This window comes from Oxyura jamaicensis, chromosome 10 (assembly GCF_011077185.1).
Source record: "Oxyura jamaicensis isolate SHBP4307 breed ruddy duck chromosome 10, BPBGC_Ojam_1.0, whole genome shotgun sequence".
In the NCBI taxonomy this organism is placed as follows: Eukaryota; Metazoa; Chordata; class Aves; order Anseriformes; family Anatidae; genus Oxyura; species Oxyura jamaicensis.
Genome location: NC_048902.1, coordinates 4,496,014 through 4,568,102, shown reverse-complemented (window position 1 = coordinate 4,568,102; position 72,089 = coordinate 4,496,014). Strand labels below are relative to the sequence as shown.

Here is a 72,089-nt window from a genome sequence, read left to right as displayed (position 1 = left end):
ATGTCTGTTCTCACACCATAGAGTTACACTTACTCAGTGGAATTTTCCACATATCCACAGTACTGATGAACAATTATAAACCACGGCCATAATATTTATTATTAGAAAAGAAGTGTTTTTTTTTTTTTAAAAAATACCAGCTTTCTCTTTTGAATTGGCTATTCACTGGGGATTGCAGTTGGGGACTAAGCAGTCTTGATAGTAAACCCTCCTCCTGAGATGGGAAAGGATCCACAGTGTCTGGGAGTCTGTCCTACAAGTGACACTGAGTCCTAAGGAATATGGCTGATTTGATTGTGGGTTGCTGGAAGCAGGTTTTCTGTAGGGCACATCACCAATGTTGATCTGCCAGCTATTCTTTTCTGTGCAGGAGACTGTGCAGCTGGAGATCCTTTATGTTCCTGTTCTTCCTGCTGCTGGTTGGGAACAAAGAAAGCTTTGGACAGTCCTGTGCTAAATCTGCTTGTCCAGACTTTGTATCAGATAAATGACCATGAGCCAGCAGTGTGCTCTGGTGGCCAAGAGGACCAATGGGATCCTGGCGTGCATTAAAAGGAGCGTGGCCAGCAGGTCAAGGGAGGTGATTCTCCCCCTCTACTCTGCCCTGGTCAGGCCTCACCTGGAGTACTGTGTTCAGTTCTGGGCTCCCCGGTACAAAAAAGACAGGGACCTCCTGGAAAGAGTCCAGCGGAGGGCCACCAAGATGATACGGAGCCTGGAGCATCTTCCCTATGAAGAAAGGCTGAGAGACCTGGGTCTGTTCAGCCTGGAGAAGACTAAAAAGGGATCTTATCAATGTTTATAAATACCTGAGGTGTGGGAGACAGAGGGATTTGGCCAACCTCTTTTCAGTGGTTTGTGGGGACAGGACAAGGGGCAATGGCCACAAGATAGAGCACAAGAAGTTCTGTACCAACACGCGAAAGATCTTCATGGTGAGGGTGACGGAACACTGGGACAGGCTGCCCAGGGAGGTTGTGGAGTCTCCTTCTCTGGAGATATTCAAGGCCCATCTGGACGCCTACCTGGGCAGTCTGCTCTAAGGAACCTGCTTTGGCAGGGGGGTTGGACCCAATGATCTCTTGAGGTCCCTTCCAACCCCTTCAGTTCTGTGATTCTGTGAAAATATTTTTGTATTTTAAAATAGTGTACCCATCAAACAAAAAAACTTAGTGTTTAGTTTTCCCAGTGCAAAAGAACCCTATTTATAGCAACAGTTCAAAACATTTAATATACTTTTCAATTACTTAGTCATCTCTCAGTTATCTGAGGTAATAGAGATTGAGAATGGGAGAGAAATTCAGTGTAGTACAAATTATATATAAATTAAGGTTATAGGAATATATTCAGTAAGGTCATTTCTGAAACGCTTGTAAGGAGTTTTCTGTGGAGAGTATGTGTGGGCAGCTCTAACAGGAGAAAGCAGAACAGAGCCTGATGCAAATGGCTTCCCTAGTGTGCTGAGGAGCAGAGAGAGGCAGTGCAAGGGAAAGGCCAGCTTCAGCCACTGTGCTAATAATCATGTGTACACATAAGAATGGGCTGTAGTTCCAACTATAGCATCAGGCGGGCAGAGGTAGTCACAAATTGTAAGTACTGCTGAAACACTAAACCTAGCATAGAAGAGGATTAATGCAAACTGAAAAGTGAATAGAGCTTCCTAATCATAAAGCTATTGCTGAGACTGCCACAGAAGTAAAATCTTTATTTCAGTTGTGTGTCATTATGTCCGCTCCACTGCAGTTCTGACTATAACGTGTGCCAAAGGCATGCTTCTGTCTTTTAAGTGGATTATAGGAAAGGTTAGAGAGCTCAGAACTGCACACAGTTGGTTTTTCTCTGTCGCTTAGGAACAAGCACTACATATTCCCCATGTCAGTCTCTTACATGTAGTTTCTTCTTCAAGTACTCAAAAAAGTACATTTAAAGCTCACTTAAATATATTGAAGAAGTCCAGAGATGCAAGAAAGAGCCATCTATTTTCATCATCAGGGGATTTTGTTGCTATCGGAAAGGCTAAATGTGCTAAAGGCCACATATTGTCTTTGTACACAATGTCTCCACACTGGAATCCAGGGATAATGTAAATGAGATGAGACAGTGGTTTCACTTAGGAACGAAAAAAAAATAAAAAAAGTCCAGTACTGAATGTGCAATTAAAAAAAAAAAAAAAGTTTAAATAAACAAGTAACTTAACTATGCTGGGAATCACTGACATATATTTATGATTATCCCCTTCAGGTATATACCCTTTGTAATAACTAGTCTTATGTGTTTGATGACAGATTTCATTGTCTCTTCCTATTTGGTTTAATGCACTACATCATCTTGAAAACACTCAGATGTAAACATCTGTGCTTTCTCACTTGGAAAGGTATCTGGTCTAATTACAGACTATATGCTTCATCCTTGCACTGCATTTTTCTGAAGAGTCATTTTCTGAAGATATGTATATGCACGGGTATATACTATTTTCTGAATAATAAATAAGAAAGGGAAATAACTGTTCCTAGTAAGACAAAGTGTATTTTTAATGTGCTTATTTGCTCTAAGGATAATACTCCTCACAGCTAGGTCTTACCAACGGTGCATTTTGTATGACTGTGTTGGTGATTTACAGAGCATGGCAGAGATCTCTCAGTATGTATCAAATCATTACCACTTACTGACGAACCTGTGTTAGGTATCTGTGCATCATGTCTACCTACCACAAATGTTACTTGTGATTAAGGTCTGGTATTAAAATTTGTATGATGCTTATCTGTCTGTGACTGGGAGAGCAATGTGTATGACCCCAGGCAACAAGCAGGTTTTGGCATGCTCATCTGTAAGTAATTGGTAGCCTGGCTGCCCTGCGTATCCAAGCAGAGAGTACAACTCTGCTCTTACTGAGATCAAGGAGCAAGAAATAATAAGCTGAATGGCTTGCATTTTAAGTCTCTGCAGTAAAAACAAATGGCAGCCATTCTGAGCAGGGGTAACTAAGTATTAAAAAGGAATTAAAATCATTCTTGTGTGATTGTGTCTGTCTCTCTCTTCAAACCAATTTGTGGATGTATTGCTTCAGAGGATAGAACTGTATACCTACCCAGCCTTTTTCTTCTTCTTTTTATTTTGAAAATTCTTTTATGTTAAATGGTAAGCTAAATGCTGACTTCATTGCCACTGGTGCAGGTCTAGGTTAATTCAGTCTAGGTGCCTTTAGGTTTTCTTTGGTTTTACTAACGTGAATCTGGCTGAAAGGAAGAGTTAGTTAGAAATGCAATTGTGATACTTCTACCCTGCAAGGCTGCATAGCTATCCATTTTTAATACTTCTCAGATAACAAGTGAATTAGAATAGTGAATGTTCCTGATGAATAGTAATTATTCCTTAATTATTCATTTAATTTATAATTTACATTTGTATATTGTTAATTAAAATGCAGTATGCTACAATTAGGTTATATTCAGCTGGTAATGGCAGCTAATGCACACAAGGAAATGCAAATCTAAGGCTTAGTCTGTGTCTAAATGTTATCAGGAATCCTTGAGGGTATCCTTTCCATCCAGCTACCCTGGATGTACGTTGCACCCTGTATGCACTCAGTAACTTGTTAGGAGTTGACTTTTTCTTCTATATATTAAAATAAGCATATTATTTCTTTACATGTCAAGGGATTTATAGTTTTGATACATGGAGGAGATTGATATCAGGCCCTTCATTTGCAGTCAGCAGCGTTTTGCTTTTTAACAATGCCTGAGAGCCTGAAGAAAGGGTATTCTTGTTTATTTATTCAGTTTTTTGAAGCAATCTATTTTTGTACAGTTCAAGCATTTCTATTAAATTTTGTGTGTGTTAGTCTGCAAGCCTGGAGAAAAAGCCAGGTGGGTAGGCAAATAGTTTGGAAGCTTTCCTGGTCAGGAACTCAAATACATCCAGACTGTGTGTCAGCTTTATTAGAAAGCAAGAAAACTGTTTTGTGACGTGGGTTTATGGAAGGCAGGTCCTGCTTGACGAACCTGATCTCCTTCTATGACAAAGTGTCGCACTGGGTGGACGAGGGAAAGGCTGTGGATGTGGTCTACCTTGACTTCAGCAAGGCTTTTGACACCGTCTCCCACAGCATTCTCCTCAAGAAACTGGCTGCTCTTGGCTTGGACTGGCGCACGCTTCGTTGGGTTAGAAACTGGCTGGGTAGCCGGGCCCAGAGATTTGTGGTAAATGGAGTCAAGTCCAGTTGGAGGCCAGTCACTAGTGGCGTCCCCCAGGGCTCGGTGCTGGGGCCGGTCCTCTTTAACATCTTCATCAATGATCTGGACGAGGGCATTGAGTGCACCCTCAGTAAGTTTGCAGATGGCACCAAGTTAGGTGCGTGTGTCGATCTGCTCGAGGGTAGGAAGGCTCTGCAGGAGGATCTGGATAGGCTGGACCGATGGGCTGAGGTCAACTGCATGAAGTTTAACAAGGCCAAGTGCCGGGTCCTGCACCTGGGGCGTAATAACCCCAAGCAGAGCTACAGGCTGGGAGATGAGTGGTTGGAGAGCTGCCAGGCGGAGAAGGACCTGGGAGTGATAGTGGACAGTCGGCTGAATATGAGCCAGCAGTGTGCTCAGGTGGCCAAGAAGGCCAACGGCATCCTGGCTTGTATCAGAAATAGTGTGACCAGCAGGGCTAGGGAGGTGATCGTCCCCCTGTACTCGGCTCTGGTGAGGCCGTACCTCGAGTACTGTGTTCAGTTTTGGGCCCCTCGCTACAAGAAGGACATCGAGGTGCTTGAGCGGGTCCAAAGAAGGGCGACGAAGCTGGTGAGGGGCCTGGAGAACAAGTCCTACGAGGAGCGGCTGAAGGAGCTGGGCTTATTCAGCCTGGAGAAGAGGAGGCTCAGGGGCGACCTTATCGCTCTCTACAGATACCTTAAAGGAGGCTGTAGAGAGGTGGGGGTTGGCCTGTTCTCCCACGTGCCTGGTGACAGGACGAGGGGGAATGGGCTAAAGTTGCGCCAGGGGAGTTTTAGGTTAGATGTTAGGAAGAGCTTCTTTACTGAAAGGGTTGTGAGGCATTGGAACAGGCTGCCCAGGGAGGTGGTGGAGTCACCATCCCTGGAAGTCTTCAAAAGACGTTTAGATGTAGAGCTTAGGGATATGGTTTAGTGGGGACTGTTAGTGTTAGGTTAGTGGTTGGACTCGATGATCTTGAGGTCTCTTCCAACCTAGAAATTCTGTGATTCTGTGATTCTGTGATTATTGTCATTCATCCAATGAATTTGAGTGTCTTTCTGAAGAGCATAACTATGTCATTAAACTCAAAGAAGCAGCCAGCCATTTATTTTATTTCTCAGAGGTGAAAGAAAGGAAAAGAGAAAGAAACTGGTGGAAAGAACAAGATTGTGTGTTCTGTATATGACGTGTGGATTGTTGGAAAGATAACCCTCATTCAATGCCACTGAGGTCTATCTCTCTCTGATAAGCATTCGGATTAATATGAAGACTTAATCTGAGCACAAGCAAAAGAATCTCCTTGCATTACAGTTACTTGCATTTATTCTGTGGTTGATGGAACACTGATTATTTCTATAAAAGGGTGTATTTCAGTATCTAGCAGAAAATCAGGGTCATTTGCAATACAGCAAGCCTTAGAGTTAGAAAGTGTATTTTATCAAGTTATCAAGTATCTTAAAAGGTTATTTACTTCTCACAGTAGGTTGACTTTAGAATGAGTGTGCTGAATCACCTCTCCATGGGGCTTTCAGACAATTAGAGATCGGCTCAGCCCTGACTGAAATCGATAGGAACTGCAGATTGTAGGCATGGGGAGAGCTGGGGGATTTGTGTTGTAAATATGAAAATTGTTTGTTCTATAGTTATAATAGTGGTGTAACTGGATATCAGGACTGTGCTTGTATGCATACTCAGTGCATGTAAGTCATTAATTCATTATCTAGGGGATGCAGGATCTCCTTGGCTCAGCTTCTGCATAGAGGAGATAATGGAGTAGTTTGCATCTGGGTGATTGACTGAACTTCCAGGGTGAAGTATTTGGTAGCTTCAGGACCTTTCCAGGAGGAAACTTTGGACACTTCTTAAGATTTTCCCAGGCAGCTCCTGCTGCATCTAATCCAATTTGTATGCTTAAACCATTGCCCTCAGTGGCGTGTCCCAGAGATTCCCAGCAAGTACCTGCTGCAGGAGCGGCCAAACCAAATATAAGCAAGACATTTGTAAGTGAGCTGTAGAAACTGTTTCTGCAGATGCAGAAGTTGTCATGTAGGACAGGCTTTCTACATAGTGAACATATTTAAGAATAAGGTATAGCAATGTTAATGTTTTGTATATAGTTAGGATAATAGCAATGCATTGTGTGTGTGAGCTGGAGCGATCATGCAAGATGCTGGGCAAGCTAGATTGTAAGATTTGAACAGAAGAGTGGTTTGGGTAGTCTCTTACTATCCGGGGGAAGGTGCCACTGCAAGGACCCTGACAACAAAGACTCCCATTGCCTTCCAGACAGAAGTTGGTCCATCCTGACGCAGAGGTTTGATATCCCATATGAGCGTTAACCCGTACCTAGATCCTAATGAATTAAGTTTTTGTTCATAATGACCGCTGTTCATGGGTGTCTGTGCAGCAATAAGCACCACTGAAAATCAGTGTCTATGGTTAAAATGGTAGGACTGTTCTTTTTTCTTTCCTTCACTTTATTCACAACTTGTTCCTAAAGCCTCTTCTGCAGTGCTTGTCACCACTTCCATCTCTCCCAGAGACTTGCCACCCATCAGATCTGTCAACTCAGCTGCTTAAATGTCTGACCTGCTTCAGTTAAAGCAAGAGGCTGAAAAAGACCAGAGGGAGCTTTAGCAATGCATCAGCTTTTCATGGTAGTGATAAAATACTGTTTTCTGGATTAATAATTATTGTGAGCATACTCTTGCTCATATGCATTTTTATTGCCTATCCCTTTTTGGTAGTAATTGAAGGAAATTTGTATTTTGTCTCAGAAAACAAGCAAGACTCTTCATTTGCCAGTCTGACTTTGCTAGTCAGTTTCCTTTGTGACTGATCATTCTAAAAAAGATTTAGTTTGAAGTAGTTACCAAAATAGCTTGAAAAAAATAAACTAAAGCTTGCTTTCATGTATAGCTTCTGTCATTTTTATGATGCAATCTTAATAAATATCTCATTGCTCATTGCTTTCTTGGACAATAAATAAGGCTGTGAGAGATGATGATGGTAATGGTGATGGAATCGTAGCCGTTTCTGCAGTGAAAGACTTCTGCTTCTAGCTTTTTTTCATCAGCTTGGGCATGGCAGCACTTAATGTATCATAATGTGGCAGTTTCTTTTAAAATGTTATCACCAGTGTAGTATTTTCTTAAAGTGTATTTTTTTGCACTACAAGATCTTATACAGGACACAGTGACCATCATTTTTTTCCTTCTTTTTACTAAACTGATTTTTCCCACTGAGCTGTAAAACCTGCTTCCAGCTTTCACTTCAGAACTTTTGCTTATGTTATTCATGGCTTAAATAGTAGTAATTATTCAAGGCTAAAACAAGTATGCATCCTCTGTGATAGTTTAATGTGTTTTTCTGCTGTGCAGCACTGCCTATTGATTTATAATGGATAATTATAACTTATTTATATAATCACATTTAACTACATATATCCATGTTTATATATCCCTTACAACCCTGTTCTGTGATGGAAATGGAACATATGTTGCAGGTATGTACGTTATGATTATGCGTTGAGATTAATAACGGAGAGTACAAATACATTTTGGTGGCCAGGAGCCTTTTACAGCGAATACCTATAGAGTGTTTGGAAGCTTATTTCACTCAGTGAAACTCCCTAGAAAGAGTAAATATAAGTGAATATACTCCTGCAACCTCTGACCAGGAGATGGGAAAGCTTCACCTTTATTTTCCAAAATTTCTTTTCAGCTAGGGCTAAAAAAGTTAGTTTTGACAATCTGTAGTAGTGGTGAGTGAGGACAGTCTTCAGTCTCTGTGCATAACTTCTGCCAAGTAAACTGGTGCTTTGCCACCCACTTCAGTGTGGGGGAGAGCACCGGGGTGAGATACAGAAGGACAACTTCCAGCTGATTCAAGTCGGTGGCTGTAGCTAGTGTGGGGAGCTCCAGTTTGTTGGATCTCTGTCTCGTTATCCTCTATCTAAAATAGCGTGCTATTTATTGGATGCCAGGATTGTTTGTATGCTAATTTGTGTTCTGTAAGTTCTGAATATTTATTATTTTCTGCATATAAAAGGTCATTGCTATTTTCAGGGGAAGTACAGGAGCTGTGTATCTCTATACATATGTGAGTTGGCATATACACTGTAGCTCACTTAGGTGTGGTCAATATATTCAGTTGCTTGCGGAAGTATTTATATGTATTTTCAAGGAGTATCTCATCACCAAAATTGCGAGCATAACATGGCTATGGAAAGGAGAAATTCAAAGTCCTTATTAGGGACTTTTCAATAAGGAAAATCTTTTCCTGCTTGAGAACAATCAAGGGGGGAACAATCATGGGAGTGGGTTGCCTGGAGAGGTTGTGCAGTCTGCATCCTTAGAAGTTTCCAACACCAGGCTGGGCAGGGCCCTGGGCAACCTGGTCTGCTTTTATATTTGACCCCGCTTTAAGCAGGAGATGGAGTGACACTCCCCCAGAAATCCCTTCCCACCTGAATTACCCTATGATCCTGAAAGTAAACCTAGCTGGCTCCAGTCATACCAATAGAAGCTTACTTTTTTATTTACTTTTTTTCCCATCAAAGAGAGGAGTCTGAAAGTTCCTTACAATAACCACTTTGGAAGTTTTATGTCACTTTTACAAATGTAACAACTCCGTCGCATCCCAGATTGTGCTTTGTGCTGGTTATGAGAGGTCATTTCATTCAAGTGGAGGCACTTCTGTGATGGAACTGTAATGTAAGATAGGAAATGAAGAAAAACGTCATTTCTGATTAAGGCTACAGAGAGAATTTAGGTAGACAGAATGTAATTACACAGATTGGAATTTGTCCAGTGCTCCGGGTGTAACAGCTTTATAATGAAATAAAAATCTTTTGTTTACAAATATTTTATTCTTGTGAGAGCATCCTGCACTCAGCTCCAATCAATTTCAGTATTACACAAAAGAAACAAATGGCAGCTTGGCGCTGTGTGTAGGAATTATATTGTAGGGGACATTCTTATATTGATTTGTTCTGTAATCTTTAACTTCTGAACCATGAGATCTAATTTGTCAAGTTTCATTTTATTTATTTATTTATTTATTTTGGGGTGTTGTTGTTTTTCTATATTCATCCCTATGGTAGGTGAAGTCTTACTCCTGATTGAAAACAGTTGGTTCATTGCAAGGCAGACAGGTCTGATTTACTGTTAGTTTTTTTTATAAGGTTTTATGTTGTTTGGGTGCTGTTTGTTGTCTGGCTTCATCTACAGTCTGTCTACGTGAGCAGGGTAAGAGGGCTGCAAAGAGAGACTATCTGTAAAAGAATTACCCTCAGTGACTACACTATTAAATACAGCATTCTGTTCTTATTTACACTGCACTGACATAAAGCAAAATAATGTGGTTGAAATGGGAAGCTAAGCAGACACTATGCTTTGAAGCAATGCTGAAGTTGGCAGCCTGTGTACGATGGCAGCGGTGGGCAGCACGTGTTTGGTTCCGGCCACTGGTACTTAAATACCTTGCAGGTACTGCTTCCTTAGATTTCTTTTTCTTACCGCATGAAGATTTTAATTTAAATACACATTACATTTGGTAGTCTGTCCAGTGATTTTCTACAACTGCAAGGCTTGTCTGGCAGAAGAACTGTATTTGGAGCTATCCAATTTGTTAAAGCACCTCACTTTCAAATGCTTGTGTTTTAATATTATCTGGTCTGCTTTCTACAACACCTGTTGCTTATATAATGTGCATTCCATAGAAAATATGTGGTGAGTTTACAGACAGAGCATAATTTATTTCAACTTACAAGCGCAATTTTAACTAGTTACAAAGAGTTCCTCTTTGAGCTGGTCATCGTGAATAAGGCTTGAATGTAGCTGCAGAGCCATTCAAATATTCCTTTTAAATAGTTTGTCTTTTTCAAAGCCTGCACTGGTGTCTGAATTGTTGTCTGCTCCCGTATTGAATAAAAAACAATAAAAGAAGCATAGAGAAAATGTGATTTATTCAGTAATATGTTTTGTAATTATAAAATACTCCCTTCTAGAGTGACACCTAGCAACTGTACGGGAGCATGGTCTGGGAGTCCCCAGGTGCTCTCTGCCTGCTGAGAATCTCCTTGAACTTTTCAGGCCATCAAATCTTCTCTGCACACGAGCTAGCTCTGCTGAGTGGAGGGTTGAATCAGGTCTCTTCAGATGTCTCTTCCAAGCTGTTTTTTTCCTAGCTTACATGAAAACAACCATGACAAAGAGCAGCTGTGTGAATTTAAAGATCTCTGGCAACACTTGCTTTTGACGTAATTTTACATGCTTAAGCAGACCTGGGGGTGTATCTTCAGCAAGTAACATGGGAGATATAGACAGGGGTGGTCTCCATAATCCCATGGAACTTTCTTTGTAATTCTCTGCAGGGTTGACAAGAGTATTAGAAATCTTTAAGCTAGTCCAAAAAGTTTGTTAAAGTTTGATTATTTCTATTTTATTTTATTTTTTTACAGTTGAAGACCATTTTCATGAAAATGTTGTTGACACTAAGTTAGCAACAGTGTGTCTGCTTCACAGCTCTTGTTTGTAATGGGTGTCATCAGGGTATAAATATTCTACTGTGAAATATTTCTTAACAGGCTAGTTTTGTGTTCTGCTTTAAAGCTGAGCCAACCTCTCCACATGGCAGCACTGTAGTGGTGCTCTCTAGAAATAAATCTGTAATGAAATCTGTTCTGTGATAAGCAGAAAAACGAAGTTTGAGGAGTGAAACCCAATGGTAAAATTTTCACTTTCATTTGTTAACAATTCCCAGGCAAAGAGAGAATGCATAGCTTTCTTTTTATTCATATAGCTTGTCAGTATATTATGTTAACAGACTCCGAAGTAGTTCTCTCCCACCCATTTCTTGGTATCCTTTTCAGAGTATTTTAATGTTACCAGAGAGGCTGGTAGTTAGCTAACTAGTATTTCCCTCTGTTTCTTAGAGGGAAATATTTGTGCAAACTTTGTGGGCTGAAATGCTGCATTTCCCTAGTTAGGATATATTTCACTACGCGAGAGTTTGGTAAGCAAGCTTCATGCAGCCATTGTGTGAGCAAGAATTAACGTCATGTTGGTCGTCATTTCTTGTCTCAAGCAGGAATCATGTACTGTGTGTCATAGTCTTGAAAGTGTTCTCAAAAACTTCTGTCTTGATAGAAAACTTGAAACTCCTCAGCTTGAGGTTAATAATACTAGTGAATATTTTATTATGTCTTTTAATAGTACCAAGAACAGTTTTAATGCACAGCAACAAGGAAGCTTTGTCAGTAAAACATGTAAGGGATCTAGTTAATGCGTGAGTATTTTCCACTGAAGTTTGTAAGTTTACTACACGAACAATGGCCCCCCTTCCTTCTTAGTGTGATGGCTTTTTTATTATCTCTGCTTTTGCTTGTTTCAGACAAAAAGATTTTGTAATTTAAAACATACCATTATTTTTAGTATTTTTCTCAGTCTTTTGACTGTATTTAGTAAATGTACTTAATCATGATTCGCCATATAATATTCTTTCATGTGTACTGTCCAAAAAGGTGAGTTCATCTGAGTGCAGCTAGGGTCTTCATAAACTGCTATAGGCAGGAGAAAACAGAGGTGACCCGGTAGCGCACACAGCGATGCCAGCTCTCCAGTGGCAGCTGCTGACTTGTTTCCCGTGCTCCATTTCTGTGTTTTGATTAGAGAACCAGTGAATACAGCAACAGGAAAGCAGTAGGCAAAAAGACGGGCTTCTTATCCATTTCTGCCTGAGGACCTATCTTCACGTGATGCCATCTGGCAATAAAAGAAAAAGCCCCATAGATGGGTATAAACCTTCTTGTGGTTCTTCTGTAAATAATTAATCTCCACGAGCTTCCAACAGTCATGGGATAACTTTCAAGTGAAGGCAGCGTTACATTATAGTTAATTAATATCCCTCATGAAAATCTCTATCTGCAGATGGTGATTTAGTTGATTATATCTGCTTATTATTGTATGATTTTTATATTAGTCAAGAAAAGTGTGTAACCACATTATTTAGGACTATACATTAATGTGTGTGGAGAGAGGTAGAGCTAGCTAATAAGGACAGACCTGTCTTAAAAGAAAATGTAAATTTGTGGGCACACAACTGTAATTCCCCTTCAGTGTCTGTTCATGGGACCTCTTAGTGTTGTATTTATTACAGTAATTCTGTCAAACACATTGCTGTTTTCATACTTCCTATTTTTTCAAACATCTAAAGTCTTTCTATCCAAGCAAACTTGAATTTCTTTTTTGTGGGAGACATGTTGCCACCATTGTAATGTTAGGCATGTTTCATTCTTGAGATCTAACGTAGGAGGGAATCAATTGCTTATGTAGCTGCTACCAAATTGTCACAAAATTATATCTGGGAATATTAACCAGAATGAAAGGTGGCACTATTTAGGCTGTAGCATGGTTGCAAACCCTGCAGATGAGTTGAGGGAAAACTTATTAAACAAATCACTTCTGGATGCCTCAAGTCAGAGAAGCTGAATACTATTATACAGGAGAAAGCAACATATTTTATCACGTAGCCAGACTTAAAATGAGATATAAGAGAGCAAACTTTGTAGACAGCTTAAACGTAAATTTGATTTCACATTTTAAATAGAAAAATAAGGTAACATAGCTGCATGTTGTCTTGCTTTTTTTTCCCCTCATTTTCCTTGTCAAGGATGCTTTTGTGCTAACATCCTGTTTTCTCTTAGTCTAGAGAATACAGAGATTCTCTTCAGCCCAGAGAAAAGCCTATTGCAAATTACCAATTACTTGCGAAGGGTGAAAATAAGTATTCAGCATTTGCAAAGCTTGACGCTGAACAAGAATGTAGTTTTATGTAGTTTTAGTTTTATAGGGAAAGCACTCATTTCATCCAGTAGTATATATGAAGCCCAATCTAGATTTCTGTAGATCCACAGAATTCAGACCCTGGCATTACAATAGGGTGCTCCTCCCTTGCATGTTTTTTCCTATTCTATCTTTTGCTCATGTTTCCTTCTCCCAGCCCCTTAATGTAGAAATCACGTCTCAATGCAGTACCCCTTCATAAGACTTCTAAGGAGGGTTACCAGGATCAGCAGCCCTGCTTGGAAGACTGACAAAAAGAGAGGTAACAATGAAAGGGAAGACACCACCAAAGCCCTGACACGTGTATAATAGGAAGATGGAAATGAAAGCATACAGCCAGTAAGACTATGCTTAGTCATCTGTAGGATCTTGACAGTACATGTGGAATTGAGTTACTTTTTTTTCTGCCTACCAAACAAAAATCTGGTCAAACTGTATGCTCTCTTGTTTAAGTTCACCACTGCAACAGCTGCATGAGCAGACGTGTTAAGAGCCAACTACTGCCTTCTTGCAAATGGCTCCCAATGGTTTGAACCTCTACACACGGTAAATTGCACGTCCTCAGAATGAAATTGTTGAGTAAGGAGTTGCCCTTTCTTATACAAAGAAGGATCCAAACTCCATTACACTCAGTGGGAGTCTTCACCATTAACGGTTTTAAGCAAATTTAATCTTAACCCCATAGTGAATTTTATAAGCCTACTGAAGTTTAAGTTCTGCCTCATGGCTTCTAATCCTTTTACCAGTCTTATTTCCAATCTTTGAAAAATCTTGCATCTTCAAAGTGAGTCTGTCAGTTGAGAGTCACTATAAATTTTGTTTAAACTGCTTGAAAAAAATTAATTAGAATAATATAAGAACTGAATCCCTGCAAAGATTTTTACATGGCTTGCTTTTTTTTTGTCTGTTGTTAAAGATCATACAATTTTCTGTGGAAATACCCTTTTGGAAGACAGAATGAGGTTAGCAGTAAAAGCTTCAGAAGTACAGTGATTCTTAACACTTGCTAAAAAATAAATTTCCAAGAAGGTGTGTGGGGAGGGAGATCTCAAGATAATACTATTTGTTATAATCCTTGCAGTATCCATCATGGGTTTGAAAGAAGGCAATTATTTTGTCTAGAAAGTTGCTGTGACACTGAGAATTTGATAAAATGTTGCCTTTTATGTAAAAATGCACATGCCTATAGCTATAGGCAATATATAAGCTATCAAGTGAATTAAATGCATTCTCAGAACTTGTATTTACAGGGCTCTGTGTAGTATTGAGTCTTCAGAGAAGTGATCTTTTTACTGCATAGCCTTTTTCTGATTTACTTCCTAGGAATAGGGAGAATTTTTAACAGAGTAGTAAAATAGCAATGCCCAAATAGAATTCACATGTGCATACCAAAAGTTTTTCTAAACTATAGGTAATGCTGTATGTTTAAAATATCTTTGTGATAATAATATTTCACATGTATTCACAGACATTTTTGGGTTAATAACACTGTACTTGCTTGTGCCACAGTGTTCCACCCTTGTGATTTTTCCTTTGTATGCAGTATGTGGTATTCCACACAGAAGTGGCATGATTGCATCAGGATTTAGTGCCCAGCCTGTATTTTTACCTTAAGGTGTTTCACAGCACCCCCAACCTCATAGCCTTTCCTGCTGAAATCAGCTGGTTTCTCCAACTTTAACTGAGTAAATTTCTGTTTAGGCATATTTCACTTTAGCTTACAATAGTAAATTATAGTTTTTGTCATAAATTATTATCATAAAGATATAGCCATTTATGATGCAGTAGCATTTGGAAGCCAGGCATGAATCCGTCTCTGCCAAGTACATTGTACTGTGTATCTTCTGTGGAAGCAGGATTCCTCCTGTAAACAGTGTGCCAGGGGTCACAAGAGCATTACGTGAAGTCAGACTCAATTCCTTTCTTTTGTGTAATGGTAGGCACACTTTCTTTTGTGTAATGGTAAGTACACATAGTATATTTCAGTAGGATATTCTCATCGGTGATTCAGAGTGTTTTCGCAGATAGAAAGTGGGAGGTTTGATAGCCCAGCAGCTGCCCTTTTAAATATAGATGCCAGTAACTGGCACAGGAAGTATGAGGAGCTAATAAATACTGCCAGGAACAATTTGTGGGTTTCTTACCAGTCTGTGTTTAACTGCCAGTCATGTTAGGCCATATAATCCTGTCAATCACTGTGAAGCTGCAGGAGGAGGAGGAAGAGATACTCCAGGTCAGAGGATGAATCACTCATTTATGAAGAGTTCGTTTGTGCTCGCTGCAGGAGGACAGTAAGGCAGACAGAACAGATTCCTTATCCCAAACCCACTAACGCATATATAACAACAATTCTTTACAAGCTGATTAGCATGAGTTCCTTGTGCTCCACAGGTGTATCCTCAAGGGGGAACATCTCTTGATACTGACTTGTTGCCTCTGTACAGTCAGAGGTGTGTCTACATTAGGCAAGCATTTTGGTAAAACACAAAAATGAATGAGTTCTAGGTACAGTCATACAAGCAATAATTGAAACAAGTGTTGCCAAAAAAAAAAAAAAAAAGTTTTCTAATAGTTTCAGAGTTTTTTTTCCCAACAATGTTGTGCTTTTTGTCATGGGGCAATGCTGTCATCCTTATCAGCCCAATTCTAACTCTTCAACAGCTTGTGCTCATTTGGGTGGTTTGCTGAACTTTTGTACAGATACTATTTTTCAGGAGGTTGTATATCTGTTTCCAAGAACCCTTCCTAGTTTCCAGATACCTACTGTACTCCTTCATTACCTTTGTCTCCCTCTCCCTCCTACTAACACGAACTCTTGGAAACCTATTGAGATCTAGAAGTTCCATTGTGTGTTTGACCCACAGTTGGACATCAGTTTCGTAAGGCTTGTGGTCTTCACAATATTCTGAACTTGTAACAGAAACCATGCATAACTCACATGGATATAGTACTTAAAAGATTCCAGACATCATATAGGGCATATCTCTGCTGTCTCTCTAACATCAGGCGATCCTCACCATAGTCAGTTCTTCTCATGCTTTTCATTTCTGAAGATTTCTAAGTTGCTTTTCATGTCCCCTGAGAAGTCATTTGTCTTTTCCAAAGAGCACCCCTTCATTTACTTCTTACCCATTGTTCAGAGCAAAATACATCCATTCTCATCTGACCATTGTTTGAAAATCTTAAAACTTTTACACTTTAAAAAATAACAAAATGAACAACAAAAATGAGAACGAAGTGATTCAGTATATACTAACATATGTTAAATGACTAAATTTGCCTCAGCTCTGGCTCTTGCCTTAATCTCTGCAGCCAGTGGGCTGGTGAATTACAGGTAAACAAAATCTGCTCACAGCTTATCTAGAAAAAAAAAAAAAAAAAAAAAAACATTTTTTTCTGGCATGGTTGTATGTGCATATTTCTATTTATTTGAAAAGGGAGTAAAAAGAAAGATTCTGTCTGTACACAAAACTTTCCAATACACTTTATAATAGTAGAGTGTTCTTCATTTGTGTTTCCATTCTTGATAGCTAGACAGGCAAAGAGGATCAAGTCTTGGAGGAAAGGTTGAACTTCTTTCCTGTAGAGGTTTGCCCTCACTAAAGTTCTGCCTGCAAAGAGTTGTACTCCCTCTTGCAGATACTTGCCTGGTATCAAATGGCGATATGACTCAGGGTGCCTGCCTGCAAGCGAGCATTTCCATGCTCACACATCTTCAGCAGCTTTCTGACTCAGCAAGAGTTCATGCTCTGCTCTGTCACAAAATAGCAGACTGAGTTTTCTGCAGTGCAGGAACTGAAAATTGGCTGCCTTACACTTTCCTTTGAACTACTTGTGATGAAAGCAACATCTTCCATCACAAGCTTCTTTAAGTATGTCTGCCTTTCCAGCGGTGGTCTGCTACCATGTATACTGGGTTCTATGGAATGCCAAATGCCTATTTTATCGACCTAATGGGAAAATCAGTGCTGCTACTGTCTAAAGAAAGGTATTATGGACTACCTGTAACCTCATGATGCTCCCTAATGCAGATAATTTTTCCAAAACAATTATGCAGTTTTTGGCTTTATAGAAAGACTACTGTGGTTTAACACTCTGACTCTTCAAGAGAAGACGTTCTCCACCCTCACTGGATGTGAGAACCCTTTGTGAAAATTGTCAGTAATGGAAACTCTTTGACCGAACACTTTGCATACAAATGAGAAAACAGACATTAAAAATGTCATCTCTGATATCTCAAAGAACTGGATAATAAGTTCATATTGAGCCCCAGTGGTCTAAACTAGGTTTCTGTATCAAAGGCAACAAATAGTGCAATTCGTAAAGTCTCTGTTATGCAAAAAGTTCTGGCATGGTTTAGCTCTGATAAAACATCTTTCTGTTGTTGTTATTACTCTGTCTTCTCTGCAAAGACATGATACCACTATTCTTGGGGTCTTTGTAGGATGGAGCAGAAGAGCTTGAACGAGCCCTGTGGAGCAGGGACGTTTTGTATATAATACTGCTCTCTGTGTCTTCTGTCAATTACACAAATGTAGGGTTACTGTTAAAATATGGTAAAGTCGACGCCTGGAGATGTTAGTCTCAGAATTTGTGCTGTGCAGGTTTTATATTGCTGCAAGTAGATAGAACATTTTCCAGTGCATTAGGGAAAGTGCATGAGAAAATGAATGGGCTTTTATTACTGTATTTAGTGGGCATGAATCCCGTCTTTCAGAACCGAGGTTGGATGCTTTAGATCTCTGCAGTGCAATTCATTATGGGCTGACTTCCACTGGGTGCACGGAACAATCCATTAAATGATTGAAAACGAACAGTAAGCTTTTTTAAAAGACAGGCTATAGTGCACTAGGGTAAAAGCTGTGCTGGCCTTTGGAGTTTTCACTTATACACCATTCAGTCCACACAGATTGCTACAAAATTTCAGCAAGAAGGTCATTTCCCTGTTCCATTTATCAGCTGGCATACACAAAGCCCTGGCATATTACTGCAACTGAAAAACTACTGGAAAGCTATGAATTCTAGTATATTTTAAGCAATATCAGCTGTACTGGTTTTGAGCTAATATACAGCACATTTTAGACACAGATTCTCTGTATACAGTTTTCAGAACATTATATAAACATTTATTTATATCTTTCAGTATCTTTTGTTTAACTTGGTCTTCCTCAGGAGGCATATTTTCTATGAACACACAGAAATGGGGAGAGCAGTGAACATGTTCTCAGAGTTAGATAAAAGGGACAGCGTTTGAAGCTATAACAAGATCGATGCCTACGTACGTCATTAGATGAAGTGCAGTGCAGATGAGTTGTCACAAAGGAGGCTCTACACATAAATGTTAAGGACCCAAATTGAACTGTGCCTGCTCTATTCCCTAGTCCGTGTGGACCTGCCCTCTCTCAGCTCCATCAGGCCCAAACAGCAAGTGCTGTTCAAAGAAGCTGCCTGTGGGCTGTGTGGCCTCTGTTGGTCTAGTACTGGTGCTGTATGCTGCACCTCGCTGTTGGTATGTAATGTGCCTCCCCCCATTCTCTGTCAGTCCTTCATATCCCCCTTTTACCTTTCATATAGCTTCTTTTAAAAGGTGACATTTTGGCAGCTTGTCCTATAGGAGTTTCTAGCCTCTTCACTGGAAGTTACTTTCAATTATAGACAACAAGGACAGTGTGTAAAGTGTCCATTAATCAACGTTACAGCAGGTCTTTGCTAATTCCAGGTAGGTTAATGAGTATTAACTTTGACTGCGAAAAAAAGATGCAGCAGTTCACCTTCAATAGATTTTAAAATTGATTTAACGAAGAAAGAACTACAAACACTGTGCATATTGTTAGCCTGGTTTCAGTTTAGTACAGTTTAAGCCCATTTCTGATAGTCAAGAAAAAAAGAAGTCAAGGATGTTCATACTGTCCTCTGCAGTAGCCGATTAAACCCTAATCCAAACTACAACTTTCCTGCAGCCAGTGCAACTTCTTCATGCTGCCGTATCTGACTGACTGAGAGCTGGCAGCATTATTTTTAAAAGTTGTTATGAAGGATTCCTGGATCTATGTCAAAGGCTTGCTTAAGGGAAGAAAAATAAAAAGACAAAAAAGAAAATTTGGTTTTAAAAGTCAAACTGTAAGTAACAGCTAGATGGGTAAAAAAAAAAAAAAAAACTCATTCGGTGATTGGGCTCAGGTGGTCCTGGTTAATGGATCATACTTATGGTTTGGAAACAAGTGGATTACTGCAGGGGGTCTATCCTGAACCTGTTTAGTGTCTTTATCAGTGGTCTAGAGGAAGTGATAGAGGGCTCTTCCATCGAGTTTTCAGTGATACCAAAGTGAGGGCATCACCAACGGCAGGGCTGCCACAGCAAGAGACCTACACAGCCTGGATGAAGGGGCCGACAAGGCCTTGCTGCAATTCAGTAAGGAAAAATTGGAAGTCCTACAGCTGGGAAGAAAGAACTCCCCTGTGATGATACAGGCCTGGGGCTGGGAGGCGGCTCTGTGAAAAAGGCCACAGGGCTCTCAGTAGCTGCAGGCTGCACATGAGCAAGCCCAGTGCAGCAGAGGAGTTCGGTGGTATGCTCAGTGGTATCAAAGGGAGCATAGCCTCGAGCTGGAGGGATGTGCTCTCAACCTAGCTCTCATCAGACAGCATCTGGAATGTTGTGTCTAGTTTGAGGCCCCTCCAGCACAAGAGAGACGTCGATAAACTGGAGCAAGTTCAGCAGAGGTCACAGAGGTGGTCTAGGGCTGGAGGCCAGGGCATGTGAAGACAGGCTGGGGGAGCAGGGGCATCCTGTTAGGTCCCTCCAATGCCTCCTCATCCCCAGGTTGAACAAACACTGCTCCCCCAGCCTCTTATCGCAGAGCCTGGCCTCCAGCCCCGGGCCATCTGTGAGGAAGTCAGCAGAAGACAGAGCCAGGCTCTTCACAGTGGTGTGTGACAGGAGAATGAGAGAGAATGGCTGTTTGTTGAGATGAAAGGTACAGGCTAGACAGGAGAAACTGTTTCTCCATAAGGGCAAGCAAATGTGGGAGCAGATTGCCAGAGGCTGTGCAGTCTCCATCCATGGAAGTTTTCAAGACAAACATACGATGTCATTTGAGCTCAGCACTGCTTGGCTGGGTCACATTGGAGCTCTCCAGGTTTCACATGGAGTTTACTAGCGGCAGTGCAGTGAGGGAGCATGGTCCCTACAGCAAATGTGCTGATGTGCATCTCTCAGCAGCAAAGCCTTCCTCATCCTTTCAGAAAACATTTGGTGTGGACAACATGTGGTACCTGTGGGAGTAGTAGGACGGTCCACAACAGCACTTCCCAGAGAAGCAGGCAGAGGAAGTGCAGAAAAACACAGGAACTCCTAAAGTCTCCTGCCCTGTAGTCTCCCTTATCTTTTTAATTGCTGAGAGAATGTACTCTCTCCCAGAATAGAAGGCAGCGAGATGGAAAAACAAATCCTGAGTGGTCTTAGCCAAATTATGATTGTGTTGGGCTACATAGTGCAGCCCATCACTTCTAAGTCTGTCATTACTTAGCCACAAGCAAGAAATAACTTGCAAGCTGAGCTAAGTGCTAGCCAGTGAAGACAGTATATTCTCATTATACCCACGCATGGAGCATAGCTGGGAGAACCAGGAAAACGCTTATTCACCTCACATGCCCCACAGAGGGCCTGGCTCGCCTGCTCCATGCTGCAGCTGTGCCACTGCCATCTATAAAGGCTTCCTCCGCTGCGACAGGGATATGCGCACTGCAGTGCTGGCATGGATACTCGATTGCAGCGTATTCCTTCTAGTGCACAGGTTGGCATGATAATGTCAAATTTTGTAACTAGTCTCTCTGGAGTCAAGGGTTAAACTTGCATACTCTCTCTGAATGTTGGTCCTGTAACATATTTTTTTCTGATCAAAGTAGCCTGCTAATGAGATTTCTTTTGGCCAGAAATTGGAGATAAGAAAGACAGGGAGCATCACACGTGTTGTGTCAGCAAAAGCAACCTCAAACGGGAATGCCTGTATGGTAACAAAGCTATTATGGAAGTGATTCGCAGCACATGTAATCCATGTATGCAGTGAAATTAAGATAATATTGTTTGAAGGATGTTGTGGTTATAACTTGCTCTGGGAGCAGATCCCAGGTTTCTGGTTTCTAAGCCTAAAGCCCATTTAATATAAATATTTAGTAGTTAGCTCATTCTTAAGACATTTGCATGCCTACCATGAACCAGAGTAATACATAAATGATAACTGTGAGATTTGTTGGACTGAATGTAGTCCCAATCCAAGATTTGTGGACTTGGTAGAAAGACTTTTCAGTCTTTTACTGGCACTGGGTTATATCCTGAATTGGGTAGGTGAGATGAAAATCTCTGTGGATGTTATTCTGATATATGCATATCCCAAAGTAGTATATCATGTTGTGACTGTTAATTATTATTTTAAGGTAAAAATATGCAGATCAAATTACTTTGGATTTTAAACTGCTGTTGCAGTATGGCTCGCTTACAGGGACAAGTCACTGCAGCTCTGAATACTCAGTGATTTTTTAGTGATATCTTCATAGCAAGGATACAGCTAAGACACTGATATTAAATTTTGGCCTTGAACACTCTTGCTTGTACTCTGTTAATAAATTGCAATTCTGAATGTTGTCATGGGAGTGAACGGGGAGGAAGAAGAATGGAAGGGCTTTTCTGAGTCAGGAGGAGAGAGCTTATGTGAGAGATTGTTGCATATTCTCTCTCCGTGTCATTATCTGCAAATTGCTTTATAGCAGAAATACATGTTACACGAGCACTAAGCTTTCCCCCTAAGCAGCAGCAGAAGCCTTTTTAAAAAAGGTGGCAGCAAAAGGCTTTCATTTGTGCTTGTAGTCCTGGTAAGATCACGTTTGATTCCCAGGTTAGATTTGCTGTAATTGCATGCAGGTTCTGTTCGCAGCCTTTAGAGATATGTTGACATTAAAATATCATGAGGTTAGGCTAAGAAATCACTTTTTGCTGAAGAGAAAAAGTATTTTGATCGTTGTTACAGGATTAAAACAGGATGGCTGGCACTTCCTCTCTGCAGCCACAAGACCCAGTGCTCTGACGGCTGTCGCCACCCACAGAGCAATGAAGCGGAGCTGCTGGCATATCAGCTCCTAAGCCATAGCACCTTGCAGTCTGTGTGTTGACCAGATGCCTGAGAGCGGTAGCAGTTAGCAGTCCCCATTCCCAAATGCTTCAGAGATGGAGTGTGATGATAGGTGTGTACGGAGGGCCAGCAAGCTCCCTATGGCGTGTGCGGAGCTAAACTTGTGTGACCGGGCCCAAGTATAGGGTCAAGTCTGAGGTTAGTGCTTGTCAGCACCCTGGAAGAGAGGGCATGCACTTTGGCTTGGTGGAGTGAGCAGCCATTGGCATCAGCCTCACCTGTGCACCTGACTTTGTGCCCAACGGCAGCTCTGATCCAAACCCAGAGTGGATTCAGTACCGGCTCCGTGCCTGTATGACTGGGCGTGTTAGCCTCCACCTCTTCCTCAGTGGTTCTGTACAAGCTTGGGAGAGCAAGGAGGGGGTTACTTGTGTTTCAGCAAGCCTTGATTCTTACTACTGATGCATGCTCAGCACGATATAAAGATAGCAAGCTTTTCCTTAGGAAGCTGTCTCAGCAGGTGGCCAGTACAGCGCACACCTGCCTACACGCAACTCCACTGCCTGGTATTTTTCCCCATCTGGGGGTATTCTGAGTAGATACTTTTTTACTAGTAGCCAACAAGCAAACTTCACAGCTGCCAAAACCAGCAGTTTATTCAGCTGGTATGGATTTGTTTTCTCCTCTCTTGATTATCTTTTCAGTGCTAAACTTTTAGATGAGTTAATTGAGGCTAGCCCAAAGCACATATGGTATTTCAGTCCTACTCAGTTAACTTTGACAGTTCATGACTGAAGTAATATATAACTTTGGTGTAGGACTGCTTTGCTAGGAGGACATAATGTATTTTTAATTACCAAAGACCTTTGTCATCACAGAATGGTATTTCCAAAGAGATATTTCTCTCTTTCATAGTTGTTCATGTTTTTTACTGCTTTATTTCATTTCCATCTTAGCAAAATGAGAAAGAATCAAAATTATCTTGATCTAAATCTTTTATTTGTACTGGACTGAAAAGGTACTGAATTGCTTATATGACAATCGGTACCTGACAGATATAACATCACTTTCTAATGCCCTCTATGCAATATTACTTGATGTAAAAAGTAGCATAACAAAAGGAAAAAATGCAGGATGTTGGTTTACCTTCTTTTCGTGGTAAAGAAAGTGAAAAGCAGAAATGTCACAGGTGAACTGAGATTACATCCTGCAGCTAGAGAGATTGGAAAGAGACTTTTGAAGAAACCTTTAAAAAAAAAGTATCATATAGTATTATCAATTCTTATATAAAATAATTTATGATTTTTAAATACTGTTTAAATAATTTATCTGTATTTAAAACTAACCTTTTAAAATTTTGTTTGGAACATTTTTGGCATTAATGCTTAAATAAAAATGGTTACATATTAAACATTTTTAAAATATTCAATACAAGTCAATATAAAAACAGAAAGTAATATACATTGTTCACAGATAGTATTGTACAAGACAGCTGAGCTCTAGAGCGAACTTTCAATTTGTCAGACAAGTCATAGCTTAGTTGTGGTGAACCACTTGCCCACCCTATTTTCTGGACTCATAAATCATAACAGATACTTGCTATCAATATGCAGTCTATCATATTGTATAGACACACTGTATACCATATTTAATTCCCATCTCTATGTCCAGAATTGTAAATATTTTCCCAGCATTTAGATCAAAATATCGTTCAGTGCATACACAAATATTTGACGCATACAATTTGACGAGAAACATACCAATTTTGCTCAGCTCAATTACACAAAAACTTAACTCAAAGATGCAAAATAATGTAACTGAGACTGTCACTGTTGTGTTTAAGATTTATAACCATGTTATTACCAAATGTTTACAGATTGTGTTGACAGCAGAAAAATGAGAATTCACTTTCCCCCTTCATTAATCCTGCTGCTATTAAAGGCAGTAGTGTAGGCATGATGCTGGAGCCTTACAACTAATTTGTCTAACACGTGGTGTTTGCTGACAGTATCATCCCAGTGTTACAAACTTCAGCAGGACTTCACTAAACACCAGCTACCAGTCTCCAGCTTTTAAGCACAGGCGTGTATGTTATTGCTAATGAAGCAACATGTGTCATGTAGTACATGATGGCAGTAGTTGCATCCCATTGTACAAGATAATCCCCCAAAATCTTTTTTTTCTTTTTAACATTCTTATCCAAGAGGACCCCAGAACTTTACAGACTCAATGGGTTATTCTGTGTAGCTATTTAGGGATACTTACAGAAGGAAAAATATTGATGCTAACCAACATTTGAATCAAGAAGACTATTCTAGAAATGCTACTCAGAAGAGCAGCATGTGCCACACTATGTTAGTCACAAAATGAACAAAACTCACATTTTCAGATTTTGGACTCGGTTTCTTATGCAAATGCAATCTACAGGCTACAGAATACTTGCAGGAATTATTGCAAGGCTAATTCTTAATAATTGTTCCTGAAAAAAATAAATTCTTCACAGATAACTCTCAGAGACAAGGTTTCAAGACAAGATTTCAAGAAGGACTTCAGTTTTTTACTCAGGTCTTTATAGTGTGAGATCCTGAATGAAACTTCAGGAAGAAAGAACTCACAAACTGTGTGAAATAACCTGCTTCCTTTTACTTATCCTGCCCTGTCACCTGGTTAACTCAAGTGATGGACTGTACCTGTGGTGACTCTAGGCTTGGTTGACATGAAATTTGATTCTTCTGCATTCAGGGGAGCAGCCTCTGGAAAATAAATTGATATCTAGGGGAGAGCAAGCATTTAAGTGGCTACTTTAATCCATTTTGGGAGATAAACTGAGGCCTCAAGATTATCAAACAGTAAAAACATGGTACTACAACAGGCCTCTATTTGTGTGTCTGTTACCTCGACCAAAAAGTTGGGTTTCTGCAGGATCAAGCAAGCAGTCAGTGCTAAATTAATCCTTCACCACATCTTTTACCACTTATAGCACTGGTCAGGAATACTGCTATTGGTTACAAGACTAATTCTTAGCTATTTTGCAAGCACAGAATTTCAGGTCTTTGTATTCTCATGTCAGCACTAGTCATTGATACACTGAAGTCATGTGAAAATAAATCATGATTTGATTTGATCTGAATTTGATCATGATCTGAATTTCAGAATCAGAAATAGTATATAAATAAAGTGATGAACTATTCGTTTTGCCTTTGAAAATGCCTGTCTAGACTTAAAAGAATTTGTATTTAAGTCTTAATTTTTCCAGGGACATATATGCAGTTTATTATATATATATGTACAGCTTATAGTTTGTATTGAACCCCCAAAGGTTTTATTATTCATTAGTGCTCCTTGGATAATAAACTGAGCAGAAAGGATACAGTTTCTATGTTAGGACATGTTATGGTGACTCAACAGAAAAAGGTCTATAAAAGGCTAAGCAAACAACAGATCAAACATTTAATTTTGAAATTAAAACCTTGATCTCAGGATTTAATAGCTTTTTTTTTTTTGCTTTAGACTTGTAATTTATGCTTGAGCCTGTACTAGGCAGTTACTTTTTCCACGTTGGAATGCAGTTAACAGTAAAGAAACAAGTGTGTGGATTTTTCTTTGATGAACAGGTGAAAGTGAAGTCACCATAATCTTTCATTTTCTTTATATCGTCATTAAGGCTAAAGACTGACAGAATAAAGACTGACAGAAGTTATCGGTTGAAAGAATGTCTTTCTTAGGAGAAGGAAATTGTAGTAAACACCACAACAATTACTGTGAAGCCTGTTTTAAGAATTCTGGCCAAACTTCTATGTCAAGTCCAGAAATACATAGAAGGACAAGATATGTGCTGTTTCATCTTAACTTTCAAGTTTCCAGTGTCCCAGGCAAATTCAGAATCCTCACTTGTGCTCTATGTAGAATGCATTGAGGGAGTTGTGGGTCTGACTGGTTGTGAGCAAAAGAGCTCCATACCTCAACTCAGTAGGAACCAGTAATTGAAAAGCAAGGTATTTTTGTCCCTTTTTTCTCTGCTGTTTGAGCTTCTATTTATCTGCGTGTAATCCTTTCCTAAACTTAATGCTTCCCATCACTTATTCAAGTAGCTAAGATGAACTAACTTCTGTCTTAAAAAAAAAAAAAAAAAAAAAAATCTGGAAGAAATTACATTTCTGGCATTGCCTACCCATAATTTTATAATGGCTGGTTCAAGATGCCTAAAAGATGCTGGTGCAATACCCTGTCATTCTCAAGGGACTTGCACCCACTTGAGAGTGCTCAAGTGTGCTCAGAGGAGGTGGCACAGAGCCCTTCTGAAATGGTGCCACTCTTCATTCAGGAACTCTGGACCAGAAAGGGATGCCGGAGGGGGCAAAAGAAACCGGACAATGAGAAGCAGCATACTTATTAAAAACAAGCAATCAAACAAAAAATACACTCTTATTTGCTACATATCATACTTCAGAGAATCAAATCATAGTTAATAGTTAAGCAAAATCTTTAGAGACAGCCTCTACGAAGTTTGGTGCTGACATCAAAATACCAATTGTACAAATGATTGTGAAGACTGAAAAAGCCATCAAGCAGAGCCGATCCACTACAGAGGCGGCAAACTTCCATTCATTGCAAACGGCTTCTTCTTCATCCTGGTCTCTAAATCTGTTTGCAATGTACCTGACCTCTTCCAAGATCTTAGCCAAATCTGGGTCGCCTTCAGAGGGGTGGCCGCTGTGCAGAAGGTTTTCTTCTTCTGTTGGTGAACAGGTCATCCTCCCGCAGATCACCCCTGAATCAGTGGTAGGTGTGCAGTGCATGGCATCCAGCCCCCTAAAGCCAATGTACAGCATATTCCCATTACTGGTCTGCTGTCCACTCACAGTGTTCATCTCCACACTCGATAGGCTACATCGACGCTGTTTGTGTTGACAGGCAGGACGCACTTTATCTTCCCCTGGTCTCTTCATCCTCAGAAACCAAGCACACCAGTTCAGAAGGATGATTCTTGTCTAGAAGAAAATTACTGAGAATAAGCATCTCTTTGCACAGCCACTGCCTTTCGCAGCTATTTGTATTTTTACAGCCTGGGTGAGTGTCAGGTCCATGGTCTCTGCTTAGCCTGCACAGAAGTTTCAGAAAATGGTGCAATAGTTTTCCAGCTGATTAATTTGCTTATCACTGAGGCTGCTTACTTACTCCAGCAGTGCTGCCGATTGCCTCAGGCTGACTATCACTGTTGGGAGTGCCCCCACCGGGAGTCTCCATAGTGTTTGATTTTCCTTACACTTGAGCAGAAATACGGCAGCCTTTTCTAGCCTTACTAGAAACCGGGAAGAGAAAAAAAAATGCTTACCAAAGACATTATTTTTGAATAGTCTTAGTAGCTCTACTTTAGATTGTAGTCAATAAATTAAATCTCTTTCACTCATATTTGTGCTTTGATATTAAATCCGTATGGGATTACTGCTTGGATGGGGCTGCTAAAACAGATGCTATGCTGGACTGGAATAGACCACTAAGCTTTACTGTGTTTTGGCTCTGTTATTGCATTACTTTCGTGACAGTTGATTCCAGATTTTAGAAAACAAATCTGGATGTAACATGGAGGAAAAGTGGATAAATTACTTTTACTTTTTTAAAAAACCTGCAAGTTTAATCTCTGTGTATCATTTTATTGTTTTCCATATTGCCTTATTCCAGCCATACAGAAAATGCAGGCAAGTTGAAGACCGTTCCAGTTCAGATGCAAGCTTCTATAATTTATTTCAATCAGATTTTAAGAGCTCATTCCAGTGTTTCTTTTCCAGAGCACTAATGAAATATTGTCTCATATAACATAAAAACCTTGCACTGTAATTAATATTAGATTTGCTCCATTTACTGAGCGCAGATTACCACGTAGATGTTATATCCAAGCAGACATCCCAATCAAAGATAGATCTTGCCTTGTTACTCTTTCTCCATTGTCGTGCTTTGCCTAGAAGGACAATACTTTATTAGCTGACAGCCTGATATAAAACTCACCAGTATCCAAGGAAACTCCAATGAACTTTAGCTTCTCAACACCAAAGCCTACTCCTCAACCTCCAGTACTCAGTTTTCTGAGGATTTTTAACTCAGTACTGAAGATTTGTCCCACTTAGGGTCATCAACTGTCACTCTAGAGGTATATACCTTTTATTCTCTTCATTCAAATGTATTTCAAAACCACTGCTCCCGGATGGGCCAGGGAATATCTCATTAACTCTCATCTGCAGGGCACTGCTATATGCACTTCTTTTTTGGCTAGTAAGCATAATAATAACTCATTGTTTTAGAAAGATAAAAGAGAAAGGTCTTTCCATCTTCACTAATGCCTCAGGCTGTCACGAGTTGCTGGACAGGAAGACTGGACAGTTACCTGATGGTATTCATCAATATTTAGTAACTCCAATATCAAGACTGATATTCTCTGAAAAAAAAAAAGACTTACAGAAGTATGTTACACAGTCCTCTGCTCTTAGAAAAGACTTCATTTTTTCTTTGCGCTTTACAGATGCTCTTGACCAGAGATGTGAAGATCAGAATTTTCCCAGCTACTTTCATTTCAACAGCCATCTTTAGCGAGTGCTCTTTAGGCTATTTATGTTTCGTATGCACAACACCTAAATATGTAGCAGCTGCACGGATTCACCTCGAGGCTAGTGTATATCATGCATTTATAATCTCCATCAGTACCCTGCTCCTTCCTTCTACTTGCTTCACTTCTGATGGCTACAGCTTATTTGAAAAAACACCTCATTTACATATATTTAGGTTTTAGCAAAATACAGAGGTACTTCTAGCTGTTGTGAAGGAGATTTTGAATACAGAACCAAGATGAAGAAAATTCATATACTCTCACTCTCTCAGAAAAAAAAGCTATCTGGACGTGCCATTTCTGGTGAAACTACCTTTCAGAACAAACTGTTTAGCAAGGATTTATACAGAGATATAGGTAAGAAAATTTTTTTTTAACAGTAAGAAGTAAACATGAGTCACAAGCTAGTATGTCACATCTCCGATCTGGACAGTTACACAACGGATAGTGTATTAAAATCAAACCTTACCCATTTAGGCATTTTTCCCCCATCTGGATCATGATGATGGTATTGTAGAACAATAACAGTGACAACAACAGAGAGGCCAACAATAATCATAGTGCTGGCAAAATACTGAGCTGCAAAATAAACAGTTAATTATAGCGATATATTTTGACTGATGCTGTTTTATATCTGTTATAAGGAGCGTTTATGTACACGTAAATGTAATACGAAGTTACTTTTTGCAGTGTAGTGCTACATAGGCTACTTCAGGTAGTTGTGAAAGATTTCTCAAAGCAGACAGTGCAGCTGTTGTTTTCAGAGCCATTATTTGAATAATAATCGTCTTAGTGGAACTGAGCACCTACCTTTTCTAAGCAACCTTGAAAAAATTTGCCCTCTCATTTTCTTTCACCAGTATCTTAGAGATTGGCTGGTATTTCTTTTGAAAAGCTTTTCCTTCCATTTGAGTGATTACAATAGGAAGACTTCATCATGTTTAGCTCTGTAGTCCTAATTGTGTCTGAACTATAACTCTCTATGTGGGAAACTGACTCCCCTATGCTCTCCCAAAACGACACACAGCTTCTCCCCGTATTTTGTTCAGACCAGACAGCACAGGGGTTGTACAGGTGATTGCACCCATGGGAGACTCTCATCAATTGGCAACACTTGCTGACTTGCACTGAGGAAACAAAGGCAACTCGGAAGCCCTCGTGGAGGGCTTGTAATCCCCTGATGCAGCCCTGTGGTGTCTCAGCCCATCTCCTCTCCCTCTCCCTCAGGTTTCCTGTCGAGCTCTCCTGGGGGAGCTGCCTTTCGCTCCCTGTAGCTGCTGCCTCGTGCCTGCGCTGTTCCCCACGCAGAGGGGTCGGGCACCTTCCGTTCCTCAGGAAGTCACTGCTATATGCTCACACAGTCGAGTCAGAACATTGTTTTCTAATTTAATTGTACATGTAATTTGCTTTACTGCTGGCTTTCATGCAAGGTCACCGCTTCTCAATTAGCAAAAATTAAAAGTGAATAAAAGCTGTAGTTAGCTTACCGATTAAGGGCACAGAATCAGATGTTGCTGGCATAATTTCAGCCACAAGTAACATGAAGACAGTGAGAGACAATAAAACTGTTATACCTGAAAGATAAGCATGAAGTATGAAACTAGATGAGTAGTTGTAATAGCAAGGCAGTAAGTGGCAGAGCATGAATCTGAAGGAGGCAAATGTATTGCTGTGGTTACCCCCCACCCCAGCAGAGAGGTAGGTCTGGGCAGGCTCCAGTCCTTTCTGGGGCTACCTCGGGTTCAGCGTGGCAGTGCTGTCAAACTAGTGCCAATACTGGTCCATGAGACTGCTGTGAATAGGAGAGGGATTACAGGAGATGAATAGGTCTGGGTCTTCTGAACTTGCACAGATGTATCTATATATTTAGATCCTTGTTAACTATTCAGCTTGTATCACCACTTGCTAATTAGCGGAGGTAAAACAAAGTACTTCTTGCTGCTTGTTTGCTTTAGAAACATGGTGTGATTTTTAGTATTTGAGCGTATGAGACTTGATTAATTGGCATGGAAGCTACAAGCAGTGTAATGCATAGAATTTCTGAAAAACAAGTTTGCTGTATTGGACAGACTTTGATATTTCTTGATAAAAGCATTTGAGTTCTGCATGTGGCTATGTTCAAGCAGTCATGACTGCTGGTATTTGGAGTTTGATGTCTGTTAGTCAGTGATCAGTTCCCATCTCTATGAAACAAGGTCCAGCTCTTTTCTCAGGACTAGTGTGAAAAAAACAGGGAGTCGCTGTCAGGTAGAAAAGGATTTAGGAACAAAGAGATCATCTTAAAAAATGGGGAGGGAGTTCTTGGAGAACTTTCTGGAGAAATGTTCATTATGTTCCTACATTTAACAGTTGCATTCAATTAGTAGAAGTCAGTGGATTTGCAGATTTGTATGGGGCAAGAAGTTTCATTATATATTTAACCACCATCTTAAGGATCAAGTACTTAAACTCATCAGACTTGTTTCACAAGCCAATAATTTAGTTTAAAATTGCTATAAAAATAGTAATAGTAGCAGTTAAATGGAATCAATCATTCTGAGAAGGCAAAAAGCAATCCTAGGCTCTTAATATGAGTCATAATTAAAAGGAAACATTAACAAGAATTCCATATGTAAGTGCTCAAATGCAAATTTGTGAGCTTAAGCTTTACCTAGTGAATGCGGATTTTTTTTTCAGCAATTAAACATCACAAAATGAAACCCTGCTTCTGAAGGAGGCTGGTTAGGAATTGTTATGCTTCCACTTGGCTGGCCAGAATTTCTCCCTTTCACAGCTTCACTGTCCCCTGAAGCTTACAGGAAAGGTTAACAGTGACACCTGTGCTTCAGCATCACACAGTAAAAACAGTTCATGAGCCAGGGCACATAAACTAATCCTCTGTGTCTCCGAAGACTGTTTAAAAAGAAATGCTAGAATACAACTTTTTTTTGGTTTGGTAATATTTGCAATAACAATATCCTATTGAAGATTTACCTAGTGAGATCTTTTCTCCTGAGTCTGCTGGAAGCAGAAAAACTAATAGGGCAAGTGCCGATATCAGTACACAGGGAATAAGAAGATTGAGTCCATAATAGAGAGTCCTGCGTCTCATAGTTACTGTGAATGTCACATCTGGGTAAGGTTCCTTACAACATTCATAAAAACTCTCAGATCTCTTCCCAGGAACTCCTGTGTAAAAGGGAAAAGGAAGAAAACCCCAAATTAATGTCAATAAACTCTATATTATGTAGTGATTATTTTATAAAAGGATGGCTTTCTAAGTTTTACTATAGGTAAAACTGCTTCTTCAAGCTTAATTCCCAATTAAGTCACTTTTGCCAGGTAATAATGGAAAATCGGATAAAATATATTTACTGAATTCAAGCTGACCTTTTTATGTTGATTTTCATCTTATGTCTGTTCTCAGAGTTTCATGCACCACTAGCTAGGTCATTTATTAATTTAGTTTCTCTCTTAATTTCTCAATCATTATTTCAGCTATTTCAGCAGTGAAGTGCTGTCAAGAGTGCAGGATCAGAGTGTAAATAAGAAATCAAGAGCTTACCTACTAAATCCCACTCTCCATTTGAAATATAGCCAGATATATCTGCTTCTTGCATTTGTAAGTCTAAGGACCAGCCTCCATATGTCCAGGACCCAAACTTCAGTTTACACATCTGAACATCAAATGGAAACCAGCGCACGTCTATGTAGCATGAGCTCTTAAATATGCCTAGGTTGGATTTTAAACAAGAACACCAAATTGAAATGCTTGTTCCACATAATTTCATTCCATTTTGTATCTGGACCTTGTTCTACATTGCACCCTTTGGCATTTAGTTGTAAAGCACAGTTAATCTCAGTTGTGTCTTGAGATGTAAAAAGCAAACATCAGTTATAGAAATGGAAAAGAACTGCATCAATTACGTATTGATGTTATAAACTGTGTTTTACCCAGTTCCATTTAGGCACACAGTAGATAAAGATTTAGAGAAGAGCACAGATTTCTAGATACCATATATCAGAAAGAAATGAAGCAGAATATGCAATCTGTTTCTCCTATTTCTGCTACTGAATAAAATAAGAGATCTTGAAAGATTATTTGCTATCTTATTAGATTTACGTGATCTTGTTTTATTCAGGAAGGCTAGCTTATTTTTCACGTGTTGAGTCAGGCTCTGTCATTTAGCAGCTTTGAGAATGGAACTGAAAACCCCGCACTAAATGGAATATCTTACATGAGAACAGGCAAACCCCTAACGTCCTCTGGGGATCTTAGGTAGAAAAACCAATTTGGAAAGCACTTGGCTCTATTACTGTACTTTCTAAAATTCGGGTTCTTGGAAGAGTTAATTCTGGGAACTGTGGTAATTGAATTAGGGAACAGAAACTACTCCACTGATCCACACCTGAGATTCAATGATATACTTCTGATATCCAATAAATACCAAACACAGACTATGTTCCTTTCAGGATTCAAAACTTTTTTGATGAAGCATCCAATGAATCGTTTCAATTGAAGAGATGTCCCAAGGTGTTCCTAAACATCTCATTGTAAAGTAACAAGCTAATAGAAGAAACAGCTAAAGTAATGAAATACATTTATATTTAGAGACATCACCTTTGATAAACAATAACTTCTTATACTAAGGGCTTCTATTTTTTTAATCTTCTTTTATTCTTCCACACTACTCTAATAGTGCATTATGACAGAAAAAATTAAATAATTGCAATAAAAAATCTTCTGTGGTGGTTTTCATACAGAAGTGTTAACCATGTAATTCGTGATGCATCTAGGCTTATATCTAGCAGATGACAGCTAGACACGTAAATAAAATACCAAGGAATTTATGTCAAATTTGAAACCACACCATATATAGGTACTCTGAGTTATAAGAATTTATGACATGAAAACCGCCTACCTGGTGGCAGATATTGGCAATGTCCTGAAGAATTGACTAAAATATTAGTGTGAAATGTAGCATCAAATCTTTCATCAGCACTAGAATAGGGAAAAAAGAAAATGAGTTATATACTCTGTGGTTCAAAATACCTGAGAAGAATCTGTTCTTCATAAAAGGATTATTTATCCCCAAAATAAAACATGTCAGCTTTTCTTCTGGCACCAGTTTCTTGTGGCCTTGGGGTAACCGGCCCTGATGGTATCGGATTTGTTCCTGATTACACTGTAAGTGAAGGCAAACCACGTCATTCTCTCTGCTCACCCACCTTGCAAGATTCACCACATTGCCTCAGCTTTTTATTGATTTCCATTTGGACAGTAAGCACTTTTTAAAAACTTCTCAAGCAGTTGTACAGGGTAATTTGTTCTCTTGCTGTCTACAGTAAGAGCAGCTCCCCTTCAGGCTTTCATTTGTGCAAGGGATAAGCAAAATGAGACGTACACTACTCTACTCTGTTGTATTGTTTGTAGTTTCCGACCAGTCGCCTCGTGGGGATGGGCTGGAATACGAGTTAAACACCGTGCCAGCAGCTCCAGGCACAGGAAAGGCAACGGGAGCCGCAGGGTCTGGCGTCTTGCTGCAGTTGGTGCTTGCATTGATCAAAAAACCCATGTTATCTCTAGGGTGATTTGAAAATCACAGGTCTCAGGTGTGTCTCTGCCTATTAGTGGTTTCCTATCGTATCGCTTTCTAATCACCTTGTAAAACATTGTTGGAAAAATACAGTAAGGATGTGAAATGAGGATAAAGTGAAACATTCATAATTTTGGCATAAAAGAAATTATAAGGGGTACATTTTTCCAGCAGCATAGCTCCTATTGAAATATTCTTAAAAAAAAAAAAAAAATGGCATACTCTGATAGAAAATTGTGTATCTCAGAAGCTAAAATAAAACAGTTTTTGTTTTAGTCTTTGTTACTTTGCATTTTATTTGCCCCACATGTATTTCAAAGACATTACATTTTAAAAGTATCTGACTGATCTGTGAAATGTGCAGACAAGAAAAAATTAAATCCAAATAATTACTCTCCCACCTGGAGATGCACTTTTTCCACTGGTGAGCTGAAGGCTCACAGTGCTGAAAGTCATTCACTGGTGTTTTTCCAGCTATTTAATTTGAACTCTGAAGATAAGCTGAGGAGTCTAAATATTGCATATGTAGTGTGAGTGGATTCTAGGACTTGGAGGGAAAAGGGAATTCAACTCTAAGGCAGCTGAAGTAATGCAGGCTGCTGTCCTTCAGCTTCACAGCTCATGGGTGGATTCTCTGCTGGTTAACAGACTGAGCTCTTGTCACAGCTTCTCTTCTAGCTGGAGCACTAACTGTTCTGCCTCATCTTGGCTGCCTTTTTTCCTGGCGTTTGTGAGGAACTCGCACTGCTGAGATGTCTCCTAACTGCACTGCCAGCTTCTGCAAAAGTGGATTCAAAGAATATTGGGAGAAGTGCGTATGTATGCAGAAGTCTGCTGTATGCAGCAAGGTGCATACACACATACATTCACAGGTGGGCATGCACACCCTCCAGTTGCATAGGACTCGTTACCTTAGAAAAGCAGACTTAAAGTTCTGCAGCCAGTTTCAATATTGGACATAGGCAAGTAATTTCAGAGACTTGAGTGTAGCCTCATTAGGGCTACATTAGGAAACTCAAGCCATGTAGTCAAATTTAGGATGTGAAAATATCCATGCGGAACAAATTGCTTGTAAAGTGGAAATCAATAACTCGAAATGAAATTCTTAGCTTCCTAGGCTAGTTTCTGTTTTCTCTCCCTCAAGCAGAGGTCAGTGAAGAACCAGAAGGCCATTTCTAAGACCCTGCTGTTCTTTCTGGCCATTTGCAAAAATAAAATTTTCAAAAGGCATCACGTGTCAATCACTTGATTGACACAAGTCACCAAGGAATTTGTTTCATTTCCATGTGGTTTTGATTTTAATAAGACACATTCTTAAAAGGATATCAAGAGATACTTAGACTCCACTTTGAAAATCTTTTTTTTTCTGGAAAAGAAGCATATATGGTTTCCTACACTGTGCTTCTAATTGTTTTTTGGAATGCGGTGCTTCAATTGGGATTACACTAAGCAGGAAAGCCGTTGTTTGATGAGATTTTGGACTCAAATATAATGATAGAAAATCATCTCTGCTATGTTTCTTCTTGAAGATATAGCCACTTGAAAGCAAATACTAATTGCAATACGTTGAGATGACAAAGCTGTACTTAGCAGACATAATCCCACTGGAACCTATCTGGAGAATCTCAGGTTTATAAACCGGAAAAATGAAACTGAGACCTAACTACCAGAATTTGTATTATTCCGTGAACTAATGAACACTATGTGGCCATTTGGAAAGTAATACCAGCAAAAATAAGCACTTCTAATGTTCTAGTAAAACTAACAAAGTAGAACAGAGCCAGACACGACACTAATAGTCAGTCCTGGAATTTGTACGTAGGCCAGCATTTTCCTCCCTCAGAAAAACTACAGATGGACTGGGCCTGGTCTCTTTACAACAGACTGGTAGTAAAATGTAATACAGCTGCCACTTTTCCACGTACTATGTTATCCTTCTCATTCTGTAATGTGCTTCAGGTACAGTTAGCATGGATGTACAGGTATTATGAAGAATAGTCGAAAATTGCTAAAATCGCCCTTTAATTTTGAATACATATCCTTAAATGTTGAAGCATAAATCTCCAGATGCACTGAAAGCGTCTCAAATATGTGGTACATGTGAGGAAGAATATTGTCATGATTCATTCTTTTGGAAACCTCTAAACCATTTTTGTAGAATACCAATTTTATGGCGTACCTAGAGTGTTATTCAGCAGGAGTATGGAAGTGAATGAATGATTTGTTGGTCTTTCCCAAGAATTCTGTCATTTATGAAATCAACATAGATTGGAAAAGATGGTCAAGAGAACAAATTTGTAATGAAAAATACATTAAGCAAGATCAGTGTTGCAAAAATACCTGTTCAGGTTGCATGTTTACATTTCTATGTACAGAGCATTTTGAGGCTGGTGTCTGGACAACTGAAGCACTAATTGCAATGCTTAAACCAGAAACAAGAAGTAATTCTGGCAGGCAGTTACAGTAAGTGTGGTGAGGCCTAGCAGAGACCCCCTCAAATCACTTAGTGTTAATTGTAGCTCTGAAAGAAGCATGGAAGAGTGCTGTAAGCAGTGTGTAGGTCCTGGAGAGAAGTACTCAGCTGGCTGACAAATGCTATCACTGTGTGCTGTCACCACAGCATTACAATTCAACAACACCTGGGAGAATGGCATTAATCATAAAGGTGATCAGCAGGAGGCAAAAGGACAGCATAGCTGCAGCTGACGTTGGTACAGATATTGAATGGGTGTTGCTGCCACAAAGGGCAGTGGAGAGGGGTGTCAGGTGGATGCATGCCATGAGGCTGTCTTCTTAGTAGACATATGGCAGGGACACTGAGGAAAAAAGCCATCAGGAAGACAAAAGGTTTGTGTCACCTGCACAGGCAAATAAAACACCAAGTACCCTGTCTACCACAAAAGAACCAGAGCAAGATGTACAAAGCTGATGTAAGGTCTTTCTGCTAGCTGGGGAACTGCACACGGGCCCACAATAACTGCGGAAGAACAGACATCTTCCAGTGCTTTAACAAGGCACTTCTGATGGGAAAGGAGACTCTCAGGTAGCCCGTGTTATGGAGCTACGAATTCTGTAGAGAGAGATGACTGATGAAAGAGCTGAGTCACAGCCCCACAGGCTGCTCAGACCAGGCCCCACGCTAGGCAGGGAGGCCAGCACCGGCCACAGAGCAGGCTCCCATACATCTGCAGAGCCGTGACAGTGTCAGCTTGCACCACAGAAAGTTTGAGACCATTCCGAAGGCTGGAAGAGGGTCCCTGTTTATTTTATGTGGGACTTCCTTGATATATGTGGTTATATCCATGACAGAGAGCAGAAGACCATCACTCCCAAAGAAATGCTCTCTATAAAGGGTAGCTTGAGCAATCAGAGGGGAACTGCACTGTTATATGTGCTCAATTTACTCCTACAAGAGCCTCTGTAAGAGGCAAAAACAGTCTTTGCTGAGCACAACAGACAGGTGGAAATTGGCATATCGTCAAGCCAGGCTTTTTTAAGTGAAGTGTGTGCACAGCCAGGTCTTCTGTTTAACTCGGGACTGTTGGAGATAAGGAACTTAGTACTTCCTTGGGGTTTCTTCTTATAATTGCTTAACATTGAATAAGTGAATAAAAACTACAGTAACAAACCAACAGCCAACCAACAAAACCTGTATGCTTTTGGTGCGGAAAGGAGCAGTGGTAACTATCACCATCTCATGCTCATTTTTTCCAACACCGAAGCTGGGCTATGGTTGTTCCTGCTACCCAAATGGAAGACCATTTGCTCTTCAAAATTCAGACTCTTCTAAAAGGTCCAGGCACAGATCTTGTTCCTTAGCAGCACAGAATGAATAGTTAGATTGCAAGTAAACAATTCCCTAATTGCAGGGGGGCATAAGGAAAACTTTTGTCTACAGATTCTTTAGTTATTTACTTTATAGGAAACATTGGACACGATGCATTTGCCAGTTTTTCATTGTACTCAGTAGATGGTAAGCCTAAGGAAAAATTCTACTTAAAGGTAATTAAAGATACCGAGTTTCTGAAGATGTAGGGTTTTCAATAATTGAAGCTGTTATTCTTACTCTTGTTCTTTTGGAAAATATAACTCCAGAACTCCGCCAAGAACTTTTTGTCTAGTTACTGTTCAACAGTGATATGGACAAAGAAATAATGAGGAAAAGGCATAGAGCAGATGATAGCTTATCAATATGGATATTCTCTTTCATATTTCATTTTGTCATACAGTACTATGAAGTAATTCATCAGTGGGCAGTGTGATTCTGTATAATGCCATTGAACAGAAAACCTGGCTGAAAACATGATTTTGTTTACATAAAGGTATATGCCTGCACTGATCTCAAGATGTTCATGTACTTTCTGCTTCTCCCCACCCCCAAAGAAAAACATCGGTATGATGGAATTGTTTTTTATTCCCCAACCACAGCTGCACAGATATTACATGCATGCATCTAAGGGAAGAATTTGGTTACTTGAATTCCATAGAAAGATGGAAAAAAACATACTTTTTGTACATAAAATCCAGCAGCTGCATTGCTTTCATAACAGAAACCTAGTGCAGGGGATGTCACAGTTGTGTGATATATTGGAAAAGTAGTGTGAATAGTACTTCACTAAAACAGTCTGCGCCATGCAATTGTATGCCTATGTTCTGTACTCCCATTAGAGCTAGTAATGTTTCTACTTAATAAGCAATGTTATTTTTATTTTTGATGTGCTGTTGTTTTAAATAGATCTGGGGTTTGTAGTGAATTTGCTCACAGATAACACTTCAAATCCTTAAACAGACTAGCATCCAGTTCCAGCTGAGATTTACTACTGCACCTTGCTAAACGGTATGATTCCACAGCTAAAGTTTATTGTGAATACTCCAAAAAAATGGGCCACTAATTTCTTACACGTAGTCTTTCAGAAGGATTCAGAGCTCCAGTGAACAGGGTAGTAAGCAATTAGCATTTGTTCTATTTTCTTGTTTAACACCCCCTTTTCTCTGTATCTTAAATACTCAAAGTCACTTGTATTTACTCTCTTTTACATACACTACCAAAAAAAAAAAAACACTTTACTACAGACTCTTTTTGTTCTTTCTAAGAAGTAGTAATATGCCACCTTTTTAAACTAAATGCATTCCACAATGGGAACCAGCATATAATGGTGCAGCCAGAGAGTCATCTCAGCCAAGTTTCTGCAGCTGATTGAATTCACCAGTAAATATTTACACCAAGCAAATAATTTCAGAGAAAATTATCACTACTTGTGCCGTTAAACACAGCCAGGAAAGTTTAGTTTTCTAATCATCACACAAAATCCAACTAGAATTGATTACAGAGAAGCTATCAGTATTTACTAAGTACCTGCAAATATGACCTCCCATTGTGCAAACTAGTTATTTTCCAGTATTCCAAATTTGCAAAACCTAGGCATTTTAATGAAATGGTTATGCCATTTGTCTTAAGTTCTCTCCTTCCCCACAGGAAAAAAAAAAAAAGTGTGTCCACCTGTTATAGAGAAGAATATCTGGCTTCCAAATCAGTCCATCAGGAAAACGGACGTTGTTCACTCCAGGGTATTCAGACACATTCCACTGTAAGTAATGATCTGTCCAGTACTAAAATATACAAACCAAACATGTTAGCTCTTCTCATCCATGGCTTTAATTTTGTTCTCCAGACTGTATAGCTTGAAACAATACATGTTTTCTTGTTAGAGATATTATTTAGCTTCAGACAGTAAAATGCTTGAAAAGGGTGAATTAGGCTACCAAGAGCTCACTGGAAAGCATAAAAATCTCATTTTCAATTCACACTGCAATGCATATAACAGCATATAAAAGAAGATCTGATATGCTTGTATTTTATTGTTCATGCTGGCTCAGGTACCAGTTTGGGATGGAACAGATTTTGTTTTACAATTCATACTTAACTTCAGTGACTTTTTTTTTCATCAGAGACCACTTTGTTTTCTGTGGTTGCAAATTCTTAGGTTGTAATAACTTGATTACTGGAGTGTGGTAGAGCAGCCAACAGTCTCTGCTGATAGGAAAAACAACTGAAATGGCAGAACAGTTAATACTGGCTTTAGAAGGCCTTAGCAGCTCCTGTGGGCTGAAGTTAGCCAGCCTTTTGAAGCAGAAGCTTTCTTCCTGGCTGGCACTTCCTGCACTGGAAGCTGCCGCCCTGGCGGCTCTCCAGGCTCCTTACAACAATTCCATGACTGCCAATATAGGCATGGGTTCTGTTGTGGTCAAACCAACAGGGTTTAGAACAGTGTTTCTTGGCATATGCTTCCATATTTTTCTCATAATTTTTTTACTAAGAATTTTTAGTTCTTTGTCACCTGGACAAATGATCTGAGTTTTGTATTGCTTTTTTCCTTTTGCTCTACAGATACTAGTTGTTTTTTTGTTTTGTTTTGTTTTGTTTTGCTTTTACAGGAATCTTAAATCAGAATATGTCTGTTAATGTTTTTTTATTTTCACTTCCTGTAATTAGTTCTCTAATTACAAACTACGTGTCTTGCTCACGTTTATCTATACACAGCTTATATAACCTGATCAACTGCTTGTCGTCTTTTTATTTCGGGATTTTTAGCTCAATTTTTATGGTAAAGTATATTATATGAACTTCCCTGATTGACAAAAATTCACTGTACTTTCTACCACTTATCTTTAGTAGAATTTAGACATACCAAGATCCTCATGATACTTTATTTATTTATTTGCTGAGTGTAGTAATGTAAACCAATTGGAGTGTGGTTTTGAGGTGTTGTGTTTAAACCTGTGGGTCCTTGTTTGCATTATGTGACTCTTTGTCAAGAGCTGACAGAATAAGTCACTTTTTTGACTAGCAGGCACATGGCTGGGACTATAGGGCCATGGGGCAGCTCCCGCTGAGCTCACTGGCCTCCCAGACTCTGTGGCTGATTGCCATCTGAATAGCATTAAAATAATACCAATGTATCCAAGAATTTCTTATTCTAATTTCTACAAGTTATTGTAGCCAACGTGATGTAGCACAGGGTGTCACGGAATGCTGTAAAGACAGTCAAAAGTCTAATAGAAAACTTAATTTTGAAGACTGGATGGGAAATAATGCTAAGCAGATTGTGGTTGCTCTCTTTAGCCTCATTTACAGAGTATTTACTCATCAAGCTGGGCATGAGCTGTCTCATTTTGTTTTAACTTTGGAGCTACAGTCTCCGCTGTAGCTGAAGTATGATTGATGCAGATTAGAAAAGCAAACATCTAAGGGTACTTGGCTTAGTATTACCTGTTTGACTAGGCAAGGCTCCTGCTGTAACTTCGGTGGAGTTTAAGATTCTGATACTGAGCAGTATTGCCATGGAGATGCAGTTCTTGACCAAAGAGTCAGGATAGCTGCTAGTTTTATTCGCCCTTCTCCCAGGTTATTTTATGCACTCAAGTATTTCATTGATGACTAGATAAAATTCATTTAAGATACATCTTTGATTATATATATGATTTATCAAGGAAGGGAGTGGAGGCAGACATACAGGGAAGACCTTCTCATTGCAGACCATTGCGTCATAAAATGTCATATGTTTGCCTCAATCATGCTTTGAATCTGTCTAGCATATGTTGAATAAACAGTGAATAGAGAAACACTTTTTTTAAAAAAAATGTAAACACAGGCTATGAAAAGTGGCTGCATTTTTTGTAGTATTTAAGTGATCTGCTCATTGTGGTCTTAACATGGTCCACATATAGTGTGTACTTAGGTGAATAAATCAAAAGAAATACAGTGAATATATAAAAGAATCAAAAATTTACTTGGGGAAAAATATCTCCAAAAGGACAAGGACACTAGGATAAAGAGAGGAAAAATAAGTGATAGCTTCTTGACTGTGAATTGTCATATATTTTCCTGGTAAGAAATTATAGCAACATTTTGTCAAAGCCAAAACCATATTATATTTGACAGTTTTAACCCTGCTGTAAAACAAGCCTATAAAACAGCATGAGCTAAATGCTTCTTCCATGTCAACTTCTCTTTGTGAATAAATGGAATAGCCATGCTGTCCTCTCCAAAGGTCATCCAAACAATCTCTCATCTGTTTCCTGAAGCCTGCCACAGTGCAGGAGGGGCCTTCTATAGAAATGCTCTAATCAAAGAAAAAAGAATCTATGTAGATCAAATGAGCTGATTAAAGAAACTGAAAGGTGTAAAGTTTCTGTTGAAGCAGCATGATTGTCTTGAAAAGTAAACCTCTCCTGTAAAGCTTTACTTAGCCCAAACAGTTCAGTTTGTGCAATGCAGATGGGAATTAAATGCCAATTCTCATCCCAGCTACTGTAGTATGGAGAAAACTGCCCACATCACCCCATCTTTGTAAAGCATGGGTTTATGGAAGAATTTTTTAGTGGCAGCACTAGGAGCCTGGTAGTCAGCATGGTAAGAGGCATCTTGTTAGTTCTCAATTTTTGTGGTAAATAATTAAAAATTCAAGTCAGAATAAATCTGTGTAGGCTCCTTTGCCTTAGGGGCAGCTCTCTCACTAGTTAAAGAAAGAAGAAATTTAAAATACTCTCACAGTGTTCTTGACTGTTCTACTGTCTGTTCCATTTATTAAAAAGTGAGTGACACTTACCCCTACCCGGTAATGTCAGCCTTGAGTTAATGGGGGGCAAAGTTCTCTGCTGTGCTATCTAGCGGTGGCAACAGAGGTATGTTAAGTCTGAAATAAGGTCTGAAAATTCTGTGACAACTGTAGCAGCTAAACATTGCATCAAAAGGTAAAATAAAGCTACTGCTTGAAAAACAAACACCATATGTATGCAAAACAAACAGGGAAACCAGGATAAAAATACAGTGTTCGCAGCTGAACATTAGGAAGCTGAACCTGTGTTCCAATACATATTTGTCATGTAACTGAGAAACAGAATTTGGAGAAATAACCTTAAAAAAATCTCATCTTTACAGTTAATCTTTGATGATGATTGATGTTTAACAAAAGCAGTATTTTGAACACGAAAACAGCATGTCCATCTTAATTAAAATTCTCTTGCAGTTTCCTAAGGAGACAGACTGAAAGCAAAGCAAATAGGACAGCAGAGACATGCGGTTAGGACAATGGCAGTAGGTCTCAGGAAATAATGAATCTCTGTGGAATAGATCTCCTCCTGTTTCTGAAGAAGTGTGGTGATTTTCAGAGTTCTGATCAAAACAGCTCTTACAGATGAAATGTGCTTCATACATGTATAGGTTTCTTTCACAACCAAATGATTTACCACATAGTGGATTTGTTGAAATGGGTGATAAGGAACTTGTACCTACAGTTACTGCAACTTTGGACATCGGTATCTTAGGGTGGTCAAGAGTTTTTAGAGTGACTAAATCAAGGCCAGTGAGTTTGTGACATACCTAGCTGTGGTGACTCAAATTCATAAAAGTTTTCAGAAACACCTGAAACAACATCAAGTCCTAAATTTCAGCCTTGCAGTTTGCCATTCACTTTAGCTTTGTACACTATGTGGTGAGATACAGAATGAAAGCTTGAAAGCTTCCTAAAATTCACACCATCACAAGATGAAATGTGAAGACCAAAGGAGGAAAAAACTTGCTTTGTTTCTCAGAACTCACCATTTGTAGCCAGATGTTTGTTGTTAATACCTGATTCTTTTCATCCTGAAAGGAAGAAAGAAAGGAGGGGAGAAAAAAACAAATGACAGCTTAGTATCATGTGGCTAACACTAGTAAATACAGTCAACTGTCATGGAATAGTTGTGCTAAGGTACCTTTTAAAACAAAAAGAATCATTGCCCCTGCCTAGCTGCATGGCAAGTTTTCACAGGTAGTTTGTAATGTATTTCATATTACTGCTGTCAGTCAAACTGCTACTGGAGGGTATCTTTCTGCCAGATTTTTTCCTGGGGCTCCTTCTTTAATAATATCTCAAAAGGCAAAAGAGATTATCAGAGAGGTTGCCTATCTCACCTTTGCTTAGGAGCAGCCCTCTCACTAATTAACCCTACACACCAGACGCGGGCAGCTAATAGAAACAACATTGAGCACAGGACGTGTGACTAACCTCAGGTGGCCGGTACTGAGGCTGTATCGAGTAGCTTCTTAACAGGCAAGCAGCACCACTGGTTTCAGTGGAACTACACATTGAAGTGTTCCATCCCAGTTTAACCTGAGAAGGGTTGTCAGGGCAGAACATTTTTGTGCCTGGAAGTTACAATTTGAAGGCCTTACTGCTCACCTCCTGTGACTATCTGATGTAAGCTCAGGTGACAGAATTGGCATCTTAATGCTGCAGTTAACTAAGGGGATGGATTGTTCATTCCTCAGACACAGGGAAATGCTGGTGATCTTACTTCTCTGGAGGTACCAGCAATTACTCATCCCTCAAACTGTATCGGCATCCACCTGGGTTGTGTGAAGTGAATGGAATATACCATATACTGTCCGTGTTCCGCCCTCTGAGCTGAATGCACAATCCCTGTCCCAGCAACAGCCAGAGCTTCATTTGCAGTCTAAGGAGGTGAGATAGCAAGTTTCAGTCACCTGTACAGCAGGAACTGTCAGAGTTGCTTGTCTATCTAGACCTCTGAATTTAAATCTGTCTCTCTTGAACTTAAATGTTGTTCCTAAATGCCCCAATATGGCCCAAAAAGATTTAATCACATTTCATACCAAAACAGCTGTCTTTTTGATAATACTCTTTACTAAAGATAAATACTCTTTTGCTGTTGCTTGGTGGACTTATAATTGAACAAAAGTTCCGAATGATGTTTAATTGAAGTGATATTAGATTAGCACTGCAGTAAAGAGTTACACAGCATGCAAAATCAAACACAGTGCAAGGGATAACAGTATTTTGAAAGCAAGTGGAGCCTTTTGAGGAACAGCATCGGTAAGCGTATGCCAGCATTACTAGGTTGTGTGTCATCACAACTAAATGTACAACATAGAGACAAGTGAAATATTTAGGTAAGATCAGTATTGTGAATCAATAGTCTGCCCTCAAATGCACATTCCTACGTTCCTTTAAAATAAAAAATATAAGGAATCACAGACCACAGCAAGTGATTCAGCACTTTTCCTATTTTCTGCTTCATCACCTCCGTGAACCTTGCTTTTCCACTGAATCTTATCTCAAGTGAACAGCTCATTTAAATGGCATCCTGGGGAAACAGGCTTCTTTAACTCTTTGGTACCAGAAATATGTTATTAAGGGTGCTGAAGACATTTCTGAAGATGTCAGCCAGGCAAAATAGTAGTTAATTTGTAATAGTAGCTATTATTCTCTAGCCATGCAAACATTAACTTGAGTCCTCTCTGAGTAACCTCCATATGGTATAAGAGCACAACAAAACTAATTTACATGGGATCTTTAATTAATGAGTGAAAGAAACAATGCTTAAGAGATCATTCATACCATGAACTGGTCTATAAACGAGTGTTGCAAATAAGGGATATGTAAAGCCTGTATATGTTTCTATTCATCATTTTAGGTCAGACATAAACACCACCAATGAAAACAGCATGTAAAGTTCAGTAGCATTTTCTCAACGCTCTGTGTGTCATCCCCAGATGAACATGCCAACTTCTGTGACACGATGTCCGATCTATTGCACCTAAGCAAATCTGAGGGCACCACTGCTGTGTGGCTTCACCACAGGACACAGTAGGTTTGTTGCTCTGCACAGGTCTAACTGGCTACACAAAGGTGCAGGGCAATTCAGAATCCATTATGTTGTGGGAAACTTGTTTCAGGACGATTAGCTAAATGGCATGTACTCCTGCACTGTTAAATCCTGAATTAACCTCACATTTTACTCCCAGTGTGATCTTTTTCTACACACAAATGGCTCCAGCTTTAGATAAGTGATGTTTTAAAAGTTCCCTTTTGAGTAGCAGGAAAAGACTGCACTAAAGCTGGAGTGCTGCTGATGCTCAAACTAATGATATGCCATGGGGATTTATTTTGAAGCCCTGAGTCTACAACATAGGCAGATGAACTATTTCTGGAATAACATAAAGGAGCTCTACTATCAACCAGCACACATCACAGAAGCAGGCTAGAAAGCTAGCACTCACCAGTGAAACTAGCCCAGCTGAAGGGAACAGCAGCCCTTTAATCCAGCTGTGCTGCTGGCAGTGATTCAGCTGCCTGCCACACTGCCTTGCAGCTGGGCACATGGCAGAGCCATTCCAGGATGCCTGCAGGAGACTCTGCAGACATTTTCTGGGGCACTAATCCAGCCACTGAAAGGCAAGAGTTATTCTGAGCAATAATCTTTCGCTCAAAACCTACCTGAAATTGAGTATCTAGAGAGTACTAATTCAAAAATAACCCTTACGGTGAAGACAAGCCCTAAATGAAGATGGACCATGCTGCTTTCCTCGTGTTTCTTTCTGGTATTTTAAATGTTTACAGCCTTAAAGAGTATGTTTGATCAAAACAGCTCCCACTTGGATCGCTATATTTCAGGATCCATCAGTGTTTGAATCGTAAATCCTATCGCGGCTCCTCAGCTGTAAGAGCTCACTGCATGCTGAGGGTTGGTTTATAGCATTTTTCCTAGGAGCTAATGGCTTCCAGAATTGTAGTCGTTATTGGATTGACTCACCCATCGCTAGAGGAAAGCTTCTGATTTAAAGGCTTTGTCCCTTTCTCCAGGCCCAAGTGAAGCTGGTGGCAGTGGGGCAGAAGACATTCTGCAGTTTCTCCTGTCTAGGGGACTTTTTTGGTACTGTTTTAGAAGCTTTACAGCAAACTGCATTATTACCATTTTTCATCAGAGTTGTGCAGTACTTCCCCATTAAGTGATGGGTGGGCTTGAAATGTTCCACAGAATGTCACCATTTCTTGTTGCATCGCAGTATGTTATGAACACTTTGTAAAAAGCGTAGAATGCCAAGGCAAGGCAGCTCCTGTTACAAACCTTCTCTACTATAAAGGGGCAAAGAAAAGACCTTGAGACATTCTCAAATGCTGGGAAAATTAGTCAGAGAATGAGGCCAGTAACTATATAATGTAGTCTGGACTGGTATGGTGTTTTGTCCCATGCCAGCTACGTTAGGTTATGTGCTGTGCAGGTGGTGGTACTGGACAAGTGGCACAGGTCACGAGGAGTTAGATAGGTTTCATTTGTGCAGGGGGAAGTTGGTGGGAGGCTACCTCACTCTGCTTAATTCGTATTTGTGGTCATGATATGTGATGGCAGATGGCAGCTGCTACTGGATTGATTATCACATTGTTTTATGGTAGCATGATTAATGGAGGGAAAGTAGTTGGCATCAGGAAGACTTGAGTGGTCCTTCACTCATTTCTGAAGCTAGAGGTACCAAACATTTCTGTAAGTTCTTGCAGGGAATTGCACTGTCTCCGTTCTTCCATTTCCCATCCAATTTTGTCTGCCTTTTCGTTTTAAAACAATCTGTCAGACTGATCACCTTTGGAAGCAGAGTATCAGATTCTCATATTCCCCTACCCTTACTCTATGGTCAACAAAATATGCAAAAGAAGGTACGTGGAGATTTGACAGTGCTTTGTGCAGGACATTAGCCTGGGCAATATAAACTTTGTAAGGGACATTATCTGCTTACTTTCAAAGGGATGTCAGCTTATTTAGCAATCACACGAGAAAAGCCACCCAGCAAAAAGCAAGGGGAAAAGCGAAGTAAGCCTGCGTGCCTGTAGACTGGCATGCAGACGGTGACGTGCAAGTAGCAAGAAATGAATGCTTCCCAGAAGACTCGCATAAAATGATGTCCTAACTAAAATCTGTTAGCAGTAACTCTTGCACTTCAATTCTTCATTTATTTCTACATGGTTAAATGTCACCTAAATCACAGAAAAAGTAAGACCTAAGGAAAGAGGGCTATGTTGCTAATGTCACCAGGGAGTTTAGTCACAGCACTGCAGCTGTGTCTGGGGTTCCTGGGTGAAGATGGTTGATGTAGTCAGGGAGCAGCCACTCCTACCATGTCACCTCTTCGAAAACATACTGCTACCAGGGGGCTGCCATCATATTCCCTTCCCTCTTGAAGAGAAGAAATTAAATATTTATTTAGTGACAACAACAAAAAAGAAAAAATACTTTTTAGTGTGGCAATAACATGGATGGTGAAAAATGCAGCATCTACTTCCTGCTCCATAGACTTGTTTTTTTTTTTCTGAAACAATATGAACAGGAGAACCTGAAAGCTTGACAAGAAGTGTCGGAGGACTGCAGAGCATTGGGCTGGTGCAAAACTGAGGGGCAACAGAACCATCAACACAAACCATGTCAGTTTTAGAATTAAAACCTTTCAACAAAATCCAGTCCAAGTTTGCAAACTGTTTCCAGATGACTGGAATGACATTTTTTTTTCAGAGAATGAAGGCTTCACAGAAACCTTTTTTGCTTGCCACTGCTCATACGCTAGAGTCTATTCAGCTCCTTCTGTTCTAATCTCCAGACACACTCACTCATCATTTATGTTTCTCAGGGCCAAGATAGATAGCACAGACTCTCTATAGAAAGTCTTTTCCCCTTCCTGCTCCCTCATCTTTCCAGGCAATGCTTGTCCCTCTTTTGTCCATTTTCTGCAAGACTCCTAAGAAAATTCCCATTCAGAAGAGTTTAGTCTTTTCTTCCCCATAAGTAAGCTAAAGATTTGCAGCTAGTGAAATGACTGACTACAGTCACAATTCCTAAATGCTTATTTTTAATAAAAGCATTTCCTAAAACCAGTTAATCTCCTTTCTTTCTGTAAAAACAGCTATGTTAACTCTTCAGACTGCATCAGTCTTCTAAATGTTTTGATAAATAATTACATAGAGCTGTAAAGGAAAACAAATCACTTGCTTTGTTGAAAAACAAGTTAGTAAGTTCCTGAATACCATTTTGAGAAATATTTAACTAAATCAGAATTTTCATAAACGATAATTCCAAAAACCTTTATTTATTGATTCAACATGTGAAATTGTACCACTGTTCACATCTGAGAACCAGAAGCCTCTTACATGGCTATGAAAATTTTAGCATCAGCAGTCTTTGCCTTCACAGTTGAAGGGTAATTCATGTAATGCTTCTATAGAAACACAGCTAATATGATTTGGCTTAGAGCCTTAACTCTGAATGAGCTGGCATAGCAGTGGCATACTGCATAACTCTTAAGGTTAGTTAAACACAAGTGTGCAAACTGCAAAGTAAGCAACAGAACTCCTCCTGAGAGCAGCAGAGTCAAGTTTTCACCCCGTGATTTCAGAGAAAGCCTGTTGTGCATTTCAAGAACCAGCATTATAAGGCTTTAGAGACACAGCTTGCTTTCAGCCTTCTTCAGCACCTCTTTGAACTGCACTTCGTTTACTATGAACCTTAATAAAAGTTCCTAGAAACATGTTAAGACATCGCTCATTATTAGCAAAAATGCTAGGCTCCTGACCAGCATCTCGTCACAAGACCAACGCTCGTAATTGTAGTCTGAAATTAAGCGTGGGCTGGCAGCCAGTGAGAGACTGGTAAGGCACTTCCAATATAGATTTTCACTTCTGTTTGCTTCAATGTTAGCCTCTTAAAACCAGAAGGTTAATTAGTTCATTAGCTCTTACCTCACTGTCTCAGCACTTGTTCATTAAACATTCTCAGCATCTTCTGTCAAAGTACTAGCACCTAATGAAGTTTTATCCTCCCTCATTTAAAATCCTGCCATGTTTAATTAGTGAGGGAATTTTTGCATAACACAGCTTGGGGTTTTCTTCCTCTTCCTTTTTAGGGTCACGCACTGAGCTCTGTATAAAGTGAAAAGGCCTAAATTCTTAGAGTGTTAATTCTGAGAGAAGGGACTGGAGGGTGAGTTAATCACTCATAATATGGCCAGTTGGCAAAAGATACATCTACTGCTAGCTTTTGGCTTCTTTTGGCAGTTCTCTGTTGCTGTCAGATCAAGCTGCTGTCAAGTGGAGCTAAGATTCACGGAAGCTATCAGGCCCTAACGATAGAGCAGACATAATCCCTCGTATAAGCAATGTGCTGAAGATCCTATCTGAGAGCCCAGCATTGAAGCAGTGCCATAAGCTTGGAAGAGGATCAAAGAGGTTATAGAATGAGCTCCCCAGCAAAGCCAGATCCTAGATGGGTTCCATAGCAAGCTGCTCATGTAGCAGGGAATTGGAAATGAAGAAAAGATTAAGTCAGATGAAAGCCTGGGAATGGGGAATTCCTTATCCTGCAATGGTCCTTCTGAGCGGTGGACACCTGATTATCACTGTGCTTCACCTTCCTGTTTGAAAGAACAGGGGCAATAATGCTTCCTCAGCTCTGTGCTATATGTAAGGATAAAAACATAGAAGCCAGCAAGGTGCTCATGTATCTTGTGGTTGGAGCTGCAGGCATGCTTTTAGGCAGCCATAGTGACAGGATGAAGCTGAGATCCTCAAAACTTTATGGAGAGAAGCGGAGGGGCTGGACTTCCCCATTCCTGTGCATCCTGCTGGTGCACAGCGGCACCCTGCGTGGCCAGCCCCCAGGAGAGGCCAGGGCAGCATGTGGTCCAGCCTCACCTACCTGGAGCCCTCCTGAAAGCACCGCAGTGAGCTCACATTCTTTCTAACATTAAGTCAGTATGGGGGAGAGGCTTGCAACTCTTTGCTCTTTGTGTGCTGAGGTTAGTGCTAAACTTTGGTGTTAAAGTCAAAGGTGGCCCACTTCTTAGGAGCGCTTACGTAATTGAATTTTGCCATCTTGAGGATAAAGATAACAATCGGTTATTCAAAAAAGCCATCCCAGCACTTCTGCAGAGACATTGAAATGAGAATTGCTGCTGCTTGCCAAGCACTGCCTGTAGTCCTTACGTGGGGGCAGTAGCAAGTCTTCATCTTGAAGACTGTAATAGAGGCTGCTCCCTAGTGTGGCATGTTTGTTAGCCCTAAAGCCTAAGGAATCAACTACATTTCCCCTGCTAAAAGGCAAGATTGATTAAAATGCACACTGGGATGGAATTAAGGATTGTTTTTTTTTTTTGTTTGTTTGTTTTTTTTGCATAGGAATAAAAAGCCATGTGGAGAGTTGATAATGTGAAATAGTTTTTTAGGGAACATAAAGGTGAAGAAAAAAGCTGCCCTTAATTACAGGTAAAATTCTGAGGGTTTGGGGTTTTGGTGTTTTGATTTGTTTTTAAAATTGTCCCATATGTGCTCTGTTTTGCAAGTCTGAAAAACTCCAGTGGTTCCTTTATACCATTCGGTCTTACATGCCTTTTTCAAGAAGCAGCCTGTGCTCTCTCCCCAGTTACTTTGTCCTGCTTTAAAGGAAAGGCAGAGTTTGTTCAAAACAGTGCACGGGTCTTCTGGAGTGATGCAAATCTTATACAGCAGCCAAACTGCTGGAGGAAGAGCACAGAAGAGCCGTCTGGACAGAGCATCTGAGCCTACTTAAAACATGGGAATGTGTTTCCGTTCCATTTGTACTCTGACAAAACATCTGCGGTTGTGACTGCCATTGACTGTAACAGAGCTTTGTCCTGGCAGTGGACTTGAGACTTATTTCCACCTAGTTTCACAGAAAAGCAGTGGAGATTACAAATGTGTGTAACAGGCTCGTGATGTACCATTTCTGTTACCATGGGGATGTAATTGTAATAGCAGTCATTTTTCTTTTTCAGTACATCATTATTAACAAGAGATTGTATTTAGATTTGAACACATTCATCCTTGCAAAGACAAGCAGGGATCAGGCTTATTAAATGAGCAGAGTACAGCATAGCTAGGAAAATACTTCAGAACATCTTGTGGGAAAAAAATATTCTTTTGAAGAGCAAGAGATGGAGGGTGGATTTATTTCAGCTCATGAATTCCCATGATTCACTGTAGGTTTCACTCAGTTCAATTATTAAATATAGCATAGACCTAAAAGTGTCGCTGCATTTACCGCAAACATGCTAAGTAATAACTGTATTCTGTCACCTCTACAAGTAAGTCTTGATTCAGTTGTATTTCATGGTGCTCCCATTGAGAAGACGGAACCCTGCGTTAGTGTTCAGTACTGGCTCTGGGCGGTGGTTACCATTGCCAGTTTGACGCGGATAGGCACGCCAGCTCCTAACGCGTGCTGGGATCTGGCAAGTACAGACCGTTCCCCAGAATAAGGGAATAAAAGAGCTCCCATAGCCTTCCTCCCCAGAGTTAAAATGGGAATTGAAGCCTTTGAAGCTGATGTATTTGCCTAGAGATGAGCTGCAAAACACAGAAGTTGAAAGGTCAGGTTGTTACACCCTGATGTAACAGTAATGCTAAGATAGACTTATATGTAGGGGTTCAACTATATCTTATTCTTGCTTATCAATTTTTAGTCATATATGACTTGTTATTAAGTCTTCCTCCTCAAAATGTTCAACATCACAGGGAAATGCTGTTATAGCATTTTTATGTAGTAAATTATTGTGGCAGGAATGCAAGTGATGTCTTCAAAGAGAGATGACAGGGTTCGTGGAAGAACTAGGAGCTGAACACAGAGGTTCCTCTTCCTCTCTCTCAGTGTGATCAGAGCATACAGCTCCAGCACCAGCCCCTTGTCAGCAGTCCTCTATGCTCTTTTGTGCAATAGAAATTTTCCACAGCTGACCAGAGCATGCCAGCCGTGTTTCAGCGTCAGTGCACATGCTAAAACTGCAGTACTTCTGAGGCACACGCCAGAGCCACAGACACAGAGGCATCTGACCAGGCCACAGCCACGAGGAACAGTCCACTGCAAAAGGATGTAGTTAAAGCCAGCTTCAGAGGACCAGTTCGCAAACTGCCATCACTCATCTCAGATGGTCCTCTCCAGCTAAGCTGGTTTTCCTCCAACTTTTGAAATGTAGGCAAATTAAGCAAGAACTCCCCAGATTTCTGTAATAATAAACATAAACCAATATTCTAGATGTCTGTAGATGTCTCTAGATGTCTCAAGGTCTCTGTTCAATCCAGGATACAGCACCGACACATCACCATGACAATTATAAAATACCCTGGAGAAGGGTGAAATACGAAATACATTGCTTATCGTGCTGAATGTCTCTGCAGTTCTTGGCACAGTGGTCCACAAGGTATTACAAAGACACCTTAATCGCCCAGGGAGAGAGGATGAATCAGCATTGCATAAATCTAGGTATTCCTCACCATACACCTTGTCAGGGACAGGTTTTAGAATCAGAATAGAATCACAGCATCATTTGGGTTGGAAGAAATCTGCAAGATCATCAAGTCCAACCATCAACCTGACCTACTGAGTCCCATCACGAAACCATGTCCCTTAGTGCCATGTCTTGCTGTTAGTGCCCTTATTTTTTTGTTGTTCAGGTTTATGTTGCAAGAAGGTCGTGGTTACACATTACTGTTGAGTAGACACAGAATTGACATCACTCCTCTTATATTAAGAGACAAAATGGATGACTTACTGGTAAGCCCCCCCACTCAGTGATTTCTCTTCATCCACTACCTCACTGTGTTTTCAAGAAGTCTGTAGGAACTTAGATTCTACACGTCCTCTCCTCATTATCAAGGTTACTTCAACTTAACCACCAGATTCAGAAATGAAAGGGGAGAGTAGCTTAGGCAAGGAAGGGAGAAATGCAGATGCACTTCTGGAAACAGTCTTATTTTACAGGGTCTTCATTTTAAAATTTCCCTGAGAATCCATGTGGTCGTCACTTCTCTTCAGTGTCTATACAGAGTCACTAAAAAAAGATGGTGATCAATGAGCTTGGCTGAGAGGAATATGTTGATTAAATCACCTGTGTGTCTCTTTCTTCACAAATGCAACAAGCATCATGACTGGAATGTCAGAACACCTACACGGTCCTTCAGGCTGCTGTCTGCGGCAACACAAAAGAGCAAACTCTCTCCTATGAAATGAACATTTCTGCTGGTAAGGTCAGAGATGGAGCAAAGTCTCCAAATTCCATAAAACCTGTGCTTATCTGAATTTCTTGAGCTCAGTGACTGTTTCAGTCAAACTTAGCAGTGCTCATTACTTTCATCATCTTCATTCTTGCCTTTTGGTGGTGGGGTGTGAAAGGCCTGCTTCTTCTCAGATAGTCAACTGACACAACTGCGTAGCTATTGAGAGTAATTATGGGGCTACCAACAACAGAAATCTCTTAATACTCACAGCTGAACACAGAGAACAATAAAAGTCCCACGGGGTAGTGCTGTATAAACATGACCATGGGTCCACCCACTTTGCACGTGGTTATTGATCATCGTGTATGTAACACAGGGATATGCTTACAGGCCATGCAAATACAGCTTCACATCACTGCTAGAGGATTTTGGAGGGACAAACTGGATAGATTTCATATTCTTATGTTGCTGCCAATAAAATCTTTTATGCCATGCTGTTAGCACTTCCCAGTATAGCTGGTGTTGAAGCCAGAGTTAACAACCTTTCCTCTTTACAAATCAAATTCTGGTTTCAGTGAACAGCCATGCACATGCGATCATAAATGAAGGTTAAATCTGAATTTAACTGTACGTTAGACTTCTAGTTATTCTTGGAAAACAATCTATTTTAATGTTAAATAACTTAAAAATTCAAAATAAATCAGTTGACACTGAAAATGTTTGAGTGTTTGAAATGAATTTTAAATTTTATTTTTCTGTGTAAGTGCTTGTACATATATGCTGTGTGCTGCCTGCTGCCAACCCATTGTGATACTTCCCCCCACACCTTTTTTTTTTACCTTGTTGTAACTCAGAGATATATTTAGCTTGGGAACAGTTGGATTGCTCTGTAGTCTATTCAGTCAAGCATGGTGAGGAGTTTACAGAAACTGAAGAATTCAAATCTGTATCATCTAAATTTGAAGTAATTAACATTTAAATGTTTCTATGTTAATATACTCTTCATAGATAGAAAATTGCTTGCAATCCTTTGGCAATGCTTTGTTCAACTGTTGTCAGCACTATTAGTTTGCAAATTACTGAAAACTTTTTATAGTGCTTTTCTGAGAGAAAAGCAATCACTGTATCTGCACAGGTCGGAGAATACAGACATAAATGAAACAGAATACCACGTACTCCATTGTTCAAGAGTCATACCCATCGGGACTAACATTTAAAACTGTTAAACCAACTCTGGTGCTTTGCTCCAGTCCCCAAGCTCCTCTGGTAGCACAGGTGCTCCCAAGGACAGCCCTGGAGGTTAGGTTCATTGCTTTGGCAGCAGTTACTGGCTTCCCTTGTCATCAGCCCTGAAATTGCTGCAGCACTTCTCCTGCCAACTTGTGGACCCACACGGGTCACGTTACAGGAGTAGGGCAGAGGCGTGCTGGTTAGACAGGGGTTGCTTTTCCCCATAGAATTGATCCAGCCCACAGCATCTTCCCACAGCACTTCCAGGAGCCTTCCTGGGCAAGAAATGGGTCCAGCAGGGGCAGCCACCTGCCCTGGACTCTTCCCTCAGTGCGTGTTCACGGTGCAGTCAGAGGCAAATCAAATCCAGGAAGAATCAAGTCAGCTGCCATCATTCCATGCACAGTAAAACAGGCTTTGCTGAGGAGCACCGGATTTATAGAGCATGTAATCAGTCCATGTGTGCATAAAAACTACAGCATGATGTATCGTCTAGTATTTGAATGTGACAGAAATATTGTCATTTTAACTGTAAATAGTCTTTATAAAAAGAGGAACTCTTAAAATTACAAGGTGTGTATTCATTTCAGTCGCTAAACTTCTCTGAACTTAAATCCTTGTATAAGGACAAGCGCTAGTTAGAAAGACAGGACTCTCAGAAACTATGTAAACTATGTCTTGTGCTGTAGTTTGGTTTTGTTATCTGATTACTGAGGACTAGTAATCATTTCTAGATGATGTGAATTTGAAAACTCCATTGTTCTAGTAAGCTTTGCGTTCTTCCTGTGCTCTACAGCAATCCAGCACATCAGAATCTACTTTCTAGGACTTTAATCATACTTTTCATAGTATGGAGAAAAACCTTCATCACAAGGCACATACCATTAGGTATCTGCTCACATCTTGTGTTAATGGAGTATCCATACCAGTGTGTTTAGAAAACAAAGTACTAGGCTTTTATGATTAGGGCTGATTATATCTCAAGGGATGAGAGGAATGTTAAAAGAAACTGCTTTGCTTTTCTTGTGTTTTAGGAATACATTCTTCACTCAGAGGGTGGTGAGGCACTGGCACAAATTGCCCAGGGAAGCTGTGGTTGCCCCATCCCTGGGGGTGTTCAAGGCCGGGCTGGATGGGACTTTGGGCAGCCTGGTCCGGTGGGAGGTGTCCCTGCCCATGGCAGGGGTTTGGAACCAGATGATCCTTACGGTCCTTTCCAATCCAAACCATCCTATGATTCTATGATATTAAAAACAAGCAAGGAAAGCCAAAACCTGATCTGGATTACAATTCCCAGGTGGTTTAAACGGGAGACCTCTCCTGTGAAACCAGAACAAAAGTCCTGAAGTTCTCATACAATGAACATCTACTCTTTCCTGAACTAACATTGTCTGAGAAGACTAGATACTGATAAAAGATACAAAGATAGAAGATACTGATGAAAAAAATAGTCCAAAAGGCCAGAAAATATTCAATAAAAGAATTTAAAAGTACAGGAAAAATTGATAAATACCACAAAAATAAATCTGCAATTTCTCCTAGTAAATCTGAATCTCAACAGAAGGGTTGGAGATGTGTTGGCTGCTTGTTTAAATACGTCAATTACCAGAATATTTTAGGCTGTTATTGGAGAAGATCTGTTCTTCATATTTTGAGGGGAAGCAGAAAACTTTTACATTATAATTCAGTAATTTCCACAGGTATTAAACTAATTAAAAATATTGAAAATCATATCCCAGCTGTTCTGCTTTTCTGAATTCTAAGGAATAAATCATGGTAGAAAAGCAAATGGCTGCAAGATGAAAATGAAAATATTTTCTCCTTTCAGCATGGAGGGAAGCAGCCAAGTTAAAGAAAAATAAAGCTTGGAGAGACTTTTTCTAATGTATCGAAATGAATGCAAAAAATTAAAAGAATAATGCAGATTTGATGAGCTTCTGCCACAACCATTGTTTACAAAGCGGCTGCTGAGGTTTGATAAACAGCTTAAAAACTTCTTTAGCACCATTTTTCAATGAGCCTGTTGATCGGGTTGTTTTATTTGTCTTTCCAGATTTAAATTTCTCGGTTTTTCCTTTTTTTTTTTTTTTTTTTTTTTTTTTTTTGAGGGGGTGTTTGTTTTCTAGTCTGTTTCTTTATAAAATCTTTTCTGCTTCTCTGAATGACAGCATAATTTTCTTTCTCAAATTTCAAATATTTCACATTACTGTCTTGCCCAGTGGGTCCAGAGTATTTGATTGCAAATACTGAGCCTGCAGATTCTTATGCAGTGGCTTTTCTAAGCACCGTATGTAAGTCATTGAAGTCAGCTGTATACTTATGCTCTGTAAAATGAGACAAGAATGAAAGCCCTTGAATATATAATTCTAAATCATACAAGTAACCAAGGGCAATATAGGATGAGCAAACTTTGACTGAGTTCAGATAAACATAAAAAAGTTTTCATGCTTTCATTTTTTCTTTGGTCTGCACAAGTGAATTGAACAGCCTAAAGGAACAGGATTTCTCTTGAGATTCCGCTATTGCTCACTAGGTAAAAAAAAATGTTCAGCACTTTTCTTTCTCCCAGCTAGAAATTTAAAAAAGAACCAGGAGAAACAGGAAAATAAGTGAAAGTTTATGTACTAAAAGATGTAATTAGCTAGGAAATGTCTGGAGAAGCTATGGAAGATTACAATCTAAATGATATTGTGCAACATAAGTAACAATGTGAGTATTCATAGAGATTAATAACTAAATTCAATTTCCTTTAATAAATGACTTGATGCTGATTTTTCTGCTAGTAAAAAGAAAAAAAATAATAGTTATCAGAGTTGAGCAAAATGGACACATTTATATCCACCAAGATGCTTGTCACTGTAAGTCTTGCTATAGAACTCACAAGCTAAGATCGTATTTCGCCAGCACTTTCCCAGGTTGAGAAACAAAGCTCAGAAAAAAAAAAATAAATTTAAAAAAAAATCATTCAAGGCAAGTTAAGCCTCCACTGGTTATTTGCACTGCATCCAAATATTTCTTAAAACATAGTACTCAAAATTTAACATAATTTAGGCTGTGCAAAAAACATGCATCAAATTGGGTCAAACCAGTTCCTTTACTCTACTGTTACAAAAAAATGTTAAATTCTACTTTTGCCCTCGATATTCTCCAAGCCCCTCACTAATTTATGTCATCTGCTAATTTAATGAAAAATTCTCATATTCCACCTATGCTATTCTATTCATGAAAATAATTGAGGTCAAGATAGGTTCCTGGGGAATCTCACCGTGTAACTAAATCTCACTGTTTTGACAGGGAATCATTGAGAACTACTCCATGATTTTATAACCCATTCTGCAATGTGGGTTTACCAAGGCCTTACACTCTACGTATTTTTCTCTTAGAATGTTATTCAGAAAGGCTTTATTACAGTCAAAATACATACTTTGCAGCAAATAGTCAAGAAATCTGATGTACTTCACTAGAAGTATCTTTATGCTATGTACCCAATCTTGTTGAAGAAGGAAGGGCACCTTATTTTTCTGCAAAGTTTTTAGTGTTGTTTTCAAGATGGAACATGGGAAGTTCTGATCTGGTGTTAGGAAAAGAATCTTACCCTGATGGCAGTTACAGACTGGAAACAGGTTACCCCGGGGAGCTTGTGGACTCCGTGTCCTTGGAAGTGTTCGGTACTTTGACTGGACACAGTCCTGAGTAAGGGGATCTATTTAGACATATTGGAGCACGGGGTTGGACTAGATGACCTCTGGAGGTCCCTTCCAAACTAAAATATGTGTTGGATTTTTCTGCTTGTCTAGATAGCAGTAAACTTGGAATTTGAACTGTCGCTGTATATCTCAGTGCATTCCAGATCTTCACTTCTGTGTCTCTAAGCAGTAATTTGCAGTGTAAATGTGTGATCATTTTGCGTTAATTTCTAAGGTTTCGTATTCTGACTTTTGGGGATGGAATTCTCTCAGATGTGTTTCTCTTAACTGCACTAACAGCAAATATGAATATGTCTTGTAAAAATGTCAGGCTAGGCACAAAATTAATACCTTCACTTCACTATATTTGTTTTTCTATGCCATTCCCTGTTCTGCATGAGATTTAGCAGAGCAGGAAGAGCACTGCTTCTGCTTCTGTTCCTAGTGCTGAATATTCTTCTCTGATATTATCATTGGGATGGATATTACAGGAGGAAATAAGAATGTTAAGTGCTTGCCTTTACACAGTGCTTAAGAAAGTGGTGGCTGTAATTGTATCCAGTGTGGAAATCATACAGTATATCAGCACATTTCAAGAATCTGTTTCACAAAAATGTATCTGTTGGAAGTTTTCCGTAAGCATAAGCTAGGTTCATACTCTGCAGCAGCACCAAAATATTAGATAGGCAGACGCCAAGGACTTTTTGTGGAGATAATGGGGTTTCCATCAGGTGAGACGCAGAGAAAATAAGTAGTTTCTCTACATCTTGTCCTGAATTATTTTTTTTTTGACACTGTGCTGAAGCTGTGACCATGAGCAACTCTGGCCATCCACTAATCCCTTCTCCTTTACTGCCACTAAGGTATGCAGATACTCTTAGTGTTCATCTGTTAGGATTTTCCTTCTGTACTTATTCTTAAATTTTGTTTAGTTTCCTTAAGTCAGATGTCTCCAAATGTTTTCTAACTCAGATCCAGAGAGGTTTATTATGCCTATTTGTTCAATATACATTGCTTTCCTGCAAGGAGTTTTGAAACAAGACTTAATTGAATCACACAGGAAAGTTATTTTTCATTTATTTTATCGAATTGCTTGGCATTTCTCATTTTAAGAAAATTGAAGCAAATAATTACAAAAAAGAAAAAAAAAATGTCTTATTCATCTCAAATGTCCTTGAAGAGCACTTCTGGCTAGTTGGCTGTTTCTACTTTGTTTTCACTGATTTATGATTTAATTGTAAGATTGTTTGCAAGGCTTAAGAGCAGCAGTTTTTCTAGAAGGAATTCAGAAATAAATTGAACTAAAATGTACCTAGGATCTTTCTATTGAGAGTGCTTCTTAACTAGACACAGAAGCTTTTTCAAAGTCCACCCCTTTCAAACATGCTTCTTCCCATTTTGTCCTTCTCTCCTCTTGCACCTGAAGTTCACCATTCTTCTAAACTCCTTTGCTATCTCTCAGGTCTACCATGTGTTCCCACCACTTTTCTAAGCACTTCCCAAATTCCTAGCTCTCCTCTTCATTAATGTGTTCCAAAATTGCATTTTTCATATGCTGACCCTGTTTTCCCTCCCCACTTGGAAACACTTTGCATAATTCATGCTGTCAGTTTGCATTCTCACTAAACAGTTCATTAGCTGTTTTCTACTACTGGACTAAACTAAGGTGGGGCAATTTGGACTTACAGGTCCCTCATTAGGTAGTCCTGATGTTAGCATGCATATTATTATAAAATAATAATAAAAAGAAAAATGTATCTGCAAGCATAAGATCGAAATATTTGCTAGTTCTTAGAAGGAAAAGGATTAACTAAAAATGGAAAGTAAGAAATGTCCACTTTGTTGGGAAAGGGTTTCATACACTGTCTCCCTTCTGCTATCGGCAAAGTCAGAGTGGAATGGAAGAGACTTCAGGTAAGGGAGTCAGCAGCTGGAGTTCTGCCGGGGACTTGACGGATCTGCTCTGGATGGGTCTAGGTCTCAGTATACCTTGTATTAGCTGAGAAGCCATTAAAGTGAATATATAAACTGCAGGAATAGCATGATGGTGACATGTTTTGTTTCTAGCTTGTTACACCAGTAATTGCTATTGCAAGTAGCTGTCATTCCCACCAGCATTTGCTTCTTGTTGACAATGAAGAAAACTCATTTGTTTTATAGTGTGAAGCTCAATTTACTTCATGGTTGGTTTCTTTCTTTGCCTGTCAATCCCAGATCTCTGAGAAATAAATGCAGTCAGTTTATAGCAAGCAGAATGAGCTGTAACTAAACTGTTGATACAAAAACTGTGGCTTCTTACTGATAATGAAGGGGATTTTTTGGAAGGCACATAGGATCAGAAACTCCCTTTTGAATCATATTAGCCATGACTGCCAGTTATCGACTATACCCAGATTGGCTAGCAATCTGTGGATATTTGCAGTTTAATCCTTCAGTTCTACTTTTTATTACTATTATTATTAAATTTGACAACTCCAGAAGTTTTTAACTCTGAAGTTGACTGACTGCTGGCCTTCAGCTGTCTGCCCAGAAGCCACCTGTCCGTACAGTAGGCAAGGTCATGCTTAGAGCTGCGTCAGGAGTGTGGGGAAGAGAAAGCCCCACTCTTAGCTGATGCAGAATGCAAGGGAAACCTTTATAGTAAAGATTCAACTGAAGTTTGAAAACAGTCTCATGGATGTTCAGCTTATTCCATTCAGGACGCTTTCAGTGATGATGTAAAGAAGTCTATGTTAAGAAGTATGTTCATGGTTGGGACGGGGTTTTAATCGAAACCTGGTCCCAGATTAATTTGAGGCACTGTGTGTTATGATACCTGCAGAAGTACGATTAAAATATGTTCTGTTCAACTGCTCAGTTTGAACAGGTCTTCAGACTGGCTAAGCTTTCCGGGACATACTGGCCTAGTACTGCCACGGATAAAAATCTAACTAAAAGCAGGCAGGTCAGAAGGTATGGCCACAGCTGGGACTCCAGCCAGCAGGAGCCGCTGCAGAAGCTGCTACAGGGGCTGTTGTTGCATTGGAAAGTGCAGCTAGACTGACACTGCAGCCCACAGACCAGGTGGGGCCCAGAAGACCTAGTGGTTATTTCTGCCCTGTCCTCCACATTCCTGCTGTACGTGGCAAGAGACCCAGGAAGGTTTGAGCCAGCAGGAATAGCTGCAGCAGTAGCCCAAACAGGGGCTGTCAAGCATTCAGACCTTTGAAGCGCTGTCCGTGCTGCCCTTCTTTCTCCTCACTTCAGTTTTCCTCTCTTACTCCACTCCATCCAGGCCTTGTCCTCACAATTCCCCCTGCCCTTCAAGTCCCTCTTTGTTTGCTTTTACCATGATACACCCTAAAGGAATCCAATTCGAAGATGAAGTGTGAAATTAATATATCCCTTGTTAGCATGGTACCAGTTACTGCTTTTGTGTTGTCCCTCACTTTTGTGCTCTTTCTGTTGTCTCTGATACTCCAAAGGCATTCTTGCTTACTTGTGTCCTCAGAGTGAGTCTTGGTGTAAGGAGTCACCTCCTGCTTGCATCTGCAGAGTGTGCAGTGTGAGGAAATCCCTTCTTTTAAAATTCCTTAAGCTTGCCCGTAGTAAGTACCATTAATAACAAAAGTGTGCCCACCTATGGGGAAAGGGATGTTCGTGTCTTCTGTGGTATGAGCCCCGGGACGGGCTGTTCTCTCACATCAGAGTTTGGTCTGATGTCTGGCTGTGCTCTGCTGGCTCCCAGGTGTCCGTGCACAGCCCCAGTCTGCATGAGGCAGCCTGCCAGCACCTTTACAAACTGTGGCACTCTGCATAACATACATTCTTCCCTTCCCTTCCAGCAGGCCCACGCCGTGCAGCCTCTGTTTGGCTGTCTGGTATTGCATATTGCAAGCTCATCTGCCACAGGCAGGATGTGTGGTGTGTTTGGCCTGCTGGCTTCAGTGGCACTGACACTGAAACAAGTCACTGATTACAACTGTCCGTTCTCACTTCAGCAAATAGGAAATATCACAGTGGAAATACATATCCTAGTTTTCACCCTAGGTCTAATAAACCTAAAACTTGCAAAAATGTGCATAGAAGCTATGAGCATTTAAAGCTGCAGAGTTCTCTGTGTGCGCTGACCTTTAGATACTAAAGGAATGGTGTCTGGATTTTGGCAGTTGTCAGCTTCCAAGGGAACAGAAGGCAAGCCACTTGTCATGAATAATCCCATCTTTTTCTTTTCTGATTTTGTTGTGCCTCACACTTCAAGGTTCTGATGGAAAGATGATGGCGTTTGAAGGTTAACTACTAGCTTTAATTAACTTCTTTATTAGCAGCCATAGCTAGTTGAGTTCAGTAAAAATAAATACTGTAAATCTGTTTGTGTGTAGAGTTTGATCTTTGTGCAGCTGTGACAGAATGAAGCTTAAATTACTCATATTTGAACCCAGAAGATCCTACAGAGCATTTTATAAGCCTAGAAAGCACTGCACAAGAATAGCCATTGCTATACCGCCCAACTGTGGTTGCAAACAGAGCAGCTAAAAAGTAAGCAGAGAATTTAAGAGTCTTGTCTAAATAAGATAAGAAAGAACCTTGATTTTGGCCAGAACACCCCTTTCCTCCCTCCACTCCCAAATAAGAAGCTCAAGTGACCACCACTAAGCAAGACCTTTGTTGTTGCATATTCCCCGACAGACTACACTTCTTGTTGGACTTGAGTACAATTAAGGATTCAAAAGGCAAAATATAAAGTTTGAGCATCATTTTAAATACTCCATACAGTGGGGAATATTGACAAGAGCTCTAGGAAAGAGACAAACTTTACCATTATATTTGCTTTTTTTAAAAAAAAGGCAGTCAAAATTTGGCATTTTCTCTTCAATTATTTGTGCGTTCCAAGGTCTTGCAGTCTTCCTTTGCTATCATGTAACTGTTCTGGGAAGGGAAAATCCATCCTTTTAAAGAAATAGTTTCCTATGAGGTTACAGACTCACCACATCCATGATCTGCATGAGGCTGAGAGTGAAATACACAGTGAGAGGCTGGGAATCGTTCGCGACCGGTCGTTCCAGAGGGTTGTAATTTTTCAGCAGCTCCTTATAAAGCTTCCTTTGGAACTCTCCTTGCAGGGACTCTTTGGGCACAGGAATAAATAGAGAAATGATTGGGATTCTACATCGGAAAGTAAAACTGCAGTGCTATATTCTTCTCATTATATCAGATATTATGTAGCTGTTATCCTACCTGCTGCATAAGAAATGCCACTGGGATTCCTATAGTTCATCAGCTACTGTAGCAAAGTCGTACCACAAATGTATTATCATCCTTTCCTTTCATCCCATCCTATAAGGGGGATTCACTCTTGCCTGGCCAGGAGTGGCAAACTCTAGTGGGTAGTGATGCTTCGTCAACACATGCACGCCGTGGTCCAGCGGCGAGAGGTGGTGAGGAGGAAATGCACCACCTCTGTTGTGGCACCTGCCCGGGTACAGCTATAACTGGGAGAGCAGAGCACGGGTACGGGAGGGCATCAACGAGACAACGGGAGAAAAATGGCTACAGGTTAGGAGCAACCCATGCTCTCAGAGCGCTACAGATCAGAACTCTTTGGGGCAAGTGCTCCCCGCTTTGTTCACGCAGCTGTCCACAAAGCGTGGGTACCAGGTCCCTGGCAGGGATGGTAGGCGTTACATCCATGCACCTGATAACGTTCAGGGACTTCTGTCCTTTTTACACATCGAATCCGGGGAGGATCTTTATTCTGCCATTTTCTATGGAGCGAGAGGGAGCAGCTCCGCACGGATGGAGCACGGATGGACCAGGCACAGCGGCACTTTCAGACGGAGAGGAAATCTGGGTCAGGGCAGAACAGGTCCCCGCACGTGAGCCGCCTCCGTCCCCGTTCCAGTCACACTTTGCTCTCCCCTCTCGTTTCCTACTCCCCAACTCCCCCCTCTAGAGCAGCACCGCTCTGCCCGCAAGCGGCTGCGGCTCAAGTGCCCTGAGGGGCTTCTCCCCGCTCCCCACCGCCCCGGGCACCCCCCAGGCCCCGGCCGGCACCTCGCCGTGCCGCCCAGGGCTGCGGAGGGCAGCGGCACCCCCAGGCAGCGGCACCCCCCTCCCCGGCCGCCCGTGCGGGGCTCACTCACCGCGCACCAGCCCCGCCGCCGCCAGCAGCCACAGCACCAGCTCCCGGAGGCCCATTGCGGCGAGGGAGGGAAGGCGACAGCGATAGCAGCAGCAGCAGCAACAGCAGCAGCAGCAGCGCGCTTCTCCCGCCGCCGACCCCCGGGAGCCGCCGAGGACCTCTGGCGGCTCGGCCCCTTCCTGCGCCCCGCGGCGGCTGGGGCTGAGCCCCGCTTCCCTCAGCCCGGCGCGGCCCCGGCCCGGGGGCGGCTGCTGCAGCCGGGGGGATGCGGCGCGGAGCGGCTCCGCCGGTAAAGAGGCGAGAGCGGGGAGCCCCCCTCCCTGCCGGGCAGCCGAGCCCCGCCCGCTGGCACCTCCCGCCCCGGCGAGCCGAAACGGCAACCGGCGTCGGCAAGCCCCCCTCCTCCCGGCACCTGCCCCTCGCCGCCGCCGCCGGCTGTTCTGCCACGAGCACGAAGCAGCCTGAAGGGCACCCGGGGACCCGGGCGGGACAGCCCTGCCTGGGGGTGCCAAGGTGGGAGCCAGCGCAGGGCCCTGGCGGGTACTTGGCTTCGGGCACGTTTTGGGGAGGCTGGAGATGGCACGGTGCTGTAGGTGCACGTGTGCTTGTTCAGTCCCCAGCGGAGGTGTGAGGCCAGCGGCGCTGGTGTGGGACGTTTCGTTTGGATACGGGAAAACCAGCAGTGGTTGAGGTGCGTGGTGTTGAGTGCTTGGCAAACGCATGCCTGAGTGAAAGGATGCCAGAGCGCCCGCCTGTTATAATGCACCGCAGTTAGAAGGCAGGCCTAGAAAATTCAGTGCATTTTGTTCATCGTCAGGTTCCCATTTGCAACTTTAAGCATGTTTCTGACACTGCGTAAGGGTTATGTCTTTCAGTCCAAATCCCTGCCCTTCAGTTGCTGCATTAAATGAGTATCTAGGCAGCTGCATTTAAGGGAGGATGGTATTGTAGGATCACCCCATTTGCAATAGGTAACTAAATGTAAATGCTTGTTCTTCACATCACCCAGCAAACAGCAGGTCATTACTCCGTGTTAATTTTCAGCTTTAAAAATCCAGGTAGTGTGTTTTGTGTAAAGCACTGACCTAACTTACATAGCTACTGTTTAAATGTTTTTAGACATTGAGCGCAGGACCAGATGAAACAGGGCAACGTGAGTAGCCCAGAACATCCCTGCATCAGGTGTTCAGCCAGTTAAATACAGCAGGACTGAGCCGTTCCTCTTTCAGATGAACCAACTTGCTGGACAGCTCTGCCAAGGGTTAGTGGAAACCAGCATGGGGCAATGGTAACTCTCCTGAAGCCAGGATGTAACTGATGTAGGAGATACAGTGATTACATTCTCAAGGATTTTGACATAGTCCATCTCGGTTAAGTTTTATTATTTCCCTTTTTTGTTTTGGGGTGTTTTTATTCCATGATATCTTGACCCTTTTGGAACAGCTAGCAGACAGGAGTGAGTTACTAGGATCTCGGTGTTATTCACAGAGGAACCAACTGTTATTAACCATTTGTAATTAAACCCTCACGTGGCAGTGCTCTGAATACCCAGGTTTTGCCTCTTCACGTTTTGGAAGGAAACTCCTTTTCTCTTCCTCCTGCTGTCCACTGCTGCTTGGGCACAGGTCCCTCAGGCATTTCGAGGTGGACAGTCAACAGCAGCAACTGTTCAAACAGGAAATTTGGAGAGGAAATTTACAGTTCAAGGCTGACCTCTACTGTTGGCTCATTTTGCTCTGCACATTGCTTTGTTGACAACTGCCTCACCCCCGCTGGTGAAGGCAGCACTGTGGAAGCTTGCACAGCCCAAGGTCCTCAGCGACCTGTCAGGGGACTCAGCCGTTCCCTTCAGGCCACGCCAGCCTGTATCTCCTGACTTGTTAGCACCAGACCCTTCCATCTCCTTCTTGCATCCCCATTCCTTCTAGGCCACACAGCCCCAAACCTTCGCCTCCTTTTCCATCTCTCCATGTAGCAGGAGCACAAGGCAGGATTGCTGGGCAGGGCTGGAGGAGGAGGTGGTGTTACTGTCTTGGCAGCAGCCTGCCCGGGAGAGAGGTACGGTGGTTAGGCAGCAGCCCTTCAGGAGTCTGCATACCTTACAGCAGTTGGGAAAGCAGAGCAGAAGTACTCTGAGAGGTATTGCTGAGGCTACCTCTTTCCTCCTCCAAGCGATGGCTGAAAAGAGAGGCAGTTCGCAATGCCTGAATGGTCTCTGGAATGGTTTCAGGAAAGCTGAGAAGTTTCTGAATGAGCTGTATGTCTTTGGTCTTTGTCATATAGGACTAGCTCTGGAAACCTGCCTCCCCAGAGGCGAAGAGGATGGAAGATGCCTCTCAGCACTGCAGCTGCTGGCTGGGTGCCCATCAGCAGGAGGTGGAGTGGTGGCAGGGAGGGAGAACACCGGGTGTCCCTCTGCCAGGGCTTGCAGCTGCTGCAGCTGGAAGTACTCGTGTGCTCACCTAGGGGGCACTGGGACCGCTCCTGTTCTCCTGGCACCTGATCTTCGCATCTCCCCCTGCGCACTGGTACTTGTATTCAGAATGATGTCTGCTGAATTATTACTCGTTTGATAATAAATCTGTTAGACTTTAGTAGGTTTGCTTGTAAAAAACAAAGTTTACTCTGTTTTTGAGAACAGATCAATAAAAATATAATTGCTAATTAGAAGAGATTAAAAAGGTAAACTCTTCAGGGGATGGTGCTGAAACCCGAAATTCCAGTAATAGAAGGACTGAATGAATAATTCATAACTATTTCTTTGATAAATCTTGATTTATTTTTCTGTTTGTGGAGGTCTTATTTGTTTTTCATGTTAGCAAATTAAATTTTGTAGGCACTTTGGAAATTGCATGCTGTAGATATTCTATAATAGTAATCTGCAGCCAAACTCCTTGATTAAACTGTGTTCTTTAAGTGCTAGCAGGCAGCTCAGTCAGATGCATTCCTGCTAAAAGATTTTCCTTTCTAGTCAAAGGTGCTGATGTGAATGCACATGAACAGCAGGAAGGGCTGGAGTTAGCTTTTGGTAGATATCCTGGCTAACAGAAGTTAATTTCATAAATACTTCTATGTACTAGCAAAGAAAGATAAGCACATACTGTACTCAGTCCTCTAAAAGCCTTCACTGATGGCACATGCTGTAAAAGTACATTGTATACAACAGGGAAGAAAGCCGTACAGCCTGTGGCCAGCAGAGGCTCTTTTCTGACTCCAATGCCCACCAGAGATAAGACCTATTCTCCTATGGGCTTTAATTTTCTTTCTGTAGTACATTATCCAGGTAGGTGATTCGGAGCCATCACCCCTCCCCACGTAATGCATTTTTAGACACAATGATGAGAGCAAATCCATTTCACAATTATAGGCTGTAAGAGCTGTCGTGGGTCTCCCAGCCCACCTCCTGCTTCAGTGCCAGAGTATGGACGACCCCTTACCATCAGTTCATTTGTCATGTACACTGGACACAATTAGGCAAGGCAATTGTGCATGTCGTATTTGTGAATAGCCAATATATTCAGAGACAACAGTATGCACAGGTCACATGTCTTCACAGGAAGGGCAGGCATAAGAAAATAATTTCAGTAATAGCACTTACTTAATGTCAGCATGCTTCCTGTTGCTCCTTTACCTGGCAAGCAAAATAAATAAATCCTTGTGCAAAAGGCACAAGTCTTCACTCAAGCGCTACTTCAAGAATCTGAGTGAGGCCCAGAGCTATCACAGAAACAGACATGGAACTGTGGAAGTGTCTATAGAAAAGGCCCTCTTCATAACTATAACGTGTTTCCCAGTTTCACTTATAAGGCTGACTAGTACATTGGTCAGTTAAAAGAACCAGGGATTGAAGGACATTAAGAGCAACTCGTGCAGTCATTACGAGACGTTGAAATTGTCCAAGGATTATAATATCCCCAAGCATGAAGAATATCCTCATTTTCTCTCTGTACAGACTTGGGGGGGATCAAAACCATTCACCTGCCTAATGTGACGGAAGATGGTAAGACAGTCCTGAGACTGGGCTGGAAGAAGTGACCGTCTTATATGCAACTTGAAAGTGCTTGCAGCGCTTTCGGACTTTGATCTAATTATTGTGCAACTGCAGTGCCCCAGGACTTCCATGTTCAAAAAAAGTCTGCCTTTCCTTCTTTTAGAGAGGAAGGCAGAGTAGGCTAGGATTCAGAGTAGGCTAGGATTTTAAATGGTAGTTTCCAGTATATGTTAGGTGAGACATGCCTACATTCATTTGAATGTTAAGCAACTTAAATTACCTCTTGAATTATTACCTTTATTTTTGAATTAGGATGGAGCGTTAGTAATGGTGTCTCATGCTATTATTTATTCTCTATGCTTTATTTCACACAACTAGTAGTCTCAGTGATGGAGAATGTCAGTGAAGACCTTGAATTTTTTCTATAAAACGCCCTGAAATAATATATTGCTGCTTCTTTGCCAAGAGGTAGCAGATAGCTTTGATGGTGACTTTTCTACTGAAGGACAAATTAATGATTTGAAGTCTGGTTATTTTTGTAATTAAACTTGGTGTTTTATACATCCAGTCTCAAACAGAGGTTTGCAAAGGTAATCTCTTTCTAGATTCTTATCTCCAACTTCAGTATGTGACTTCCAGAAAACAATACATTCCCCAGATGGTCAGTGGTTGGAAGGGATAATGAAGGGCACAAACTACTTTGTTGTGTAAAAGTAACAAAGCTGCTACACTTCCACTCTGCAAGAGGCAGAAACAGAGAGCATGGCTAAACAGTGCTCTAATGTGAAGAATAAGGATTTGTAAAATTTGTCGAATGAATTTGTGTAACTAGTGATTTGTGTAATAGGGCACATGGTCATTTCTATAATGCCAACACCTTTCAAATTTCATTCTCATCCCTTAGTGTTGTTAGCATACACACGCATTATGTCTGAGTATAGTTATTAAGCAGCAGCAGTAACAACACTGTGAAAATGTACCAGAAGAAGTTTTAGGCTCTTCTGGTAACTGGAGCTCAGGCTACATAAGTCTGGATTCTCCTGGATCTGATGGCTCGGTCTCAGTCACTAGGTGTCACAGCAGACAACTGCAGAGGTTTCTCAGCGCATCCACCCTACTGGTGCTTTTTGTCTGCTGAAAACTCTGGCAGATTTTTATTGATGTCATGCTTAGCACATTTCCACTTTGTTTTCTGTGTAAGGAATTACTTGTTCCTCTCACTTCAGCCGCTGTCATTTTCAGTTCTTTTGAGTCATTTTGTAATCCCGGGGCCTGGCATTCATTTCTCACAGGCGCAGAGTTCACAGCATTACAGAGTTACTTTGCCATCTTTTTGCATGAGTGTGAACAGCAGAAAGCTGGCAAAACTGCTTTTCTTCACCCTGGTTAATTTTAAATAACTACATAATTTAAGGTTCACGGAAGCTAATTAAAGTTGACAAGAAATCTGCATGTTAGGCCTGCGGCTTTAACAGTTCCTCATCTAAAAGCATCTAAAAATCAACCTTATTTATCTTGTCCTAAAGCAACACACTACAAATTTTTCTTTGCTGAAAAAATTACCATCTGGTAAAATTTAAATGACATGAATTCCAGAAAAAAAAAGGGTGGTTTTATCTGTAAAGACCATACTAATTAGGCCTTTGACCATAAAGCTAAGCTCTAATCCTTTCAAAGATGGAAATTTTTGGAACATGCCTTTTTTTTCCAGGCAGAAATGCGAAGTAATGTTGTATCAAAACTGAGTGCAAATTCATGTAAACCTTGGGGATAGAGATGAGGCAGGGGATAGGAAGGAAACAGACCAGTCTTAAAAAGTCACATTTTTACAGATAAGATTTCTAAAATAAAAAGTAGTCAGGATGTTCTCCTCTGCAAAGAATGCTGGTCTTTGTTGTTTTTGTTTGTTTGTTTGTTTAGAATTCTACTGCTTAAGCATAGGTTCATCAAATAAACACATTTTTACTATGGCTGTGAGGAGAAGCAATTTTTTACTTTTACAGGTCTCTGTATTTTGCCATGGAATGCGCAAATTTGCAAGTGCAATACGCATTTTGTAAAAAAGCCAGCATTCCCCAGTACTGCTCTCAGCTTCTCCCACAAAGTCTCGGTATCACTCCTAAAATAAATCAGTCCAGTCCATGTAGGTTTGATTTTAATTAATCACTGCTGAAGGTGAAGTTGATACTTCTCAAGCATTCAGAACAACAGACATCATATATCACCTTCTGTTTTAAATGAGATCTTGTCCTTTCCCTCTAAGTGCATCCCCTGTGCTAGCTCTCATCACAAGTCTACAAAGGGGCAAGTGCCACGGTGATTCGCCAGGGACAGCAGTGGAGTTCATCCTGCTCAGCTCTTTAGAATGGCTGCCAGCCATGGCTCAGTGAAAAATGCTCTTTGTCTCCAAATGGTGGCAGTTTCAAGGAAACTCTTGCAAAGAGCAGCATCCAGAGAATGGAAACAAAAATGAGTAATTTTTTTGTCAGAGTCGAGCATGTTTGGAGTCCGTGGATCCTTCAGAGGCAGGGAGATTTTCAAATTGGATTCCTCACTGGGCTAACAGGAACTCTCAAGCTGCTACCAGGTCGTTTTGCTGATGAGGAGTTACAGAGCTCTGGCTGGAGAAGTGGCCAGCGAAACATCACAGCTGTTGGGTTTGCTTAAGCAATCAGTGGAGTCTCAGCAATTACAACCTTATAAATAGTAAGTGTTCTGAGTACATTCCAGTGCATTTAGTGATGTCTGTTGGATCATCTCAGCTACACATAAAAATGCTTGAATACCTTAGTTGTCGGTCATAAAGTTTAGTTTTATTTGAAAGTGCCTGCTGAAGGAGGCTAGCTCTAAAGACTGGTTTTCCTGTCATCTGAACA

General features: G+C 40.7%; 1 protein-coding gene across 1 annotated transcript; it reads right to left on the bottom strand.

Annotated features, from left to right (window-relative positions):
• Positions 1–23,150: 23,150 nt before the first annotated feature.
• On the bottom strand, positions 23,151–65,541 carry CHRFAM7A (CHRNA7 (exons 5-10) and FAM7A (exons A-E) fusion). Its single transcript, XM_035335756.1, has 10 exons — positions 65,224–65,541; positions 64,069–64,208; positions 43,952–43,996; positions 39,851–39,960; positions 33,676–33,755; positions 32,319–32,486; positions 31,748–31,942; positions 30,262–30,348; positions 29,244–29,353; positions 23,151–27,164 (listed from the first exon to the last, which is right to left on the bottom strand). Exons 1-10 carry the CDS (start codon positions 65,276–65,278, stop codon positions 26,646–26,648), a joined length of 1,509 nt encoding a protein of 502 aa, XP_035191647.1. The 5' UTR covers positions 65,279–65,541; the 3' UTR covers positions 23,151–26,645.
• Between the last annotated feature and the right edge of the window lie 6,548 nt (positions 65,542–72,089).

Excerpts from the sequence above, each read along its gene's own strand:
- CHRFAM7A (XM_035335756.1), bottom strand. The coding sequence starts at position 65,278 with ATGGGCCTCCGGGAGCTGGTGCTGTGGCTGCTGGCGGCGGCGGGGCTG. Across the intron at positions 39,961-43,951 it reads CAAACATCTGGCTACAAATG|TACTGGACAGATCATTACTT; the intron begins GTGAGTTCTGAG and ends TGTATATTTTAG. Across the intron at positions 33,756-39,850 it reads GATATTCTTCTCTATAACAG|TGCTGATGAAAGATTTGATG; the intron begins GTGGACACACTT and ends TCCCTATTCTAG.